Source organism: Panicum virgatum, chromosome 6N (assembly GCF_016808335.1).
Source record: "Panicum virgatum strain AP13 chromosome 6N, P.virgatum_v5, whole genome shotgun sequence".
Classification (NCBI taxonomy): Eukaryota; Viridiplantae; Streptophyta; class Magnoliopsida; order Poales; family Poaceae; genus Panicum; species Panicum virgatum.
The window spans coordinates 39409332-39480514 of record NC_053150.1 but is presented as its reverse complement, the minus strand read 5'-3'; the positions used below and the strand labels follow the sequence as shown (position 1 = coordinate 39480514).

The 71183-nt window shown below is 45.9% G+C and overlaps 3 protein-coding genes and 1 pseudogene across 6 annotated transcripts; 1 reads left to right on the top strand and 3 right to left on the bottom strand.

Moving 5' to 3' along the window:
• Positions 1-6477: 6477 nt before the first annotated feature.
• Positions 6478-8973, bottom strand: LOC120678157 (subtilisin-like protease 3). Its single transcript, XM_039959310.1, has 2 exons — positions 7564-8973; positions 6478-7428 (listed from the first exon to the last, which is right to left on the bottom strand). The coding sequence occupies exons 1-2, from the start codon at positions 8971-8973 to the stop codon at positions 6478-6480; spliced, it is 2361 nt and encodes a 786-aa protein (XP_039815244.1).
• A 15909-nt stretch (positions 8974-24882) lies between these two features.
• On the bottom strand, positions 24883-26946 carry LOC120678155. Its single transcript, XM_039959309.1, has 4 exons — positions 26781-26946; positions 25423-26302; positions 25303-25345; positions 24883-24900 (listed from the first exon to the last, which is right to left on the bottom strand). Exons 1-4 carry the CDS (start codon positions 26944-26946, stop codon positions 24883-24885), a joined length of 1107 nt encoding a protein of 368 aa, XP_039815243.1.
• Positions 26947-29265: 2319 nt separating this feature from the next.
• Positions 29266-34075, top strand: LOC120679312 (probable inactive leucine-rich repeat receptor-like protein kinase At3g03770). 4 transcript variants are annotated; one of them, XM_039960872.1, is made up of 9 exons: positions 29266-29522; positions 29615-29718; positions 30202-31731; positions 31981-32114; positions 32305-32545; positions 32722-32846; positions 32973-33019; positions 33260-33365; positions 33652-34075. In XM_039960872.1, the coding sequence occupies exons 3-9, from the start codon at positions 30393-30395 to the stop codon at positions 33856-33858; spliced, it is 2199 nt and encodes a 732-aa protein (XP_039816806.1). In that variant the 5' UTR covers positions 29266-29522; positions 29615-29718; positions 30202-30392; the 3' UTR covers positions 33859-34075. The 4 variants fall into 4 exon arrangements, with proteins under 4 accessions (XP_039816806.1, XP_039816804.1, XP_039816807.1 ...); XM_039960870.1 differs by having other exon boundaries at positions 32635-32846; XM_039960873.1 differs by lacking the exon at positions 33260-33365 and having other exon boundaries at positions 32635-32846; positions 33652-34049.
• A 2267-nt stretch (positions 34076-36342) lies between these two features.
• LOC120679956 lies at positions 36343-42086 on the bottom strand (annotated as a pseudogene).
• Positions 42087-71183: the final 29097 nt, after the last annotated feature.

The window sequence follows — 71183 nt, the reverse complement described above, 5'->3', positions numbered from 1 at the left end:
GTTGGAAGGGACCATCATGGGAACTCACTCTACACACCAAGGTATGTCAATGGCTACTGCTCACCCGTTATTTAGTATCAATGGCTGCTGCTCACGTGTTTTTTAGTATGTCAGTTGGTGCCACTTGTGACATGTTCTTTTCATTTTGTGAAATCATTTTGACCTCCATGACGAATTCAATGAATGGAAACAGAAAATTTCTAGACATGGGTCATGGCGTGATTCTGGTGTGACAGTTTAACATTTTGAACTTTTCGGTTTATGCCAGTGTACATATTGTTTGAATTAACCTTCAAGATTTATTACAATTTACAAATAATATATGACCAATATAATTTAAGTGAGCAGCTATAAATTCGAGTTACTACTTTTTTTTAAATAGACATCTGTTCATCTGCCTCCTGAATAATCTTCTTCAAGCTTTGTATCTTCCTCCTCTTGAGTCTGAATAGGAGGATCATAGTCATGTTTCCTCACCGATTGCTTGATTGATCCTACCTTTGTGCAAGTGCGTTGATACAAGACATCAAGTCAAACGGCACGCTTATTTCGACCAATGTATTGCTGTGTTCTTTATACTCCTAAAAATTGTTTTCCTTCTGCTTGAACTTATTTTCTTACCTCGGGCTAGGATTTGGAGGGTACCATCAATGATTAAAAAAAATGGACTTGAGAACAACCCAAGCTGCAAAAATATATAAACCATGAGACGAACCTGTAAGATGGACCCATAGATGGCCCTCTAACAGATCTTTATCCTAGAAACTGATGCATGCTATCCCTCCCAATGTTTCCTATATAACTGTGTAATCCTCAGAGACGAAGCCCAGAAAACTGGAAACTAAGATATGACGAGCTTCTCTCTTGGAAACTAAGATACTGAAACCTGGAAGGACTCCATGTTCTTGGCCTTCATGTAGTTTAGCGTAGGCAGTTGCAAATGCAAATAAATATTTCAATGGAGGCATCGATATCTCAGCATAAGACACCAATTGTCATTTGACGGTGGCCATAAAGTCCTTTGGACGGTGCCTTGGTGGTTTGCTTTCCTTTTCAATTACTTTTCCTCTACAATTTTCTCAGCTGTTATTAATATCGAAGATTATCTTCGCTTTCCTCAAGTGTTGTTTCTATGTGTCACTGTCATCAAAACACATTGCTTGTTATTTACATATATTACAAGTTTTACAATGATTGGCGATAATGTGAGCAATCCATTGCATTTGATCTGATGGCTTTAAAATTAAGAAGTGCTAATTAGAAAGTACTAATGAGTTAGATAAGTACTAAAATCATATGGGACCAGTACCAAAATCACGTGGGACCGGTACTGAGAAGGTGGGACCAATACCAATTTATTATTTTTTTATTCTTAACTAGCAAAATGCCCATGCGTTGCAACGAGAGAGAAAAAATCCGTAAGCACTTCTAGATCAATACATATACAGATTTGCTCCACTTCAGTTGCCTGATATTTGTTTATCCATCAGTCACATTATTTTTTTGTGTCTTTTGTGTCTGTTTTGTTAAATTACTACATATATATACAAAAATTACTACATATTGTTGCACTATAATTTTTTGTACTATGTTATGTAATTTTGAAATGTGACTGATGGATTTGTTTCTCATCAAGTGACTGATTTGTTGGTTGTATATCAGTCACATTTCTAGGCTTGAACTTTATTTGTTAGTTTTTTTTTGAAGCAACAGGAGGAGTCCAAGACTCCTACTGAATATATATATTAAAACAAAGGAAAAAAAGTCTTTACAACGCGAACTTCAGGAAACAAAGAAAGAAAGAAAAAAAAATCAAAACTAAAACTAGGCTCAACCAAAGGAACTTATCCATTCTTCTAACTTTATTTGTTCGTTGTATCTCATTAAATTTTCTAGCCATTGGATGCAAATCGTGTGGTTGAAAAAAAGTGACTGATGGAATGTTAAATTTCAATCACCTGATGCGGAGACATACCCATTCAGCCTCGCAAATAAATTCCATATCTTATTGTTTTGAATTTTCCGACCAAAATTTAGGTGGTGTTAGTTTGGTAAGAGAGATTATTTTTTGCTTTCCGGCAATATATATAGAACATCGAAAACGGAGTCCATATACGAATGGGAATCCGTTTTCACGTAGGGTGCTCCTGCCGTCTGAATCGGGTTTCCAAATAAATTGTAGGCCATATTGTCTAGACGATTTCCGTTAATTGCAAGCGAATTTTAGAGTGATGTCAGTTGGGTTGGAAAGGTTGTTATTTTAGCTTTCCATCGACATATAGAACGCCAAAAACGGAGTCTATATGCGATCTGGGCGTCCGTTTTAGCGTGGGCTGCTCCTGCATTCCGGGCTCGCAAATAAATTCCACGTCATATTGTTTCAAAGATTTCCATTGACTGAGATCAAATTTTAAAGTGATTTCAGTTGGGTTGGAAAGGTTATTATTTTAGCTTTCCATCGATATATAGAACATCGAAAACGGAGCCCGAATGCGACTTGAGCATCTGTTTTTGCGTGGGCGGGCTCGTTCTGCAGTCCGAATTTGGTTTGTATTATAGCTCTGATTCGAATTATTGGATACAGGAGGAGGAAAGGCTGACAGCAGGGTCCACTTGTCACGACGGACTGTGAAACCTTATTTGCTTTAATATTATACTAGAAAAATGCCCGTGCGTTGCAACGGGAAAAAATTATTTTAAACACCTTTAGATCAATATATATAGGAATATGCCTCACGAATAAATTTCATGTTGTATTGTTTTGAATTTTTTTCGTTGCTTGCAAGTGACATTTTCTCATATGCAGCTCCTCCCATCTGAATCGGACTTGCGAATAAATTTCATTGTCATATTTTTTCAATGATTCTTGTTGACTGAGAGCAAATTTTAGTGTGGTTTCAATTGGATTGGAAAGGTTATTATTTTAGCTTTCCATCGATATATAGACCGTTGGAAACGGAATCCGTATGTGATCTGGGCGTCTGTTTTCATGTGGACTCCTTGTGCAGTCCGAATCTGGTTCATGAATAAATTCCACGTCACATTGTTTTGACGATTCACGTTGACTGAGAGTGAATTTTAAAGTGATTTTAATTGGGTTCGAAAGGTTATGATTTTAGCTTTCCATCAATATATAGAATGTTGAAAACGGGGTCCGTATATGATCTAGACGTCCGTTTTTGCTTGGACTCCTGCAGTCCGAATCTGGTTCGTGAATAAATTTCACGTCACATTGTTTCGGCGATTCCCGTTGACTGGGAGCGAATTTTAAACTAATTTTAATTGGGTTGGAAATGTTACGATTTTAGCTTTCTATTGATATATAGAACGTTGAAAACGGAATCCATATGTGATTTGGGTGTTCGTTTTTACGTGGACTCTTCCTGCAGTCCGAATTTTATTATTGACAAGCAGGGCATGGACCATAAATCTTTATTGGTTCCCACCTGTCACAACGACCGTGAAATCGGGACCGTGAAACTTTATTTATTTTAATATTATATAAGTATAGATAGATAGGTATAAATATAGATATAGATATAGATCTATTCAAAAGGTAAAAAAGCTATTTCCCCCTGGCGATCCCCAATCCCTCGTCAGCTCGAAGCGCTAAACCCGACTCGCCGGCCTTGCCCCGTGTCGTAGAGCGCCCGGCCGCCCCTCGCCGCTACAGTGTGCCGCGCCGCCGCTTTCCGTGACAGTGCGCCGCGCCTCCTCGCAGACGCCGCCAGCCGGAGAGTTTGCCCCGCTGTCCCGCAGCCGCTCGCCTTGAGGTTGCCGCGCGGCGGCCCATAGCCACTCGCCCTCTTGCGTGTGTGCGTGCGGCGATGCCGAGACGAGCCGTCATCGTCCAAGCCGGGGCACCGTGCGTGTTGTTGCGCCAGCAGGGCCGCCCTCGCTCCCGTCGATCGCCTGTCTCCTGTCATGGTGTGTGCTGGCGTCGCTGCGGCGTTGGACGCCCCCTCGCCGTCGTCCACGTCATTCCCTCCGTCATCCTCGTTGGTTTCCTGAGTCGCCTGGGATTGCCACTTGCAACTCGACTGCACGTCTGCGACAGCCAACCGAGGGACGGGTCCGCGCATGGAGAAGGCTGATTGCAAGGCGGAGTCGAGCGCACGTCTGCGGCAGCCAACTGAGGGGTGGCGGCTCCAATCAGATCCACTGCAGGTCTGCAGCACACAAAACTCCACGAGGACAAGGGCCACTGGAGGAGCCTCACGGCATGGTCGAGTCGAGCGCGCCCAATCGAAGGCAGCGTGCGGCAATGCTGGCGAGGAGTATCTCCGCCGTTAAGGGCTGCGTAGTCGATGAGGACGAACTAAACCGCACACGAGAGCTGTTCCGGCATCATCCGTGGGATAAATCAGAGTGCACAATTACCAAAAAAAACTAGACCTACGGGGGGAGACCGCCCCCACGGCATTACACTAAGAAGAAGACCTTCTCACGCAGGTCTAGAAAATCCCCGAACCTCTGCCACACCCGTACATAGTGGTCCGTTACCCGTAAGAAGGGCCGGACCCCAGCTATGCTTTGGACATGGGACAAGCGAGGGAGTTTTTTTTCTCTGTGCGAGCCGGGGATCGAACCCCCGACCCGGTGGTTTTCGCTGCCGCACTCCAACTAGCCGAGCTAGCGCTCGTTCGCAGAGTGCACAATTACCATGATACCCTTAATACCATTTATTTTACTATATAGAAATATAATCCAAATTACTTCAGAAGTACCAGCAGTACTTATCGATTTTACCAAAAGTACCAGCAGTACTTTCCAATCACCGTAAAAAAGCAAGACCTGAGATTTGGAAGGAAACTGCTGCCAAGGTGCACATATTTGTGGCTGCTTGATGATCGATCGGTATCTGGTGTCGGAAAGTACCTAAAGATGCAAAACCTAGGTAGTAAGATCATTTGTAGGTGCACAAAGATTGTAGGATTTGTTGCTTTCGAAAAACTGTGATGGTCTTTATTAGTTTCTGCTCCCAGACAAAAATTGTAGGACTTGTTGCTTTCAAAAAACTGTGATGATCTTTAGTTTCTTCCTCCTAGACAAAGATTAATGTACCAGTAGAAAACAAGTTAGGTTGTTAAACTACATTATTATGTTTTTAGTTCAATTGATGTCATTGGTTTGCCCAAAAAAAATGTTCGGAGTCCATTGAACTCATAAAATAAACAATTGATAAATTATGGAGGGACTATGGTCTAGCAGCCCCTGGTAGCTATGCTTTGTATTTTACTTGTATATCTGTGAACGACCAATGCTAACTGAGTACCTCACTAATGCTAACTGGTTTTAGACTTTTATTAGTACTCATAGATTTACGATGGTTGCAGGAACCAAGTTTGGTTAATCAACATACAAATTTGGAAATAATTAATTATCTGACGTACTGTGCAAAAGACTTGGTATGATCATTTCCAGTTTAGAATCATTCTTATTATTTGTGTTTCTCCCAAACCCAAATGAGTAAGCATTTCTTAATTCTTCCATTATGGTTTCCAGAAAGAGGTTGCTGTTGCAACTCCTTCGAAAATCATGTTGTGATGGTGCATTTTCTCGATGTGGTTGGGTCTGCGGTCATCTTCATCTAGCGGTTGCCCTGGCGATGGAGACCAATGATTGCAAACAGAGGCATTGAAGAACTTGGTTGTGTTTCTTTTTGTTTGCAAGGCTTTTGTGTGTCTTGCAGTGGATAGTTGTGTCCTCGGTATCCTTTCCATATGTATGTGTACTTATTATGTACCAGTTGCAGTTGATATATGTTTTCCTTATACAATCTAATATAGACAAGTGATTTATAAAAAGACTGGTCGTTCAAAATGTCAATTATCCTGTTATGAATTTTGATGGGGCCATTGTGTAATTTGTCGAGCTTCATTGCCTCGGTTGCTATCAGCGTTACATATTATGTAGATTTTGCCTTCGAAGTGAATGCTTTTGACATGATATTGGAGGATATTTGATCAGAGACGTACAACGAGTGCAATTGACGAAAAGTAATGTTTCCTTTCTTCTAATTTGGGTGTGAAGGACAATTGTTTAGATATGTGTGCTTCATGTCACCGTTACTTCTGGATGCCCTCAAGTAAAACTACTGCATAATGTGTATAATTGTTTATCCATGTCAACTGACCATTGTTAGAACATCATGGGACGATTTTTGTTACTCGTAGCAACGCATGGGCACAAAACTAGTCCCATATGAAGACACCAACCAGTCTCTCTCTCTCTCTCTCTCTCTCTCTCTCTCTCTCTCTATATATATATATATATATATATATATATATATATATATATATATATGCCAACCAATATTGTGGAACCAGCTAGCAGAACTCCGATCCTTATGGATGCACATTCAACTTAAGAAGAGTTGTATATTACATAAACACACAAGTCTAAAGGCATCGATGACATAGCATCGTCAGGAGGTAGCTGTAGCAGAGATGGATCATCCATCCGTACGTACGTCCATCAGTGGTGCGGAAGCAGCAGCTGCTTCCAAGACGTCGGAGGTTTGGGAGCGGGGAGGTCCACGACGGCGATCATCGGGCTCCGCACGGTGTGCTTGGCTGACGCGAGCGTGACCGCGCCGTGGTACACGCGTCCAGCGGCCGGCGTGCCGTAGGAGGCGACATACAGCGTGTACGAAGCCTTCTGGCCCGGTGACGTGAACTTCAGGGAGCTCGGCTCCACTGTGACCCCCACGTCACCGGGCACATCGACGCTGATGAGGTAGGTCTCCGGCTGACCGTCAAATGAGGTTGCTGCGACGTTGGTCACCGTCCGTTTGAGGACGAAGGTGGTCGGCAGCAGGGGTACGGTGATGGACGGGTAGTTGAGGTCCGCCTCACGCATGGTGGGCAAGACGGAGCAGCTCGCGGTGGCGTCGTCGGTGATCCTGCGGAATGCGTCTTCGTTGAGGACGGAGCAGACGAGCGCGGCGTAGTCCGCCTCCCCGATGTCGTAGACGAGGCCCGGGTCCAGGGCTCGGGTGATGTTGACGTGGCCGGCTCCCGTCGAGTAGATCCCGGCAGGTGTCTTGTGCTCGTTCCCGATCGCATTGCCGGCGTTGTCCAGGACGTCGGCGGTGGTCATGAGCGCGGACCTGATCGCCGCGGGAGACCAGTCTGCGTGCATCCTCCTGAGGAGGCCGGCGACGTGGGGCGTCGCCATGGAGGTCCCGCTCATGAACTTGTAGTCGATGCCGTCCTGATTGTAGGGCACCCCGGCGAGGACGTTCACGCCGGGGGCGAGGAGGTCGGGCTTGGCGATCCCGGGCGTGAGCTTGCTGGGCCCTCGCCCCGAGAAGTAGCCAACGAGCGGCGCGGGCGTGAAGCCGAGCACTGTACCCACCGGCGTCAAGGATGCAGACGACGACGAGAGGGCGTAGTCCTTGAGCTTCAAGTGGTCGTCGTTCGATACCTGAACGAGACATAGGACGTACTCGTTAGTTTGTACTGCTGCTTTTCTTATGATCTACTACTATAATGCAAGGGATCGGAAGAGCTAGCACCTGCCTGCCGTTTTCAGTTGAAAAAGAGAGAGAGAGAGAGATACCTGGATGACCCGTGGAGACGTGTAGCCCTTGAGCTGGAACGTGAAGCCCTGCTTCGGGGTCCCGACGAGGACGACGGCCGTGGCGCCGGCTGCCAGCAGCTTGTCGGGCTGGTCCATGGGAGTCGCCGCGTCGCACACTACCACCTTGTTCTGCACGCGCTCCTGCAGCTCCTTCTCCGGGAACATACAGTAGCGGTCTCTTCTTCCCAGGGCGTCGTACTGGTAGGAGAGGTTCGCCGGCGCGGTTGTCGTCTGCCACCCGTCGGCCGTCCAGTCCCCGCCGCAGGACTCGCCGACGAGAGGATCGCCACCAGACGACTCCGGCCTCAGCAGCAGTTTCGACTGGAGAGACCGGTCGACGGTGCCGGCTCCGATGGTGAAGAGCCAGGGTGCGTCGTTTTGCACCGACGACACGTCCGGGCCTTGGTTGCCGGCGGCGGTCACCAGTGGGACGCCGCGTGCCATGGCCCTGTAGCCGCCCACCGCGATGGAGTCGCGGTCGTAGGTCACCCTCGCCGGCCCGCTGATGGACAAGCTGATGACGTCCACTCCGTCTCTCACCGCCGCGTCGAGGCCTTCCAGGATGAACGCCTCTGGACACCTCTGCCTGTTGCCCACTAGGCCGCAAACCTTATACACGGCGACGTGAGCCCCGGGAGCCGTCCCCGAGGCCGTGCCGTTGGCGAGTCCCTTCCTGTTGAAGGAGACTCCGTGCACGGGAATGCCCGCCGCCGTGCTCGCCGTGTGGGTACCGTGGCCGCTCATCTCGTCGTCTGGTGCCTCTCCAGGATTGACAAGGTTGCGCCCACCGATCACCTTGTTCGTGCAGTCGAACTGCTCGCAGGTTCCTTTCCACCGCGGCGGCGGCGGCGGCATGCTGCCGTCGTGATCGGCGAACGAAGGGTGCTCGTAGTCGATCCCGCCGTCCACTATCCCTACGATGACGCCGGCGCCATACCTGGCCTGCACCCAGACCCAGGAAAAGATGTCGTCGCCGCTCGCGAGGCCAAGGAAGTAGGGCGTCCGCGTCGTCTGCGGGTACCGGTAGCCGCTCGGCATCACCGATGCGACGCCAGGCTTCCCGGCCAGGTCCTCCGCCTCGCTGTCGGTCAGCAAGGCGGAGAACCCGCCGAGCGCAGTGTAAGAGGAGAGCAGCCGGACCCGCCCGTCGCGCGTCGTCCTGCTGGGCAGGAGCGATGCGTGGTACGCCCGGTGCGCCTCCATATTGTGCATGTCGTGGAGGCGGCTGCCGTTGCCGGCAGGGGGGAAGTGTATGAACGCGATGTAGCGCCGGTACCCGCCATGGGTCACAGGCTCCAGCTCCAGACGTGCCGCCGTCGCCGCCGCGGTGGCGGCCAGCAGCAGTACGACTACGAGCAGGGGCCACGGTCGTCGGTGACCCACCTCCATGGCGGGCTCCTCTGCAGTGCAGTGTAGGGCCAGGGGGTACTGTACTGGTGGAGGTGGGGTGGACTAGGCGGCGTGTACGTGGAACGAATTGGAACTGGATCGAGCTTCCTGGCCTGCAGGCCCGGTCCTATTATATAGAACCAATGCCGGCCGCAAGAACCTGACCGAGGTCGTGCTGACTCCTGTTGCTTCCTTCCTTCAGCGACCGTTTGTATGTTGATGTTGCGTCCCTCCCTGTGCTGTGATGCACGTTTCGGAGGCACCGGTTATTTAGCGAGCGTATGTATGTTGCGTCCTTTCCTTCAGCGACCGTATGTATATATGTATATGTTGCGTCCCTTCCTTCAGCGACCGTATGTATGTATGTTGCGATCATAATTTAGTTTCGTTGTAGATTTTATTATACGCCCTTTTTGGTTAGTTAGCTTTGATAATAACATAGGTGGCCGGGGTAATCCACGTACGTGCAAACATTATATTGTAGTATGGATACATAGATGGAAAACACTACTAATAATAAACAATAAAAAAAGATAAACCATCATGCCTATGCCGTTAATTAAGTCGTATATATGGTCGTCCATATGTGACGTACGTACGTGGTGCCACACAACAAATGATGCGTCGCACGGTTACGGCCAGGTGGTGTTCGTCATCAACAACGACCTAGCGGAGCCGGCCGGCCAGCACGCTTGCTCGGTCGATCGGCCTCGGTCCATCTGCTTCCCGTGCCATGTGCAGCTAGCCCGGTACCTTACTATCTTGCTGCAAGCATCTATCCGGAACAAACTCGTGCATTGTTGCAAGCATCTATCCGGAACAAATTGCAACATAGCAAGCTAGCTAGCTAGGCGTGGTTTATCATCGATCGATATGGATGGGAAGGTGCAGTTTCTGTTGCATGCAGATATATATGCCCGGTAAGCTAGCAACCTAGCATACATACATGCTGTTGCAAGGCGCGGTTCTATTTCTGTTGTATATGATCGATCGATATTTCTGTTGCAAGGCGCGGTTCTATTTCTTGCATTGCATGCTGCAGGAAGCTAGCTAGCACTAGCAGACTAGTAGAGTACTAGTATTTCAGTAGAGAATAATCCTTGAGATCGATATCGGAGCGGTTACCTCTAGCTAGCTAGGTGGTGTTCATCACATGCTGGCAACGCGCGTTTGATGGATGGAGATTCAGTTGCAGGAGGGAAAAAAGTCAAAGAGGGTATATAAGTTTGCATATATGTCTTCATGCAACAGAAGCACCTAACCTTGTATACATACCTACACGGCTACCCCATATATATGCCGCAACGATGGGACGTGCGTGCTGGCTGGCCAGCTGCATGTGCGACCATGTATGCATATGTATATGCCGTCCACATCCTCCAAAGACGACGATATGATCGTGCCAGCACCCCACATATGTCCTCCAGGGTGAGGCCATATACACCAGTGTACACGCTACACGGTGTCCTATATCTCTATCTATGGCGCGCGGCTTCAGAGCCTATTTGCGTGCCATCCAACTTTGAACCGCGCACGCGCTCACCCATGCCATGCATTGCTTTCGATCCCATTGATGATTGCATTGCTTGCAAGCATCGACCAGCAACAAGCTGGAACCAATTAATTAAATAAATTGCAATAGCACACCCCAGCTAGCGACGTATGTTCATATGTATATGTATACCGATCGATCGTATACAACTTGATGAACGTATGTATACGAAAATAAACGGCAACGCATCAACTCAAGGTACCTGCATGTGCGGAGAGGAACTTATTAAATAACTAGCAGCCATGCACCGTGCGACAAGCACGTGTCCACAAATAAAATATGATTCCTGAAAGATGAATAAAAAATGTAAGTAATCAACTTAGATATAGTTTTAGGTTTTCAAAAAAGAATATTAGGAAAGATCATATTAATATCAGGGAATGCGTCCTACAATTTTTTTACGCGACATCACTCTCTCGTATAACCACACTCGTTTTCCTTCCTCTTACCATCTCTCTCCCTTCCTTTTCTCTCGATCTCTCCCCCATATTTCTCTCTAACCCCTCTTCCTCGTGCTTCCTCTTTTATGTGAAACATTTCTATCTCTACCTCTCCCTTTTTATCTCATGCAACTTCTTCCCCTTGTCTTTCTTCCAGTATTCTTCCTCGCTCTCCTTCTCTCATGTTAACATGTCTCCCTACCTCTATCTCCTCCCCCCCCCCCCCTCTCATGTAATTTCTCCACTTCTTACTCCGCCTTCCTTCCTTTCCTTATTTGCAGGTAATCTTCAGAGCAACTTATTGGACACGGTCATGGAGCGCTCTTCAAAAAAAAGGAAAAAAGACCGCTACTCAAGTGGGCATGTCGAATTCTGGAGACCCTAGCTATGGAGATTTTTGCCAAGCACGGGTGGCCATCTTTTAGAAGGATTAGCTTTATCCTGTTTAGCTCTTTGAGAGCTCTTTTATCACTGTAATAAAGATTGGTTAAGTGCAAACCTCTTGCAGAGGCCGGAATAAAACTTCCTTTTTCTAAAAAATCCACCTACACTTCTCTTTCGCGTAACCTTTCCTCCCTAACCCTCTCTTCCTCTATCGCTCAGGTATAGGTACTGCAACATTTTGACAGCAACACTTTATATATCTCTTCTCGACATTTTTTGCAATCAGTCAGTTTTGCTGATGGTATTAGTATTCACTAGAAAATTTAGAAATAGGTAAAGATGAACTAAATCAGTTGAAATAAACTTTTATCAGTAAACAGGGCCAGATTACTCAACCAATACAAAGTAGGACCAATAATTGATTTCTAAGTAATTTGAAACGTAAATAATAATAAGAGATGAAGACTTTGTTTATTTATGAGATCTGAGTATATATCCTAGCGTCATTGTGTACACAAGAACAAATCAATCAGCAAACAAATAAGGATAAGAGATTGAACTGGCTTCTGAAATAATTTCTTCTTGTCATTTCATCCTATCGTGTGACGGCCAGTTTGCCCCCTTCCTACACGGAACCAGATCCGCTAACTTTAAGTCAGCTGGACATTGTGGCTGACATGTGGGCCACGCTCACGTGGAGCCCACATGTTAGTGGGCCAAGTCCTGCTAACTTAAGTTAGTGGAGACTCATCATTCCTACACTGGGGCAGCTGGGCATATCCCCTAAAAAAAAAAGCTGGGCAGGGGCTCCAGCGCAATTACCGCCCACCGGTGAGAGGTGTGGGCGCACCTGCAGACTTGCTATGGTAGCTTGCCCATAGGTCACAACACGCAGTCGAGGAGGATGTGATCAAGGAGGCAGAGGACACAGAGGGGTTGAATCTGGCGACCACGGAAGACGAGTCGAGGAGGCAGAGGATGATCCCAATGGCGCATCTTAGGTTGCGCCACTTCTCTTGCCTGCTCGAAGCCTCGAAGGCACCAGTGAGTGCGGGGGTGGTGAGGTCTAGTGGGGATCTGAGAGAAGCAGAGAGAGGGGAGAAAAGATGTAGGTTTTCACCTCGTGTTTATGTAGCATGGATCACAAAGCTAGGGAGCCAAGGGGAAGGGCGCACTTTGTCGATCTGCTGGAAGTAGTCGGTGCTCGAAGGAGTCGGTGCGGCGTAAGGTCCAGCCTTCGGTGGCCTTGTCGACGACAGTAGAGAGCCAGGCAGGTTAGCCGGCAGCAACCTACTCATCGTGCGCCTTGTTCGCGAAACTTCCACCAAGGCAGACTGTGCCAATGCCATGGATGCCCTTGGGATGGGATAGGGAGAGGACTGTGGAAGGCAAACATAGCAGGAAAGAGCACAATGAAATCTAAAATCATATTGACATGTAAAATTCTCGTTGCAGCTGCAAAAAGGAGTCTGTCGGTGTCGTTGAAGGGGATTTCCTATCTCGCCCAAGGTGCATTTGGTGATTGGTGATGGTGCTAAAACATCCTTCTAGCATTGAGCTTGGGCCAGTGGTTGATGCCCTAAGAACATCGCGCCTGACATCTTTGCTGCTTCTCAAGGCCGCAAGCTGTCGGTTCGGGAGGCCTTGGCTGAACAAGCTTGGGTGCGCTGCATTGACCTTCAAGCGATCCGAACGACCGACCACTTAAAGAAATTTGTGGATCTATGGTCTTTCACTCAATCAGTTTCGCTGAGCAGAACACTGAAGATCGCATTATCTGGAACCACAATACTTCTGGAGCATATTCGGCGGCCTTAGCTTACCGGTCATATGAGCTTCAATCTTAAAACCCTCATCTGGAAACCTTGGGGCCCTTCCAAGTGTAAAGCTTTCGCTTGGCTCATCATCCGTAATCGGGTGTAGACCTCAGATAAGCTTGCGGCTCGTGGTTGGCCACACAACCCTACTTGCCTGCTCTATAGGCGGCATCCGAAAACAACGCTTCACTTAATCATCGAGTGTCGCTATTCGAGGAGAATTTGAGAGGCCATAGCGTCCTGGCTTTCCATCACCCCCATGGCCAGCCTCTAATTCAGTCAAACAATGGTGGTTTGTGGTTGGCTCAACTGCAGCCTCGAAGAAGGGGACGCGCTCCCTTGTCCTCTTGATGGTGTGGCAAATTTGGCTGGAGAGAAACGCCCGCACCTTCCAGAGGAGAGAGAGGTCTGTAGCAGACCTGCTAGCAGCTGGGCGGAGGCAAGGCTGTGGGGCCTTGCAGGTGCCAAGCACCTTCTTGCGCTTTTGCCAGTTGTGTAATTTTTTGCTTTATTTTGTAACCCTGTTTGTGGGGGGGGGGGGGGGTTCAGGTCCCCTACTTGTCTCTCTTCTTTATCAATAGAAACGGGCACAGTCTCATGCCGTTCGTTCAAATATTGACATGTAAAATCCAATCCAAATGGACCAAATCATAACAAGCTGAAATCATCAACTATAGCTACCAACTATGCTCATATAGCTTCACAAGTAAGAATACCATTTACCAAGCAACATCATAACAAGCTGGTTTAGAAGTTGGAACCTTCTGTGTGAAACTATTCAAGGATTCCTCTTGAACTTTGGGTGAAATTGAATAAGCAACCAATGAGTATATAGCAAAAATATAAGGTACTGAATTCAAGCAAAAGAAGTTGACCTCACATTATCAATGGAAATGATTTTATTCTAGCCCTGCGAGGCCAAAAACCAACTGCAGACAAGGTTGTAGAGCGCCTACAAATGAAACATTCATGTGAGTCCTACAAATTGTCTCTCCAAGCCCTAAAAGGCTATGTTGTTGTTGTTGATAGTTCAGGTGATGAACAGTTAAAAATGCTCTGTACTTGAGGTGATAAATCTGAAAGCATGTGAACTTTTAAATATGAAACTTGAATATTAGCCTGAATAAATTATTGATGTCAGACTTCTTCATTTGTACTAACAGGCAGGGGGATTTGATGTTTCATCTTGACAGGACACATGAGGACCTCTACATTCTGACTTCTGAAAGCATCAAACCGTTTAATCCTATATTCTTAATTAAACTCCGTTTTCAGATGTGATATATAAGGGAATCTATCATATTGCAACCAAAAATTCAAATGACGTGACGTTGGGCACCTCAATTTGTAGCATTCCAATACTATTTACCAGGTTAAAAACAGACAATTGAAAATATGGAAATGAGAGATCAGGAGCAGGGATAGAATTGCATGAATGGGAGCTCTGTAAGACATGCCAACCTTCTAATTAAAAATTCACAGTACTGATCCTGAAGAATATCATAAACCATCCAAAAGGTCAGCTGGTAGAACATGACCTGGTGTCCATGCCAAAGTAGCTTATCTTTTTCTCAAACAACAAAATGAAGATGGACGAATAAAATTCCATAGTTACGGGCATATGAAAAAGAACACTCTGCTAAGTAACAACGATTAAGATGGAAGCACAATAGTTTCCATGCAAGACGCAAGAGAATTTTCTTTAATTTTCATATGTAAAAAATTTGGTCAAATAATACCTCTTAATGCAGCTTTGCAGTTCTGGAACCCCACAATGGCATCGTTTATGCAAAAAGTTAAGGAGTTATGAGCCTTTCAATAGCACTCCTGGAAACAATAAAATCCATTTAGCATAGCAACCTATATTTGTGTTGGACTCATATTATGCAGGTGAAGTTATATCCGTTGCAGCATTAGTGGCGCTACCATGGTCCCTGATACACCTGGGCAGAGCAGACTACATAGTATGAAGGTGAGTTTTAGCAGATATAATTATCAATTTTGTCAGTGTATCCAGTGGCGTACACATCTGCCTGTCATACAAATGGAGACATATAGATTTCGTCATTCTGCTAATCCTGACAATGGTTGTGTTAGCTCATCCTCAACCCTCATCAGTAATCAGTTCCATCGTAGCACTATAGTGACGACGGACAATTTTCTGAAAACACATGGTAGCTATTGGTCCAAGAAGCACCTAGGTATGACAAAAAAAAATTATTTTCCAGGAGACATGTTAATTCTGATTTGATTTTTCTGATGGCATCATCTTTATATTTGGAAAAAAAATGATTGTTAAGAAAATGAGAAGTTGACCCACCAGCCACATATTTGCTCTCCTGTCCTAGACTCATCATTGTCCGGAACTTCAGGTACATTTTACAAAAGATCATCTGGGCAGCTTGCTGTACAGATCAAAATTCTATACGCGTCAAAAAATAAAATTAGTTAAGGAGCTCGTAGCAGTTCTAAAACACTTTCGAGATGGGATGAAAAATGACAAGAAAAATACATATCCATGCAACATACTACTCAGTTATACTGACCTACACGATAATGCCAGTCAAATATGTTCACAGCCAACTATGGCGAGCGAAATCAAATGATGTTTTTTTTCAAATTAGCAAAACAATCTACAAGGAGATGTTTCACAAAAGATCTACTGAATGATAAATAGCATACAATAATTAAATATATTACAGGGTCCTGCAGTAATCATATTGTATTATGGAACAAAAAATGCATGCCTGTCCAAACAATGAACACTGCATGCTACCAAATATATGTGAGACTACAGCTAACAAAAATGGACAGAGGATGGTAGGAAACCATGCCTTAGGATTTATGCTTTGAATAAATGGTATAACAAGGCCTTAATATAAAGTCATTCGATGCAATATGTCTTTGTCATCAACTGGTAGAAGCTATCTTGTACTGAAACAAAGAACAAGGCATGCCCTAAATATCTCCAAACAATACCTGCCTATGACAAACTGACAATCCAGGAAAAAAAAAGCTGAGCCTTAAGCCTGTTAATCATTTGACCAGACGGGGATGCAGAGCAGAGTCATGGGAGGTAGGGAGTTCAGGCGTCTAAGCAGGAGGGGGTGCGCAGCTGGGGAGACGGCATTGCGCTGGAGCTGCGGTCGTGGATGAACCTGCACCGCCGGTGACTTAAGGGCGTCCTTCATGGCCGGCCACCAAGCCTCGCTCGCTCGTCCTTTATGGCTGAAGGCCGAGTCGGCTATCCTCCTCACTTCTCGCCATCCTCTTCCCCCGCTGGAATCGAGGGAGGATTCAGATCAGGGTGAAGAAGTAGAGCCTCACCTTCGAGAGGGGCATGAAGTACCCCTTCCCTTCTGCTTCCGCTCCTGTGCGGCCTGGCGACGGTGGAGGACATCGCCGCCGCGGTGCACCACATGCTCTGCATCATCGACGCCGAGGCCACCGAGCAGCACCTGCTCGCCGCGAGGCCACACTAGCGACGCCGCGGGCCGACATCGGCGACGTCCCGGCCGACGATCATCGAGGAGAGATGCACGCTGGTGCTGGCGCCGTAACGCCGGCATGTGCACGGCCGGAGACCGTTTCTGGCATCACGCGCGCGCGCACCTGGGCCTTCTGAGGGGCACCGCTAATTTAGCGTCAACCGTACGGAAGAGTTCCGTACCGTCGATTTTCCGACCGTTCATTTGTTTCCTATTTTAATAAATTTTTTATCGTTTTTTTATTTCAAAAAAAAATTTCGAGAAAAAAATTTTGAGAAAAAAAAATCAAAATTTTTTTTGGAGCAGCAGCAAATTAAATTTGGACAGCAGGAACTTTTTTCAAGGAAAAAAATAGAGAGTAGAAAAAATTTTCAAAGAAAAAATTTGGAGAGAGGAACCTTCAAGAGAAAAAAATTTATGAAAAAAATTTAAAAAAATTAACAGAAAAAATTTTACATAAAAAAAATAAAAAACTCACGTAAAAAAATGAAAAAAAAAATTGCGTAAAAAAAATCAAACCTGGGAGCCATGGCGAGGCCGCGCGGCGCCGGGCCATGGCTAGGCCGCGCGGCTCGGCCCGGCGGCGAGCCCGCGACCCTGCTCCCCGGCGGCCCCCCTTCCCGGCGCCGCCTCTCCTCCTCGGCGGCCCCCTTCCCCTCCCCTCCCTCCTCGCCGCGCCGAGCTCGCCCCCCTCCCTCTCCTCGGCCAGCTACGGCGGCTCCCCTCCTAACGCCGGTCGGGCCCCCACCGCCCCACCGCTCCGTCCCGAGGCTGGCTCGCCGCCGTTCCGACCCGATTCCGCCTCCGCCTAGCCGCGCCGCCGCCCTAGCGTCGCGAGTGGGAGCTCCCGCCGCCTCGCTCCGTAGCCGTCTCGAGCTCAGCGCTTGGGTGGTCGAGCTCGGCGCGGACGGCGAGGAACGCCGCCGTCTCGGCGTGCGACCACTGCGGCAGGCGCTCCCGGTCGAGGCTCGCAGCGGAGGACTTCGGCGTGGCCTCGGCGGGCGGGGGAAGCGGCGGGGGCGGGAGGGTAGGGAAGTGGGGGTGGTGGGGCGGGGAGGGGGAGAGCAGCGGAGAACGAGATTCAAAAGAGAAACGAGATGAGGAGGAGGAGGAAAGGGAACTGGAGCGGATCTCGCTCACGGGATGGGAGGAGTCACATTCGTGTGGGGCCCACTGCGTTGCTGGAAGGAAAAAATTGACCGCTGAGAGACGGAAGTTACGGTCGACCTTAAACTCAGCATCCCGCCTTCTGAGCGGCAATGCACGCCGTGGGTGTTGGCGCGTCGTGTGCCACCGTGCGTCTCCCGGTCCCGGCCTCCCGGTTTTTTTGGTGTGGATCTGACGATTTGAAGGGGTCGGTGGAACATCTCGGTGTAACTGTGTAGTTTGTTTTTCGTTTCTTTTCTCTTATTTTAGGTTCTCGATGTCTGTAACTGTGGTCTTTGCATGTCGTCCCAATGTTTCGATTCTAATATTGTTCAAGGATCTGTAGCAGCCGATTCCCCTGCTGGAATGCTGGTAGCTTGCGTTCGTAGAGTCCTGTCAAGGCAGAGGGTAACAGAACGGAGAACTCTTCAGAAAGAGGGGGAGAACTCTTCACAGGCGAAGGTCTGAAGGACCACGTGCACGTTACATTCTTCGTCTCATCTTACCGACCCTTACATGGGCTGACCCTCTCAATGCGAGCATGCATGCAAATACACCTATTCTTGGCCCGTGGATTTCTAGTTGGGCTTCCTGGTGCGAACCTGTCTTGGCCCAGTTTCCGAGAACTTCCTTATGAACTCCTCTATCCTCTCTAGCACTTTTGTACATTGCACTTTGTCTCAAAAAAAGACTTTGTATTGTTTTGAGGCCGAGCTTCGGCTGTCGGCTCTAGAAAATTTGTATTCGCTAGCTTTAGATAGCTACACCTGTGAGCATGTAGAGGACATTTTTTATAAGTTATTTTGATATTGGTTTAGATTGATAAAAATAAAATATTTTCCATTTAATACACAAACCGTTCCAACAAACATTTGGACCTAACTAAATCTAAAAGACTACATTAAGGGATTAGGGTTGTCCCATCTTATAAGTTGAGCTCCCCGGCTGTAAATTTCTAATATGGGGCAAAACTTTTAAACCTCCAATGTCGGATCCCCCTTACCGGGAGCCCGCTGTGCTTACCATACCAGTCTCTGGATCAGTAGTTGGTACGCACAGACGAACAGAAATGGTACAGAAAGCCTGTCGTTACATTCATTATAAAACATAGAGTCTTATACAAACCTTTATAAAAGGTTCTTACACATCGGCTCCCAGGCCGTAGACTTAAACACGGCGGAAGCACTGAGCGGACACCCAAACCACAAGCAAAAGTTTGGGCGTAGGTGAAACCCTAACTACTCGTCTTCTTCTACATCGAAGTCACCTTCTGCTTTTTCTATTGAAAAATATGGCATCGGGCGGGGTGAGTACATTACGTACTCAGCAAGTCCCATCTTTAAACAAGGGTTTATTTATATGTATGGGATACGGCAAGGAAGGGCTTGGGGTTTATTTTGCGGAAAAGCTACTTTTTGATGCATGTGTGGAACTCTGTTATTTTCCTTGGAAAAGAAAAGGTACGAAAAGAGTATATATCATTTTATAGGTTTGGCCCTGGGGGAGATACTTCAATCCCGTTAGTTCCCGTGCTTAACAGCACACTTGCCACACTTGGCATTACCACACAGCATAACCCGACATCTCGGAAACCGAGCTCGGGAATCCTTTGATACCACCTCTGACAATCACACAGAACCCTTTTTTTAAAGTCTAATCACTGTGACTCACCATAGCATGCCTAAGACCGCAGGCACGGCTATCCGGATAGATTTAACCTCTGCAGAGTTTGTACACTTTACCCACATGATATGCTTGAGTTACGCCAAGCACAACTCGATCCCGCACACGCATAGGACATAGAGCCCACAATCACCACGGAACAACCAGGGGCCCAAATTGGCACACAGCCAATTAATGATATATCATTTAGTTAACGACATGGTACGCCACACAGTTCCCATGCCGCGGCCAGACTCTGGTACACCACACAGTTCCCAGGTCCGCTCTTGGTGTCCGTTGCACCCTGCCTCCAGGTGAATTGCAGCTTTAAGCCTATGGGTTCGTGACCAAGTCCGTCCTAGGTCGGACATGTGGTTGCACGAAAATATATGCTAGGTGACGACCACAACGACCATCCTTATATGCCAGGGCAGACTCTCTGTAGCATATGCACAAAGTAGGTGCATAGCCATATCTTTCCTAGCTCAAAACAATTTTAAAACCATTTTTGAACTCACGCGAGAAAAGTTATTTTGAAAAGTTTTGCGGTCGCGAAGCACCTAGCATAAGCATTTGAAATAAAAAATTTTGTCCTAGGGTTATCAAGGGATCAGGGTGCTCAAGATCAAGGAGGGGCTTAAACAAACTCGGGTTACTCCTAGTGAGGAGAAAAACATTCTAAAAGACACAACATGCATAAGTTCGTTAAGGTTGGACATATTTTATGTTTATGAAAAGCTGGGTTCAACATGATCAAGGAGGGGGCGATAGAACTTGCCTTCAAATTCTTCGACTTGGTCTTCGACATAGTTCGGGTCTTCTGGGTCGTCGTCGAATTCGGCGTCGTTCGAACCTACGCGCGAACGTCGAACGTTACTAACTAATCGGATGAACGCGAACAAACAAAACAAACAATCAAACAACATATGAAAACAAACTTTTATTTAAATAACATTGATTTAGTTGTGTAGATCTTGATTTTAGAAAATTTTAGAGACAAGAATCATCAAATTTTAATGAAATATGAAAAAGTTATGGCTTAGGGAAGTTTTAAACCTTGAAAAAAAGTGATCTAGGGGTGTTTCTGTAAAAACCGAGGACCCAAACGTAATTAGAATCTAATTCCTGAGGGTCAGTGTGTAAAAACTCGGCCCGAGGACTGCGGGTTGTAGCGAAAATGGCTTCTCATGCCATATTTCAATATAATATTTTGGCGATTGATGACACACACAACACTTGGACTAATATATGTATTAAGATGATTATTATCAGGTTTATAGGTCCAAGGGATGAAAAGATTGAAAATCCTCAAAGAAACCAAGTCAAAGAAATCAAGACAGAGATACTTTAGTATCACCGGTTGAACCGACACTGAGAAAATCACATACGTCGGTGCATTGACTTGGAGCACACCAGGAATTTTGGTTTCACCGGGTGAACCGACGTTAGGGAAGTTGAATACGTCGGTGCAATGGACCCAAAAGCTGAGGCAAGTTCTATACACCGGATGAACCGACGCTGAGAAAATCACATACGTCGGTGCAGTTGTCCAGAGAGTTGGTTTTTCAGAGTTCACAGGACAACTACACTCACCGGTTAAACGGACGCAGCATCGGTTGATTGCCCGTACACGTAACGGCTAGTTTTTTAGGCGGGCAGTTTAGTATCACCGGTTGAACCGACGATGGCTATTGGAGGTGCGTCGGATTAACCGGTGTTAAGTATTTTTCTGGCAGCTTTTCTCCCACGGCTATATTTACTTGTGCTGCCTATATATACCCCCAAGGCCGGGTCATTTGAGGTTGTTGGAGACTAAGGAAGTATAAGAGAGTTGAGGATCCTCTCCAACCAACTTAGAGCTTCATTGTACATCATATAGGCTTAAGCACACTTGTGAGAGTGCTTAGTGCTTGATTAGGCTTAGTTCTTGAGAGAACTAGCTTGAGTGAAAGCCTTGCTGCGGCAAGCATCTTGTGATCCGTCGTGCGACCCTCCGACTTGGTGTGGAGCGGTGCCGACACTTTGTACGGGGGAAGAGGAGACCCCCTCCTTGGTGGAGAAGCTCCGTAGTGGATTTCGGCCGGGTGACCGAGAGAGACGGTGGCGGTGCTCGAGACTCGGTGTCTTGGGGGTACTCGCCTTTGCTTGCCGATGCGCCTTGGTGGCCTAGTGCAAGACGGTGATCGGAAGAGCCTCGGTGTCCCGTGGACGTAGGCGTTTGAGCCGAACCACGTTACATGACCGTGTCTACTCAGGAGTTTGCATCCCTCTTGCCCTTACCTCTTTACTTACCGTATTACGTTTCCGCATTTACTCTTCTTGCGTGCCTTTACTTTCCTAGTTAGTTTGATTAGAATTGGCTATAGGTTGCAAGTCTTTTGGGGTAAGTAGAGAGTAATATAGATAAACCTTAGTCATAACTAGCATGTGTAGGACATGTTAGGTTTATCTTATGGAAACAGATTGAGCCCTAGGTTAGAAAGCGATTAGCGACCCTATTCACCCCCTCCCCCTCTAGGGTCGGAGACCCCAGTGATCCTTACAATTGGTATCAGAGTTTGGTCTCACACCTCTTACGAGGATTAGCCAATTCTATTGGTAAATTTGTGAGAAAGCTCGTAGGAGACCCGTCGACTTCACCGTCGAGTGAGTATCATGTCTGGGGAAGAGACGAGTACCGATAGGGCTCCGTTTTTCGATGGCACGAGTTTTCCACGATGGAAAGTGCTTATGCAAGCACATCTCCAAGCCCGTGGGCTTGATGTTTGGCATGTCACCGAATTAGGCAACAAAAATGAGACTAAGGCCGAGAGACAATATGATGCCATTGCTAAATCAATTCTATTGTCCTCGTTATGTGATAGTGTGTTTAATCGTGTTTTTGCTAATGAAAATGCTCATAAGCTATGGAAGCAAATTGTCGAGAATCGTGAGGGCACAAAGGATGTTGCCAATCAAAAATATCATATTCTCGGCGAGGAGCTTAGTAGCTTTAAGCAACTTCCCAATGAAAATGCTCATGACATGTACTCACGATTAAATACTCTTGTTAATAAAATTAATGCCTTAGGTCTCAATCAAGTTAAAGATGAGGAAATTAACCGCAAGATCCTCCGGAGCCTTCGCAAGCCCGATTATGACATCATCAACGCTCTCTTGCAAAAAGAAGACTTGGTCAAGCTTACACCCAACCAAGTCATCAATCAAATCATTGCCCATGAGTATAGTATGGGAATGACAAAGAAGGAGTAAGAGTCCACCTCTTCTTCAAGCTGCAAAAGTCTTGCCGCCAAGCATTCATGCAAATATCAACCAAGGCGACAAGACTCATCAAGGTCAAGTGAAGAAGAAGAAGAGGATGAGAGTGATGATGAATCAAGTTCAAGTAATGAAGAATATCCAAGGGCCGTGCTATACCATCACCGCAAGATTGCCGAGCATGTACATGAGCTCTATGAGCTTGGGTACAAAACTCTCATTAGAAGGAGTGCGGTTGGGATGGAGAAAATGGCAAAGAAAAAGAACAAATCAAGATCTCAAGCTCTCTCTGCCATCTACAAGCCCAAGAAAAGTGGTGAAAGCTCAAGTCACAAGAAAAATTCAAAGAGCTCCACCACCCATCGCCCTCGGAGATCATCACCACCTCCCATGTGTCTTATGGCACTAGGTAATAACGATGTAAGTGATGACTCCTCCTCCAATGATGAATCCAATGTTGAAACCGATGAAATTAGTGAGATGATGACACTTCTTCATAATCAACAAGAACATCTCAATAAACAAAATAAGGAAATCAAAGCTCTCAAAGCTAAAGAAAAACTTCATGCCTCATTTGTCTCAAGATATGAGAACTTGCTAAACAAATTCAATTTGTTAGACAATGAGCATAAAAAACTTAAAATAAAATATGAGAGCTTTGAATCTAAAAATGAATCATCATCGGATAAATCATTTCCTTGCAATATTCCTTGTGCAACACCTATCATCAAGGTAGATGCGTCTACCTCTTGTGATCTAACCCCTCGCAATGAGGATGTGATTGTAGAAACATGTGATGATCTCATTGCTAAGGAAAAATGATTAGCTCAAACAAGAGGTAGAAAGGCTAATGGCGGACTTGAGGCGGCTCAAAGGAAAGTTATCTTCACCTGACGGAAGATCGAGAACCCCGTCCCCATCAAGTCTTTCAAACATTTGATTGCATGATGTTTTAGCTTTGTTACTAATTGCACATACCTGTTAACTTCTTGCAAAGATATATTTTTTTTATATACTACTTAAATGAAAAATCAAAATATATGCATGGGAGGGCATGGTACATTTGTGATTGGTGCTTTTTCAAAATTTTATATGTTTTCAAAGTGCATTCGATTTTTTGGTTGATCACCTAATCTATTATAATGCATACAGTAATTTAAAAAAAATAACATATGTTACTTAAGTAATAAGACACTAGAAATATAAATAAATTAAATTTAAGTGTCTCCAAAAAGGGTTTTTTGGATGCAGGCCATTATAATTTGCACGGTTTTGAGAAACGCCACTACAATTCACAGTATTGGATATTTGCCATTACAATTCTCACAAACCCCGAATCTTGCCCTATTCTACGGCTGGCGCGTATCTGGCGCGTATAAGGGCCCACCTGCAGGCTTTGTATTTCCGTATGGGCGTCTTTGCCCTTGCCTTCCACCGGATAAGCCCCCCCGGTCGTCTTCCTCTCGCCTCTCTCTTCTCTCTCGTGCTCCCCCCGACCAGAACTCCCTGCCCCCACCCAGATCCCGCGCGCCGGCACCCGCATCCCTCGCCGCTGCTGGACGCCGCCACCGACATGTCGCCGTTGCAGTTTAGGGTAGCGGTTGCAGCGGGCTGTACAAGCAGTCCGACGGAATCGGGACAGATGTCTGACCTTTGCCCGATTTGTCAGGTGCAGCTGATTCGAATCAGAAGCAAAAAGCGTGAGACTTACGGCCAAATCTTCGTGAAGTGCCCGTATTGCGTCAAGGTAACTGATTTTGGCTGAATTTGTTCTCAATTTTGAGTTGGCATTCATGCGGCTTGGGTTTATTGCAGGGTGACCCATCAACCTGTGGCTTCATCATGTCAGAGCCGCAGTATGAAGCTTATGCTCGGTCGAAGAAGGTGGCAACGCCTCTCAGCTGTGGTGATGCTGACGATGTGGCTGTGGAGCAAGGTCTGGACATGAAGGAAGAGGTTGACGAACTGAAGCAGATATTGGACAGTGTTGTGACAGAGCTTTGTGAACTGAGAGTGCAAGTGCATAAGCTGAAGATGCAAATTGTTGTAGTAGCAGCAGTGTGTGTTGGTGTTGCAATTGGCTTTGTAATGAGCAAACTGTGGTAGTGCATGTGTGTAATCTGGTAGCCATGGGCATTTGAACAAAACAATTTCAGTTGTTCCTAGTCTCTTTGTGGAATCTGGTAGGCATGGGCACACAATTTCAACATAACTGACAATTTCTGATATATATGACTTGCCATAACTGAAATAACTGCCATAAGTTCAGATAGCAAACACACACAGATGTTCATTACAAAGGCCATGATCTGGTCATATGGCATACAGGTTCAGATAGCGCAAACACACACAGGTTCAGAGCGCGCACACACAGGTTCATTACAAAGGCCATGATCTGGTCATATGGCACACAATTCACAAAAGCTCAGCCCCACTACATTAAGTTCCCCTATTACATCACAGTTCTTGTGACATCATATCCTTGAGGCTTTTGACAACTTTTGCTGGGGAGCAGCTGCAGTCCTCTTCTTCTTCTTCTTCAAGGGTGTTGCCTTCTTCTTCTTTGCTGCATTCTTCTTCACCTTCTTTCCTTTCTTTCCATCATTGTCCTCCTCTGTCTTCTTCCTGAAGTAGACATTATATGATTAGCAGAATGTAAATGGATGCATGGAGATTTGCAAATAGATGCATGACAGACTCACCTCTTGTTGCTTGCTTTGCTGCTGCTACTGTTGCCAATCTCACCATCTTCTCCCTGCATTGGTTGTTTGCATGTCTTGGCAAAGTGGCCAAAACTTTTGCACCTCTTGCACCTCACTTTCTTTTTGTTCACATTTTTCTCAATTGAGCCCCTTATCCTTTGCACCTTTGGTCTGCCAGGAGCCCTACCCAGCAAAGGAGGGAAAACCTTGAAACCAAGGTTTACTTCTGGCCATTGGGACCTGTCCTGCATAGGCTCTACTCTTCCTTCATAGGCAGCTCTAAACCTTCCTACTGAGTAGTAGGGATGGACAAAGTCTTCAATCTTCAAGCCTCTGTTGGAGAGTATCCAAGCTAAGGCATGTTTGCATGGCTTGCCAGTTACTTGCCATTCTCTGCATGGGCAAGTGTTATCTTTCAGATTCACTGTGTGCCTCCTCTGGTTGTTCCAGTCATCAAGAAGTGTCACCTCTGCAAAATCATCATCACTGACAGTGATCTTCACAACCTTCAGATTCTGGCTTATAACATTCAGATCATTCATGACTTGAGGTAGAACTCCATCTTGCCATTGCTGTTCCAACTTCTTTCTAATGTACCTTTTCTCCATAATGAGCTCCCTAATCCTATCTACAAGCTCATGGAGATGAAGGCCTTTCAAATGCTTGATCTGAGCATTGAAACTCTCAGACACGTTATTAGTCAAATAGTCACACTTGCTAAGCTTAGAGAACCCAGATCTGTACCAAATCCTAGGGTGATTCTCTTCAAGGTAGTCTATGGCACCTGGAGCAAACTCAAAAATTCTCTTCATGTGCCATTTGAACATGTACTCAGTGAAGCTCTTAGCAGCAGGGTAGAGATGCTCAGTGAAAACATCTCCTGAATAGTGTTTCATGAAGTTGCTGTACATGTGCCTCATACACTCTGTTTTCAGCCACAGGAAAAACCTTGACAACAGGTTTCTCTAAGCCTTTACAAGCATCTAAACAAATGACAAGGCCAGGAGGGTCTCCTATGACTTTGTGCAAGTTGTTTAAAAACCATGTCCAATTATCTTCCGTTTCTGAGTCAAAAACATCATAGGCAATGTGATAAAGCCAATTATGCCCATCAACACCTGTGGCTGAAGCCAACTGCCCAGTATACTTTCCATGTAGAAAAGATGCATCTACCCCTACAAATGGTCTACAACCAGCTAAAAAACCATCAATGCATGGCTTCAATGCTACAAAAACCCTTTTGAATCTTTTCTTGTTGCCAACTTTCTCAACCTCTATTTGTACATAACTACCAGGTGAAGCCTATTCTAGGTGAGCTACCCAATTGAAAAGAAGTTGGAAGCTTTCCTCATACTTACCATGGATTTGATCCAGGGCATGTTTCAGTCCAGACCAGGCCTTTGAGTATTTCAGCTTTATACCAAAGTCACTCTCCAGCTTCTTTTTTGCATCCTTTGCTCCTTTTTTTGGGTTCTTCTTCACCCACTCACCAAGCCTGTCTGCACACCAACCCTGACTGGCCATCTTGCCTTCAACAAGCTTGGTGGTAGCACATGTGTGGTTTGCAGGAAGTTTTTTTTATCTGCACAATAGCAAGTTTTAGTCTTGCTGCATTAACAGAAAAATAATTTAAACATACTACTCACATTAAGTTACCTGTACTGTCTTCTTATCAAAAATAGTTGATGCATGTATTCTCCAAGGACATCCAGGAGCAGCACACTTTGCTATGAACCTTGTCGTGTCTGTCTTCACTCCAGCAGCAAATTCAAAGCCAGTCTTCACAGCATAATGCCTTATGGCTTTTCTGAATGTCTTGATATCAGGAAACAACTCCAACTTGGCTATCTTTGGGTTATCAGGGTCATGCAGTACATTGACCTCCAAAGGATCAGCATCAGCCACCTCTGTCTCAACATTCACAAATTCAGCATTTTCTGATTCATTTGCATTAGGCTTTGCATTACTGTTAGCATTGTGGTTAGTTGGCTGTGCAAATTGAGGAGCAGGTGGCACTGAACCATACATACCCTCATCATCGACTCCCACATACTCTTCAGGGTTATCAAACATGTCAGACTCCCTATCTGGCTCTAGTTCATCAGCAACAGCAGTGGGGTCTGTGGGGTCTATATGCATGCTGCCTGCTGCCTCGCGTGGAGGATCAGGAGGAACCACAGCTAGAGGCTCTAGTGCATCATAGTTAGGTTCCTCAGTGTATTTATCCTTATCAAAGACACAAACTAGAATCTGGGACCTCATCTCCTCCTTATACATTTCAAAGAAATCAATCATCTGAATTTCAACTAGTCCGCAATCCTCGTACATTCTTTTGTCATAGAACCAAACAGTGGCTGTCTGGTCTGTGCTTAGGTTCAACTCGGTGGTCAGATATTTCATCAGCAACTCCAATGTCATTGACCCATACTCCAGATCCCACTTAAACACTCGGCCTTTAGTGTAAGATTTCCTACCAGAGGCGTCTTTGGAAACAAAACCTTCGACTTTAATCTCTAGCGCAAACAGCACATCCCTACCAAATGCATCAAATCGAAACCGAAATCAAAGAGTTCAGGCACAAATCGACCCTAATCAAACGCAACAGCTAGGGGCATTGGGTACCTGGATGCGCCGTCCTCCATCGCCGCCGCCTCAGTGCAACAACGAGGCGAGGAAGATGCAGACGTCGCCATCAGGGCGCCTCCATCCCCTCCAGGGGATGCGCACTGCCATGTAGGGTTCCTCTTCGTCGGCAATGGTAGCCGTCCAGCAGCGGCGAGGGATGCGGGCGGCGGCGAGGGATGCGGGTGCCGGCGTGCGGGATCTGGGTGGGGGCGGGGAGTTCTGGTCGGGGGGGGGGGGAGCACGAGAGAGAAGAGAGAGGCGAGAGGAAGACGACCGGGGGGGCTTATCCGGTGGAAGGCAAGGGCAAAGACGCCCATACGGAAATACAAAGCCTGCAGGTGGGCCCGTATACGCGCCAGATACGCGCCAGCCGTAGAATAGGGCAAGATTCGGGGTTTGTGAGAATTGTAATGGCAAATATCCAATACCGTGAATTGTAGTGGCGTTTCTCAAAATCGTGCAAATTATAATGGCCTGCATCCAAAAAACCCCTCCAAAAAGAGCACCAACCGATATATTGCATTTTTAGAAAACTTTTGATACTAATTTTGTATTTATTGAGTTAAAATAAATTAGTTATGAGTTAGTTTTTAAGACTTAAATGTATTCTAGTAATTTGAATAATATTTCATGTATGATATAGTACACTATACGAAGCAGATATCTTACTTCGGACTATCCAGCCGAATATCCAATATCTGACGGATATCACCATTTTTATATTCAAATCCCACATCCAAATAAACTATTCAAATCCATTATGATATTTGGCCACGGGTCCTAGCCCAGTTGATTAGGAAACCCTGCGGCACTCCACAAGTACTGAGTTTATTTTCGGTGGGAGAGAATTTCCAGATTATGGTTAAAAAAATTCTCTCATCTGTCCCACGCCAAAGCATAGGTCTATGGACGCCCCTTTCTTCACAGGGTGCCGTGCCACTATGCAAGGATGGGGCGGAGGTTCAGGGATTTTCTTAAACGGTATGAGAATGTTTATTTTTCTTAAACCAATGCCGTGGGGTGGTCTTACCCCTACCGGTGAAGTTTTTATATATGATATTTGAGAAAATATATGTATATACAAAAAAAAAGACATCGAATTACTATGTGAACTCTTTCAGTCTGTCGGATGGACGGATAATATTTACCATCTTCTGTCCAGGGCCCATAAATATGGTGCAGTACCGCTGCCCGTGCTGCTTTTGCCGCTGGGGAAGTTTTGCATTGCAGTGTAGGTGGAGATATGGGTCCCTTTCCCGTGTGCATTGAATTACTGGGGCGCTCCCTCCCGTGCTGGTCCTATTATTTACCTGCTGTGTGTTGTGGCTGCTTGCTTGGTGCTGAGAGGATAGAGGAGAGAATACTAGGGATTCTTGTATTCATTTGCGGGCTGTGAGCTGAGTTGGTGTACCTCCGAAGAAGTTCTCCAGTGAGCTGTGGTGGCTGTTCTTGCCTCCTGGGTTTGCTGCATTCTGGTCAGAATCTCTCAGTTGCTGCATACTGAAATTTCCAATTTCCGGCTTCCTTTGTCTCATTTCTTTAAAATAATATGCTCTGAGTTATTCAGAGCTGTAGTTCGGATTTGCTTCAAGTTCGGCACTCTCAACCTGCTAAAGCCCCGTTTCCTTCTTGAAGTTCGCCGTGGTTTTGTTCTGCCTACTGCGTTTCTGGGTAGGTGTCACTGCACTTCTGCCTTCCAAGCTAGATTTGGTTCTTGTCTGTTGCTGTTCATTCATCAATTTCGCTTCAAGATCCTTGTGAATCACATTTTCCAAACTCAACTTTTGTATTTGCACCAGCTCAAGGACGGAGAATTGACATTTGCAGTACAATCTAATGAATTTACTGTTGCCGTGCTCTCATTGCATATTAATGCTCTGCTGCGACCCCTGTCTGTCATTTTCTTTGTGGGGTCTCAACAGATTTAGCTACAAGTGTTCAACCCAAATGCTTTCAGCTTACATTAAAGTAAACTAAACACTGTAGAACTATTTCTTCCTACGTTCGATCTGAAGTTGTGGTTCTTCTGTTGGGCACCAAATGTGTTTTTTTAATAAAAATGATACGAATTAGTCCGCGCACTGATTTGTCTTGTACTTTTATTGTTGATTTCTGCTATGTCCACTTCGGGCTAAATAATGTATTCTCCCGCAGCAAATTGGGATTTGGGAACTTTGGAGCGCATGGGTTCTCTCCAAGGAAGCATTGCGCAACTACATTGCTCCACCTTGGGCCTTTCTGAGCATTACTAGCTGTGCCGAAATTCTGACCATGTCGGTTTGGAAGTGATAAAGTTTACCAAAATACCTATCCAATTGAGGAAGGATAATACTAGCTGAGCTCCAATGGCTTGGCACCTTAGTATCCTTGTCATGGCGACAACCTGTTTGATGTTATTCCCAGTAAGCAAGCAGTCTTCAAAGATTGAGCTGCTGCAGCAGCTCAGGAAGCAGCTAGAGTATCCCAGGCAGTTAGATGCATGGGGTAGCCCAAGCAGTGACCCGTGCTACACTCAGCCCACTGCGGTGCTTGCGGTCACCTGTGAGGGAAATGCCATCACAGAGCTTAAGATCATTGGCGATAGGATCACCAAGCCACCAAAATTCAGTGGCTATTCTGTTCCCAATGTCACCCTCTCAGAATCCTTCATTCTTGATTCGTTTGTTACTACATTGGCAAGGCTAACTACCCTGAGAGTTGTTATTCTGGTGTCTTTGGGCATATGGGGCCCTCTCCCGGATAAGCTTCACCGCTTATCTTCGCTTGAAGTACTTGATTTGAGCTCCAATTTTCTGTATGGTTTGATCCCTCCCAAGCTATCAGTCATGTCGAAGCTACATACTGTGACACTGGATGGTAATTACTTCAACGGAAGTGTGCCAGATTGGCTTGACTCATTCTCGAACCTTACTGTTCTTCGGTTGCAGAGTAACCGGCTGATGGGGTCCATACCAGCATCAATTGCCAAAGCTACCATGCTTACAGAGCTCGCGCTTGCTGGCAATAGCATATCGGGTGATGTTCCAAATTTAGGCAACCTAAGTAAACTTGAGATGCTGGATTTTAGGGACAATGAGTTGGATGGAGAGCTTCCTGAGATGCCTACAGCAGTAGTAACAATCTTACTTAGCAAAAATTCACTTAAAGGTGAAATTCCTGAGCAGTTTGGTCAGTTGAACCAGCTTCAGCACATTGATCTCTCGTTCAACTTTCTTGTGGGGAGTCCTCCTGTAAAATTGTTTGCTCTCCCTAACATCAGTTACTTGAACTTGGCCGCAAATATGCTCAGTGGATCACTCTCGAGTAGTTTAACATGCAGCAGCACCCTAGGCTTTGTGGATTTGTCCACTAACCGACTCACAGGTGATCTTCCTAGTTGTCTAAATGGTAATTTGAATAACAAGGTTGTTAAGTTTGAGGGTAATTGCTTTAAAGTTGACCCTGCCCACCAGCATGAAGGTAAATATTGCCAACAATCTCATAAGTGGAGAGGATCAAGCAAGGATGTTGGATTTGTAGTCACTGTTGTCTGCATATTGTTTATTGTGCTTGTGGTTTTTCTGGTGTTAATGGTTTCCAATAAAAGAAGCTGTCAGGAAGTTCTGTCAAAACAACTGTTCCTGCAAAAGCATACCCAAGATAATTCGACTACAGGAATGTCCTCAGAACTGCTGGTGAATGCAAGTAAGAGTTGTTCTCAAGTGTTTGTTGGGTTATATACATGTGGCATCATCTGTCTTACCATAATGCAGTAAACTAGTGATGCTCATTGTAATGAAGTCTATGCATATGTGTTTCATGTGAATAAAAATGGTGGTACTATTAAAATTGGCAAGGAATCTCACATTCTTTTTGCATAATTATAAATATTAATATTGGATGATTTATGCCTGCTTTTCTTGTCAATTTGAATAATTCATCCATTCATTGCAGGGTGTGTACCGCAAGCTGTCAAGTTAGGAACACATATACAGCCATCGCATCGCATGTTTTCTTTAGAAGAACTAAAGGAAGCAACCAAAATATTTGAACGGTCAGCATTTCTAGGCGAGGGAGCAATTGGAAAGGTGTGTGTGTGTGTGCACGCGCGCGCGCGTGTGTGTGTGTTAGTGTTTTTGTAAGATATCAATTTTGCTTTACCCTAAACACGATACGGTTAGCAAATGCAAGTAGAAATATTTCAGTTATTCTAGGTTACACTAGTATCAATAGCATTTCTTCTACCAATCCCATTCATCAAAATTTTCATATTTTCAGCTTTACAAGGGAAAACTAGAGAATGGGACCCTGATTGCCATAAGATGCTTGGCATTGCACCAGCGATATTCAATTAGGAATCTAAAGCTCCGTTTAGATCTCCTTGGAAAGCTTCGCCATCCTAATCTTGTTTGCCTGTTGGGGCACTGCATTGACAGCACAATTGATGAATCAAGTGTGAAGAGGGTTTTCCTTGTATATGAATATATGCCTGGTGGAACTCTGGCTTCTTATCTTTATGGTAATGATCTAAATTCAAATATTGAGAAGCTGAATTAAATGAAACACTCCAATTTTTAGGCATTTACATTTACACTTTATTTTTGGCAGCCTCTAGTCCAGAGAAGACTCTAAAGTGGTGTCATAGGCTGCAGGTGCTAATTGCCATAGCTAAGGCTGTTCATTTCCTACATACAGGAATAGTTCCTGGTTCCTTGTATAATCGGCTAAAGACTTCTAGTATTTTGCTTGACGAACACCTTTCGGCAAAGTTGAGCGACTATGGATTATCCATAATTACAGAGGAGATATACAAACATGAGGTGGGCTTGTCATTCGGAAAAAATATTCACCTCCCTGATTTCTCCTATTAAGTTTGGTAACACACCTTCAAGGTTAGACAATGCTTTATTTTAACAAAAATTATTTAACACTCACTGTGTGTTCAGGTAATAGGAGAAGGGAAAAGATACTTGCAAAATAATGCTGCAGAAACGTAAGTACCTGCTCAACTAATTGTTGCTAAATGATATTTGGGACGCATATCCAATTGTGGCTATTTTGATTTCGCATGCACAGTTTGATATCACAGAGTTCAGCACTCCATTTCTATTATACTAAGTAAACCAATTGCATTGAAATAGGAAAAAAAAGAGGAAATCTGGTTATGAAATTCAAGAGTATCATAATTTGTGGTGATCCAATCAATTAAAAAACATCAAATATTGTGTTGTAGGGAAAATTCGGAGGATGATGTATACTCTTTTGGTTGTATTATACTCGAAGTCCTTATGGGCTCAAAATTGCATGAAAAGGGTGATCCTTCTGTTTTGAAAGATCTGGTATGTCCCCTTCATATTCATACTATATAAAAAGTTTGTAGCAGTGATTCTTGATCGAAATTTGCTTGATGCGTATGCGAAATACCTATAACGATCTCGTTTATGTTTTCGCCCTTTTACGAAAGGGGTGATGCATCTTAATTACTTAATGCATTTCTTTGACCTTCATATCTCCATTCTGCCATGATCATTGTTCTAATCATAGCAACATATACATTTGATGCCTCCAGGGGACAAAAGCAAAGATGAATGGAACCATCTAATGATCTTTTACCCATATCTGCAGATTGTGTCAATATCAAGCCTGGAAGAGTGCTGTGAAGTTTTGGATCCAGTCGTTATTGGCACTTCTTCACAGGATTCCTTATCTGCGGTGGTTTCAATAATGATAAAATGCATGTCCGTCGAGTGCTCAACCCGTCCTTCCATGGAAGAGGTTCTCTGGAACCTGCAATATGCTGCCCAAGTCCAGGTGACAGCTGATGGCGACTAGTAATTAGAAGTTCCCTCACAAGCTTGCTAGCATGGAAACAGCTCGAAATTGTAATCCAGGGTGGATCAAAGATGATAGGGAACAAAAACCATCGGTTCATGTTTATATGATCTTGATGTGAATTGTGGGGATCGATGATTGGACTCGGCTAACTGTTGGCCATCCTGCATTTGATCTCTCCATCGCTGCTAGTCTTTGCTTCCAAATGGTTAAATAACCTGCTGTTCCTTGAAAGTTAGCTAGCCTCTGGTTGATGTTGAAACGCATCGTCACACAAGCATACAAATTGAAATGTACAATTTGTAGACGTGACAAATGAAAAAGGCGCAGATTATAGCACGTTTTGTGCTAACAAGACCATTTGGTTTTCCAAAATGGTTCGGTCATTACGGCAAGCCAACAGTTTGTGAGGGACTCTGTCAAGGCAAGTCCATCTTGGGTCGGTTGGTAGGGGCCCGGCTGATTCGTAAACGCTCATCACCTTCCGAACCAATGAACGATCCGACAAACTCAGTAGCTTCCTGATAGCAACTTTTCGCGGAAATCCTACTCGCCAACCCACTAGCTTCCCGACAGCAACTTTCCAAATTCAGAAATCCTGCTCCCTGCTCCTCCCTGTGGGGTTCTTTCACGTTTTTTCTATCTAATGCAAACCATGCGGTGTTCTTTTTTTTAATACAAAGTACAGATGCATACGCTCACAAACGCACTACAATCACCCTTATAAACACACGCACACTCTACCCATCTCCGAGAGACTGAGCCAGCATATTTCAAGATTGACAAATTCATCACTAGCACCTCATTGTGGACAGGAATGTCGTCTACTAGTGCCAAATTTGCAAAGTTTGGGTTATGACAGCGATACTATAAAATCTATAGTAAGATGATGGAGCAGGGGTGACTCAGGTTATACAAATGGTTTATCACTTCAGCCGTGTCAGAGAGGAGTCACCATGTCAGTATATGTCGCCATCCATTAGACCAGCTTGTGCGTTGCGAGCACATGAACTCGGTGCGCCATACGCAAGGCCACTGGCATTTGGCACCGTGAACTGTTCGACTTGCCGAGATTAATGGGCTGCCAGAACTTATGAGGGGTAAGTATATGTCCTCTAGCTGCCTGTTCTTCTCGCGTTCGTCAAAGGGTGTGTTTAGTTCCCACCAAATTTCCAAACTTTCCATCACATTCATCACATCTCCTATCACATCAAAACATTAAATATAGTAAATAACCTATGCATGGAGTACTAAATGTAGTTAAATAAAAAAACTAATTGCATAGTTTTGATGTACGTTGCGAGACGAATCTTTTGAGCCTAGTTAGGTCATGGTAGGACAATATTTACCACAAACAAACGAAAAATACTACAGTGTGCTACAGTGACTGATGTGACTTTTTCTTCCCAATTTCACCTCATCTAAACACAGCCAAAGCAATAAAGCGACGGCGGAGCCACCCATGGCGGGACTGGAGAATGTTCTTCTGCGGGAAGAGACCCGCCATTGCTATTCAAGCAGTGCCGACTGCCGAGTACCGAGCAGTTCATGCGAGACCTCCACTTTTGTTAGGTCAAACATGACTAGTATATACTACTACACGCCTGCCATTCTCTAGCTTCTTTAATTTCCGCCACTGTTGTTCAGTCTTGGCCGGGCACCAACAAACCATGCGTTAATGTGTCCCCCCTCTGTCATTAACTCCTCTCTTGTTCTTGCAGAGAGTTTAATTCCTTTCTTTTCCCAAAGCTACAGAGAATTTAATTCAATGCTGTAGCATGGCATACTACTCGTTCACATCCTGTCCAAATCCTGACAAAATTAATGCCCCTTTGCTGGTGCAGGGTGACCAAGCTTCCATTGTCGGAGGGGCAATCGAGTTCGTGAAGGAGACTGGAGCAGGCGAGCAGCAGGTGCCGTGCCTCGAGGCGCACCTGATTTGGACTCAAAGTCACGCCCAAAATGAGTCCGTGACATGTTGACATGATATGGCTGATATATCTAAGGTGTTCACATTGATGCGATTCATCACATTGATGTCACACTTCTACGGCGAGTGTCAATTACAGGGTGGGCATAAAGATCTATAGAGATATGTCAAGATAAAAGTTTGCTCAATTTTGTTTCCATGTTTATGGTCTAATGCTTGATAAGCCACGCTCTATCCCACTGGTGCTACTTGGCTAAGTCTAGCAGCTTCCCATCCCTCCATCCCCTTTCACTATTCCAACCACCCCCCACTCACAACTATAGTGCGTAACAGTGCGCGAAACCCTATTTTTGGGACATTACTGGACTTAGGCAGAATCCAGCAGCTCCCCCATCCACTGTTTCAACTACCCATCTCTCTCTGGCTACAGCCTACAGATGGGGGATGGGGGATGGGGGAGCTGAGCCTTATGACTCTAGTAGTACCCAACAGAATGGGCAGTTGGTACAGGTGCAAATTCCATATAGCATAGGAATGGGATGAAACACCAGGAGGAAGAAAAATAGATAATATATTAACCCATAAGCACTCGTGTACTCTGCAGTCAATCTAGCCGGTCAGATTAGGGGCAATGGACGGTATTCATGATAAGTCAAGATATACAGAGATAGGGTAGCAAAAGAAAAAAAAGGAAGCATATACATCATTACAGGGTCCTAGCGCACAAACTTCAAAATGCCTAGCATTGAGCAACCACCTTTCTTTTTTTTTGTCCACAGGGTCACTTGAAGGGCATCTGCGAGACCCTGCATTTTGCTGTGTGAGCATGCAGTCCATTAAACCTTTTCTTCGTGAGGATGTCATGCCCCTCATCAAATGCAGAGCATTCTGATCAATGCAAGAGCCCTTCACAGCTTTAGATGCAGATGCAGGCTTTGCTTTCTTCACCTTCGGTTGAAATTTCAGGTTTGCAAACAAAGGAGTGTTCTCTTCATCATCTGCAAATAGGACAAGCGAAAACATGAGCCTCTATAAGGTGAATGAGCAAGTTTTATAATTCATATGGCAATAAGCAGAGTTGAAAACAATTAGAAAGTATACAAGATAATTAGCACATCACTGCAAATTTTATTCTAGAATTGAAAGGGCAAAGTGATTAGGATCTAATTATATGAAATTAGTCCATTAATCAACTAATCATAAAGTAATAATTATGCCAACTGGACAATAAATTGAGATGGGGATTTATCAAGGAAAATTAGATAGTTTCATCACAAAAATAAAACAAAACTACTCCCTCCGTCCCATTTTATAGTTCGTTTGACTTTTTTGGCTCCAAGTTTGACCGGCACGTCTTATTCAAAAAAATTGTGAAAATATGAAAATATTTATGTTGTAGTTAAAGTATATTATATGCTAAACTAAATCACAACAAAAATAAATGATAATTATGAAATTTTTTGAACAAGACGAGCGAGTCAAACTTGGTGTTAAAAAAGTCAAACGAACTATAAATTGGGACGGAGGGAGTAAATAACTGTATTTGAAAATGCATCATTACCAAAAGTCTCAAACTCGAACACAGCAAGCTCATTATCAGAGATCGGTCGCTTGGAGCGCAGAGGAGTAGATGGCATAGCCAGATTGGTAGTTTCTACACTACGTGGACAGTTAATAGCATCATCTTGGAGATATGGTCTGGATGTACTGATTTCATCTCTTGTATTGTTGTTGCTGGAAACACACAGTGAACTTCTCTTAGATGGCTCCTCAGGAACAGATGGAGGTTTGTACTGGTTTCATCTTTCTCTAGCTCCAACTGGTTGGCTTCATTTTTCCCTAACTTATCACCAGAACTAGTGCTACTGCCTCCTCTAGAAGAGGTTGAACAGTTTGCATCTATATTTTCCAAAACTGACACAGGAGATGCACCACGGGTATCCTCAGCATGTAGGGTATCTTTGCCCTCTAGCAAACTCAAGAACCATGGAAATTTGCCCTGCCTAACATAGAACAGTATATATGCTTCCTGGTTTAATGCTCTTGTATCAGTAATAGAATCAACCTGCTAAAATAACTTGCCTATTACAATGGAGAAAAGGCTCATGTCATCAAAGAAGAAGTAATTGACTTGTGACACATACAAGGGAGTCATTCATCAAGTACCAAGTGCTTGGTGAAGAACTAATGGTGCATACATAATGGCCATAGTTAGGTAATCCAGAGTGCTCAACAACACCATAAAGATCATATTTCAGTTCCCCCTGCACGTGAAGGTATAATGAAACACTAAAAACTACTTAAGTGGCTAATCTATTGATGCTGTTTGAAATTTTGAGAGCAGGTTCCATATTCCAAATATGAATAGAAATAAAAACTTACCGCGGTGTCTGGGGTGCTGTGGAATGGCTTCAAATCAATCTCCAGAGGATATGCCACATGTTTGTCAATCTTCTCAATGGAATTGTCAAGGGTGGTAAAACGCTTGAGATGGAATGCTATAGCATCCGGTGCTCTATGAAGTGTAAGCTGCTTGTTCTTAAAAACTTTAGCCTTGCAATGTTCACAGTTGAGCTTGTCTTCAGAGTCTCCAATCTGCTCTACTTTGGTAAAAGATTCCGAAGCATCTACCAGGTGATCAGCCTTATCGATCTCCAAACTTAGATCCAGGAAGGGCTCAAATGTCTCCGAGCTGTGACCACATTCACAGCAAGACAACTATATAGAAAGAGAGCATTAGTTGCTATTCACGTGCCAAAAGAACAAACAGGTGACGAAGAACTAAATTACCTGGCTTCTCAGTTGGCCTCCAAAAATTTCTTTTACTATACTTTCTTCGTCAAAGGATGCGCCATTGCCCTTTGACATAGGATCAAGGGTACACTTATGCAAGTTATCAAGCAAGCAACGTAAAAATTCATGTGCATCCTCTTGCTGTCCTGGTCTAAAATCTGAAGACAGCTCTGGTAAATTTTTGTTAAGGAAGCTTATCACATAACTCCACACAAGATGAAAATAGCAAGCTGGTAATTCAAGATCCACAAGCTCATTCACATTATTTAAGTGAAGAGTAAGATGAGCTGAATGGTAAAAGGAAGCACAAGGATGTCAACTAATGAAAACATATATGCAAACAGAAATTTAATGGGAGTAAATTAAACAGACTAGGCAAAAGTTCAAGAGGAATGGATACTTCTCAAACTATCTTTGAACTTCAATGGCCTTATAACAGATCCAGACATTCGAATTGATTCATCAACATGTTCTTAAGGGCACAGAAAGAACAGAACCCGTCCTTATTATCTGCAGTTTACCAACAATACAAATCAAGTAAACTAAAATTGAATTGAAGGGCTGAAGATTGTTTTCAAACATAATAAACAATTATATGAAATTATCCATACATGGGCATGGACTGGAGTGATTGGTTGAGCGAAGCTTGATCAAAAGCGGTACAGTGTGAGTGATGCACTGAAGCGTTGCATTCAGTAAGCATGTGTTCCCCATATTGCTAAGACCAGCTCCCTGCACATGGGAAAATTTTGCAACATAATGAGATAGCAATAAGCTTGGATGCCTATGGCGTCTAAAAATTAGTGCAGAAGATATTACATACCACGGATTGGGGCTGCCTTCTATAGGAAAAGGACAAAGGAAACTGTTTAGCTTCAGCATCACAAGTTTCACCAAGCTATTGGACAAAGCACATCAATACAGATGACTTGATGGAAGGATCAGATAAAAAATCTCACATATAATGTGATTAAGACAATAAAAGGCTTAAACTGGACTAATCTCAGATATAATGTGATTAAGGAAATAAAAGGCTTACATTGGAGTTGTATTGCTGCTTGTTACGGGATGACTATTGCTGATTATCTTTGACATCCCACAACTCCACCTCATCCTGCAGTGCCACCCAAAAATAATAAACTTTACAGGCCTAAGCTAAGCAATCTATGTACATGTAATTCTGTATGCACGCAAGCACAGGGGTACACAAACATGGAAAAGCCATGGATTAATTTATGTATAAGTGCAGTTCCCCAAGAATAGTAGGATAAACATGTAGATCAGGGTAACCAAATCTGGGAGCTTTGCCCTAAGGGGCCAAGTTAACAGTACATATCACAAGGGGACTTACAATTGAATTGTGCTGCTCTGTGCTAAGGGGTTCTGCGTGCTCATTTCTTTCTTCAGGTGGCACATCAATTTCATCCTAGAATATAGGACAAGTTAAAACACCAAAAGAATTAGGGATCTTCCAGGTACAGGACTCATCTATTAATGTTAGTTATATACAACAACAAAGCCTTTTGCCATAAACAAGCTTTCGTGATCTCATTGTTCGCCTAAGCAGTTGTTTAGTACATTTAAAACCTACATGGTGACCAGCTAAGCATGTTTAATTGATCATTTATCTCGTTCAATGGATAATTTAGCCGAAATACCAAACAATAGGTGCCCAACTATTTGGCATTTAGGTGAACACTTGGTGATCTAGAGGTGAAATTCAACAAAAGCTACCAACAAAGAGGGTAAAAAGAAAAGAAAAAAGGTATAGGTAGAAGCAATGATAGTAAAGAAAACCAATGTCCTAGGTCAAGGTTCAGGCACATCAGCACATGGATTGCTATAGGAATGTCATATATATAATCATAATTGCAGACCAGCCTACTGAAATATGAATTGCCCATCATTTAAGTGTCACATTGATGCAAAAATAAACAAAGCTCTACATCACTACCACACAGTTAGCCTCTTGAAGAGAACAAATTTTATCTCAAGAGGCAAGCTTAGTTTTGTTTTGTACCAGGCATTGCAAGTCCAAAAGGCCTAGTGTCAGCCAGGATTGTGCACAAATTTTATTTTTTATAAAATATAAGAGAACAGGTATAAATATTACTGTCAGAAGACCCCAAACAAATTCACCAGAGCCATCGAGTTCTTAAATAAGAGCTGGGGAAAAAGACGCCTCAGGTTGATGTTGTTTGCTTACAAGAGAAGTAGAAGCAATCAAAACATGTTCATCCTCCAATGACTTCAAGCCACTCTACATCAGAGAATAGGCGTCCCAAAATGGTTACAAGCTATAAATACCAAAATATCACATAAACCTCAAGTTAAAAAACTCACATTGTTGTCATTTTCATTGGCATCGGGAACACAAACCCCTTCCCACGAATTTGAGAAGCTCTGTAAGCAAAAAAAAGCAGGGAACACATAAAGAAGTTATTAACGTAAGCAAAATAGGACATTGACACTGCAGATTTAGAGAGGAGCATGAGTTTGGAGCTTACAACAGAACGAAGTGGCTGGCACATGGAGAAAAAAGGTTGGTGCAGCGCAGTATTCTCGTCTCCATTATCAACACGGGTGCCCTAAAGGAAGCAGTAATAATACTCATATTAGCATCATGATACAAAAAAAAATTACAGAGTGATACTGTCTATGACAGCGCATTGCAGGTTAAACACAAAAACGTGCAAAACAGAAGGTTCAGGACAAACAGGGATCGGGCATTGGATCTGTCAAAATTCAAACCTCGCTTGAACATGGGTTGAGTGGCTGACCGTTGCATTAATAATAACTAAAAACGATTCGTGCAACAAAAACGATCGCCACATCACAGCCATTCCTGTTTTAGAGGTGGTAGCAGCAATCACTACTGTAGCCACTGCCGACGGGAGCGCCGGTCCCGAAATAACAAGGCGCACGAACTCCTCGGGGGGGGGGGGGGGGGGGGGGGGGGGTCCGAATTAACGAGATTCGAGCTAAACCCAACGGCCACCGCAATAGCCCAGATGAAAAAGGGGCAAAAACGCCAAACCCCTGACGCAAGCACCACAGAGCAAGTCAACCGCCCCCCGCTAAAATCACACACCCGGAGTTGGTAAACCCTGGGACTCCAGGCCTCCGACCCCAAGCGTACCTCGCAAGCTACTGCCTCCGGCGGGACCTAGAAACTCCCTACTGACCCCGAACCAACCCAAGTACAAGGCGGCAAATCTCACCGGAGTGGAGTCGAGCGGGCTCTGCCCCCCGGCGCCGCCATGCTCCTGCTCCGCCATGGGGATGAAGAGGGATGCCGGCGCCGATTAGGGTTTGGCGACCGCGGGGTAGGTGACCGGCCAGTCGGTGCGGGCGGCCGGGAGACCTGAGATTCGTGGGGAGAGGAAGGTTGGTTTGGTTGGGGGGATTGGCGAGATACTGATCAAGGCGGCAGAGAAGGAAGTGGGCGACGATTTGTTGGGTCGCGCGGAGGAGTAATTTTGCGGGGAAAATAGCTGTCTCGTATTTTTTTTACAGTGCGGCTCGCAAGATCTATTCGACTACTCAAACTCAAGTTATCAGAGGACCATATTTTCTGGATACTTAGGTGGGTTTTTAAGAAGCTCATATTTCACCGTTTAACTTTATCTTAAAAGAAGAATGAGCAGGTTGACGTGGACCATGAAGTGTTTTGGTGAATTAAGCCCTTGAGAGTGACATCTAACGGTAATTTTCTTAAAAAATTGTTCCAGTACTAAGTTTTTTTCAAGAGCCCCTGATTTAGGGTGGGCAGCCGGGTCTTCATGGTCCTAGCACATGACAGCTCAGCATCTGCAGGGCATAAGAGCGAACGGTTTGAGCGAGAAAACGAATTTTGGGGCGAAAAAACCTCTCTCGCAGCTAATTGACGGTGCGACTCGTAAGACATATTTGGGTACTTAGGTTATCCGAGGACCATGTTTCTTGTATGCATAGGCGGGTTCTTAAGAAGCCCACATTTCACCGTTCAGCTTTTTCTCAGGTGAAGAACGAACATGTTAACGACGACCATGAATGGTTTTGGTGAATTTTGCCTTCGGAGTGACATCTAACGGTAATTTCCTTCAAAAATAGTTCCAGTACTCAGTTTTTTCAGGGCCTCTAATTTAGGGTGGGCAGCCAGGTCCTCATGGTCCCAGCACATGATAGCTCAGGATCTGCAGGGCATAACAGCGAACGGTTGAGCAAGAAAACGAATTTTGGGGCGAAAATAGCTCTCTCGTTTCTAATTGACGGTGCGGCTCGTATGACCTATTCGGGTACTCAGGTTATCCGAGGGCCATGTTGCCTTTATGCGTAGGCAGGTTCTTAAGAAGCCCACATTTCACTGTTCAACTTTTTTTTAGGAGAAGAATGAATAGGTTAACGCTGATCATGAAGGGTTTTGGTGAATTATGCCCTTAGGAGTGACATCTAACGGTATTTTCCTTCAAAAATAGTTCTCGTACTCAGTCTTTTTAAGGGCCCCTAATTTAGGTTCGGCAGCCGGGTCCTCATGGTCCCAGCACATGACAGCTCAGGATCTGCAGGGCATAAGAGCGAACAGTTTGAGCGAGAAAACGAATTTTGGGGCGAAAATAGCTCTCTCACAGCTAATTGACGGTGTGGCTCGTAAGACCTATTCGGGTACTTAGGTTATCCGGGGACCATGTTTCCTGGATGCGTAGGCAGATTCTTTAGAAGCCCACATTTCACCGTTCAACTTTTTCTTAGGAGTAGAACGAGCAGGTTGTCGCCGACCATGAAGGGTTTTGGTGAATTACGCCATTGGGAGGGACATCTAATGGTAATTTCCTTCAAAAATAGTTGCAGTGCTCATGTTTTTTGAGGACCCCTGATCTAGGGTCGGCAGCCGGGTCGTCATGGTCCCAGCACATGACAGCTCAGGATCTGCAGGGCATAAGAGCGAATGGTTTGAGCGAGAAAACGAATTTTGGGGTGAAAATAGCTCTCTCGCAGCTAATTGACGGTGCGGCTTGTAAGACCTATTCGGGTACTCTGATTATTCGAGGACCATGTTTCCTGGATGTGTAGGCGGGTTCTTAAGAAGCCCACATTTCACCGTTCAACTTTTTTCTTAGGAGAAGAACGAGCAAGTTGATGCCGACCATGAAGGGTTTTGGTGAATTAAGCCCTTGGGAGTGACATCTAACGGTAATTTCCTTCAAAAATAGTTCCAATACTCAGTTTTTTTGAGGGCCCCTGATTTAGGGTGGGCAGCCGGGTCGTCATGGTCCCAGCACATGAAAGCTCAGGATCTGCAGGGCATAAGAACGAATGGTTTGAGCAAGAAAACAAATTTTGGGGCGAAAATAGCTCTCTCGCAGCAAATTGACGGTGCGGTTCGTAAGACCTATTCAGGTACTTAGGTTATCCAAGGACCATGTTTCCTAGATGCGTAGTGGGCTTCTTAAGAAGCCTATATTTCACCGTTCAACTTTTTCTTAGGAGAAGAACGAACAGGTTAACACCAACCATGAAGGGTTTTGGTGAATTAACCCTTGGGAGTGACATCTAACGGTAATTTCCTTCAAAAACAGTTCCAGTACTCAGTTTTTTTGAGGGCCCATGATTTAGGGTGGGAAGTCGGGTCCTCATGGTCCCAGCACATGACAGCTCAGGATCTGCAGGGCATAAAAGCGAACGGTTTGAGCGAGAAAACAAATTTTGGGGCGAAAATAGCTCTCTCGCAGCTAATTGACGGTGTGGCTCGTAGGACCTATTCGGATACTCAGGTTATCCGAGGACCATATGAAACGTTCCCTTATAAGAGAAGACTTAAAAGTGATACAATATCAGTCCCAGGAGGCTGATAACACTTTTATTACATCAGATGGTACGTCACCGTACAACTCTACGTGGAAGTGGGCAGTGAGGCGCCACTATCGCGAGCATAACAACTAACACCTATACAACGATATTAACTATGAAAAGGGAGTCATTAGAGTCTTGTGCCATACGGAACTTCCTGCGGGTGACCCTATCCACAGGCAAGATTGGGTGCAGGACGGAACCTCTACTCGACGTCTTCGGGAACGAAGTCTGGATCTTTCTCTATAAAAATTAAGAATGGGGTGAGTACATACGTACTCAGCAAGTCTAACCACACCCACGGAGGGGGTATAAACAGAATATAATGCATAGCTTAAATCAAGGATGAGGCTAGGGTTTTATTTGCGGAAACCAAATTTTGATGCAGGGGTTCATTTAAAAGAAAGGGTTTTCAAAGCAAGTTTTCTTGTACCAAGTAACACGTAGTGTTGATCCATACAAGATCCAAGTTTTAAGTTGCTACCGGACTCCTCATCCGCCGTAGCACACGGCACAACTGCCGGACACTTTTTCCCAAAACAACTCACGCCAACCCATCCCAAAATAAACACTTGTTATGTGACCACACCGTAACTCGCCCAGTACCGTGGGCACGGCTATTCGAATAGATTCTTAACTCTGCAGAGGTATCCAACTTTACCCACAAGCGGGGTACCGCAACTCGATCACCTTAGTTTCGGTGCAGATCCCAACAAAGCCATTACCCACCTTAGCTAGACCTGACTAGCCATCACGGGATCCACCAAGGGGTCATTGACCTATCACAGAGGTTGTAATCGGGGCATAAGTCACACAGAGCTAATCCCTTCTCCTTGATCACCCGTTGCTCTCAGCTCTCCTGATGGATATCAGACTAACTAGTGGGGTTTATGCTAAGTCGTTGCCCATACAACGGTCGAGTGGTTTGCACGATAGTGGAGTTAGGTGAGATGACACACCAACTCGGTCCTTAATTGTGACAAGATGGATATCTCCCTTTCTTGCTCTGCCACACAGGCACGAGCACACCGTTTGGCAAATCACACAGAAGTGCCATCCATCCTATCTAAACTTATCTTTCGAAAATTCCACATTTTTCCCTTCCCACACACTCACGCATTTTCCTTTTATAAAACAAGTTGTATCGTGTTTAAAGTCCTAAGCGCTCTAGCAGCGATTAACGTCCAAACAAATCACATTCGGACATTAATCTAGGTGGTCAAGGAATGGTTATAACAAATCAAGGGGTGGCTATCCAACCATGTTTTCAGCAAGCAAAACATATGCAATTTTATAAAATAGGCCAATAGGTTGTGTTTATAAAAACTAGAACAAAATATGCATCAAAGGGCGGGATTGAACTTGCTGTCTTCAAAGCCTTCCTCGTTCGCTTGCTCGCAGTATTGCTCGTCGACGAGCTCTCCCTCGTTCACACCGTGATATACGACGCGTACAAACAAACACATAATCAAGAAAAGAAATAAAAGTTTTATCATTGAGCTCGAATCGGAAACAATTACGATATGAAGATAGGAGTAATATCTCTGGATGGTTTCCTAATGGCATGGCCAAAACTATAATTGGAATGGCGTGGTAAAGTTTCAGGTCGATCGGAGATTGTTTGGCGCATAAAATGATAGGTTACGGAGAGGTTTAGGGGTTAAACAAGGGGTCAGGGACTTGTTTGTAATTATTTTTGAGATTGCAAGGGAGAGGAGGAGGAGGTGGTTTGATTCCCCCGCCTTGCTTGGACTGGGGTGGAGCGAGGCGGCGGGACCACGAGGGCCGGCAGCGGCGAGCGGAGACGTTTGCGGCGGCGGCGTTGCAAGGCCGGGGAAGGGGTTAGGGGTGGCGGTGGAGCTTGTGGGGGAGGTGAGCTACTCGGGGGTGCTACTTATAGGCCAGGAGAGGCGGTGGTGGCGGCCGACGAGCGGCGCGGGCGCCATTAATGACGTTTGGTGTCGCGACGCGGCGGCGGCGCGATTCGCGGCGGACCAGGGTGAAGTGACGGCTCGGGCAGGCGCTCAGGCACGTGGAGGGGCCCCGGGTGCTGTGTGTGTCGCCGCGCGGGCTCGAGCGGCAAGGCGGCGGCGTGGTGCGCGCGTGTGCGTGTGCAGGACACAGGGCGGCCGGCGGCGAGGGCGGACACAGGAAGGCGGTGGTGGCGCTAGACGACGGGCGGCACGGCAAGTCTCGGGCGTGTGTGGAACGCGTGGTGCGCGTGGCGTGGGCAGGCGTGCGCCCGTGGCAGGCGGCCGTGGCGTGGCGCGGCGTCGCGGTGTCCGCGCGCGTGCGCACGGCCCAGGGGTGGCTCGGCACGGCGAGGTGCACGTCCAGGGAGGGGCGTGAGGCGAGTGAGCTTCTTGGCGTGGCAGAGGAGAGGGAGCCGGGGTCGGGCGATGGCGGGCCGAGCGGTACTCGCGCGTCAGAGAGGAGAAGGAGGGAGAGAGAGGGAAAAAAAGAAAAGAGAAAAAAGGAAAATGAAAAAGAAGAAAAAGAAAAAGAGGAGAGAGAGACAGAGAGAGAGAGAGTTGGCGGAAAATTCGGCGGCGATCGCGACGGGCGGTCGCGCGTGGGCGACCGGCAGCCGCTCAACGCGGGATGGGATGGCGGCAAGGAAAAAGAGGGAGGGTACGGTTGGCGGAAAAAAAGAAGAAAAGATGGAACGATGATCGGGACAGCGGAATTTTCTGGGAAAAGAATTAAAGTTAGGGTTAAATGAGCTCAACGATGAAAAGGTTTGAAAGAAAAATTTTAGCGTGTGATTTAACGTGGTAAATTTTTAGGATGTTACAAACCTACCCCACTTAAATTGAATCTCGTCCTCGAGATTCGGCTAGCACCTAAACAGGTGGGGAAATTCTTTCTTCAAGGCATCTTCACGCTCCCATGTAGCTTCTTCTACTCCGTGTCTGCTCCACTGAACTCTGCAAATTCGTACTTCCTAGTTTCTTGTTCTCCTAGTAACAGTGTCCAAAATCTTGACAGGTACTTCCTGGTACCGAAGGTCTGTCTGCCGATCTATCTCTTCTTCTGGCACATGCTCTTTCTCCGGTACTCTCAAACATCTCCTTAACTGGGACACATGGAACACCGGGTGTATATCCGACATTCCTTCTGGTAGCTCCAGTCGGTACGCTACGGCTCCGACTTTCTTCAGAATTCGGTACGGTCCAATGTACCGAGGGGCCAACTTTCCTTGTATCTAAAATCTTCGAGTTCCCCGAATAGGTGAAACCTTAAGGTAGACGAACTCTCTCGGGTTGAAGCTTATTTCTCGTCTCTTCTTATCTGCGTAGCTCTTCTGTCGAGACTGGGCGGTCTTCAGCTTTTCCCTAATCTCGGCCATTCTTTCTTCCGCTTCCTTTATGAGTGCTGGTCCCACTAGGGCACGTTCTCCAACTTCTGACCACATCAGGGGAGTTCTGCATTTTCTGCCATAAAGAGCTTCAAATTGTGACATGCCTAAACTCGCTTGATAACCGTTGTTATATGAAAATTCCGCATAGGGTAAACTCTGGTCCCAATCCTTGCCATAGATAAGAACACATGCTCTCAACATATCCTCCATAATCTGATTTACTCTTTCTGTTTGGCCATCCGTTTGTGGGTGATAAGCGGAGCTGAAATCCAATTTGGTGCCCATGGCTTTATGCAAGCTTTTCCAAAACCTAGAGGTGAATTGGGTCCCTCTATCTGAAACGATTCTGCTAGGCACACCATGCAACTTTATTATATTTTCCACATAAAGCTTAGCTAGCTTTTCTCCACCGTATTTTGTCCGTACGGGTATGAAATGAGCCGCTTTATTGAGTCGGTCCACTATTACTCATATGGAGTCATGTCCTTTCTATGTTCTGGGCAAACCTACCACAAAGTCCATTCCTATCTCATCCCATTTCCAAACCGGGATGGGTAGGTGTTGCAACAATCCTGCTGGCTTCTGGTGTTCGGCCTTGATCCTTTGGCACGTATCACAACGGGCGACAAATCGTGCAATATCCGCCTTCATTCCTTTCCACCAATATTTTTGTTTTAAATCCATATACATCTTGGTGGATCCTGGGTGGATGGAGTAGGCCGAGTTATGGGCTTCATCCATAATTATTTGTCGGAAGTCTCCTTCCTGGGGCACACAAATCCTATTTTTATACCATAAAGTTCCCTCATTATCCACTCTAAAATCAGGTGCCTTATTTTCTCCAGTCTGCGTTCAGATTTCCCTCAAGCCTTTGTCTGAACTTTGTGCTTTCCTGATTTTATCTTCCAGAGTAGGTCGAATGCTCATTTTGCGAATGGAACCTCGGGGAACAACGTGCACATTCAATCGTGCCATCTCTTCCTGCAGATGGGCATCCTTGGGTCCATAAGATTTCTGGCTTAAGGCATCAGCTACCACATTAGCTTTACCAGGGTGGTAATGGATTTCCACATTGTAATCCTTAACCAGTTCTAACCACCTTCTTTGCCTTAAGTTCAAATCTGGCTGGGTGAAAATATACTTCAAGCTCTTATGGTCGGTATAGATCTCGCACTTATTTCCAATCAAATAATGCCTCCAAATCTTGAGGGCATGCACTACGGCTGCAAACTCCAGATCATGTGTTGGGTAATTCTACTCATGAGGCCTGAGTTGGCGGGAAGCGTATGCAACAACTTTCCCATATTGCATGAGGACACACCCTAATCCTTGTCGGGATGCATCACAATAGATAACAAAATCCCAATGAATATCCGGTAGGGTCAGCACTGGGGCAGTTGTCAATCTTCTCTTCAATTCTTGAAAACTTCTTTCACATGACTCTGTCCAGTTGAATTTCTTATCCTTCTTGAGCAGCTCTGTCATGGGCCGGGCTATCTTGGAAAATCCTTCGTTGAATCTTCGGTAATACCCAGCTAATCCAAGAAAGCTTCGGATTTCACTAACATTAGTTGGTTACTGCCAATTGGAAACCGCTTCGACTTTCTCAGGGTCGACTCCTACTCCTTCTGCGGTTAGAATATGTCCAAGAAAAGCCACTTTCTCTAGCCAAAATTCACACTTGCTGAATTTGGCATAGAGTTTGTTTGCTCTCAACTTTTCCAAAACTACCCTCAGATGTTGCTCGTGCTCCTAGACACTCTTCGAGTAAATAAGTATGTCGTCGATGAAGACTATGATGAACTTATCTATCTCGTCCATAAACACCTTGTTCATGAGGTTCATGAAATATGCAGGTGCATTGGTGAGTCCAAAAGACGTCACCGTGAACTCAAACTGCCCGTAACGGGTAACAAAAGATGTCTATGGAATGTCACTTTCTCTAATCTTGAGCTGAAAATACCCTGACCTCAGATCAATTTTGGAGAAGTACTTGGCTCCTTTTAGCTGATAAAAAAGGTCATCAATCCTGGGGAGGGGGTACTTATTCTTGATAGTAACCTCGTTCAGTGCCCGGTAGTCTACACACAACCTCATGCTCCCATCCTTCTTCTTGACAAATAGGACTGGGGCTCCCCAAGGCGACGAGCTTGGCCTGATGAAGCCAATTCGTTGTAATTCTTCCAGTTGCTTCTTTAGTTCTGCCAATTCGGAAGCTGCCATCCTATAGGGTCTTTTGGCTATAGGAGAGGTTCCAGGGACAAGGTCGATGACAAACTCTATATCCCTATCTGGTGGCATTCCGGGAAGTTCTTCAGGGAAAACATCTGGGTATTCGTTTATTACCAGGACTTCTTCCAAGGACTTGGCTTCCATGCTAAACACCATTGGGTTAGATCCACTTTCCTGGGTATGGCAGGTTACTCGTACCCCTTCTGGGTTCGTTAGGTGTACCACTTTGTCAGTACAACCTATGAGACCATTGTGTCGGCTTAACCAGTCCATTCCAAGGATCACGTCTATTCCCTTAGACTTAAGTACTACTAGGTCTGCTAGAAATTCTACCCTACTTAAATTGATCCTTAACCGTAGACAACCTAGTTGACACTTGATGTCGCCTCCAGGTGTCCGGGTTAATAGGTGTGTTTTTAGTAGTACTGTAGGTATATTGTGCTTTTCCACAAAACTCAGGGATATGAACGAGTGTGATGCTCCAGAATCAAATAGTATTGTTGCAAGAGCTGAGCTGACTAGGTACTCACCGAGCACTACGCCCTAAGCTCCTTAAGGCTCCTGCGCGTTGATGTGGTTGACGCGGGCTCGTTGAAATGACAGCTGGGGCTGCCTCATATGCTGACTGTTGTTGTTGGTGTTGTGTTGTTGCGGATGGGCACTCGGTTGGCACCTGACAGAACTGGTCTTGGTCCATTTACCGTGTTGGAGAAGGCTGATGTAGCAGGCTTGTTCTTGGCATATGGGCAGTTGGCAATGAAATGCCCTGTCTCTCGGCAGTTGAAACAGACCCTAGCATTACTGTTGTTGGTTGTGACTTGGCTTGCATTACTCTGCGGGGCCTTCATGGTGTTCTGGCTCCTAAGCTATGTGTTAGGGGCCTGTGGCCCTGTCACCTGGGACTGGGTCCTATACTGCATTGGGGCCTGATATCTTGGTGCCATATAGCTGGAATTTCTTGGTTTCTGGAAGCGGTCATGTTGGCGGGCCTTGCCTTCCAGAAACTTGCGCTTGTTATCCTTCCTTTCTTCAGTTTTGGCCCTCTTTGTGAGAATAGCCTTGTTCATCAGAGTATTGAAGTCGGGGTAGATATGAGGGGTAACCAAGATCCGGAGTTCTGGGTTCAATCCTTTCTTGAACATGTCCTGCTTCTTTTGATCATCATTCACTTCCTCTGGTGCATATCGGGCCAGCTCCATGAACTGATGGGTGTACTCTTCCACTGACATGCTCCCTTGCTGCAGTGCTAAGAACTCATCCGCCTTGCGCTTCATGGTGGCCGAGGGGATATGATAGCGGGTAGAACTCCTTCACAAATTCCTTCCATGTGATGGTGGAGGCATCTTCGGTAGCTGCAAAGTAATTCTCCCACCAGGCTAAGGCAGTCCCGGTGAGTTGGTGGGCTGCCTGAAGGACTTTGTCTCGATCCTGGCATTCGAACGGTTCGAGCTTTCTCTGGATCACACGCAGCCAGTCGTCTGCATCCAAGGGGTTGCTGGATCCGGCAAAGGTGGGCGGCTTGGTCCTCAGAAAAGCTGTCAGCTTGTCATTCATGGTCTGCTCTCGTGGCCGCTTGTTGATGACGGCATTGGCTAGTGTTTCCAGTATGAGGGTCTGGTTGTGTATTATCTATGCCAGATCCCCGAGGGGTGGTGGTGGTGGCAGTGGCCCTTCTTGATTTTCTCCTTGGTTCTGGCTCACTTCCTGTTCTTCCTGAGGAGGGTTCTGCCCATTAGTCTGTACTCCTGCATCAGCGGCTGCGGGGGTCCGGTTGCGGGAGGCCCTCGTACCGCTTCGGGAAGCCATCTGTAGATTGGGTAGAGTCTTTGTGAGATTGGGGTTAGGATTAAGTGATGTTTAAGTTGTTTAATTCGTATTTTTGAAAAGGCAGAATCTACCTTCTGCCGAAAAGCACACAACAAGCACACAAACATAGCAAACAACAAGCAGAAACAACTTTATTATTGCAACGGAGGGTACAACACGGGGACAAGACTAAAACGCGTACTACACGTCTGGGTACAGGTTCACACTTGAGGGTACAGTTTAAGCCAGAGGGGCTGGGAGGGTACAACACTAGGGTGGCGCCGGGCATTCTACTCGCGGGGCGAGCCTTCTTCCGGGGCGGAGTGTGCGAGTAGTCCTTGCTCGCCATCCTCTAGGTTTCCATTTTCCAAGGGTTGCGTAGTAGCTTCTCCTTCATCGGCGGCAGTAGACCTTTCTGGGTTCTCGGGTGGGGCTTGTGGGGTTATCACGAGTGGTCCCCATCCTATGACGGGCGTCCCGAGTAGAATATGGTCTTCCCCAATTGCCGGAACTGGTGTTCCACTTCTGGTCCATTCTTGCATACGCCGGTCTCGGGCTTGCCTGAGGCTCTCCTGAGCAACTGCTTCACTGCTGACCGTGGCTGCGGCTCTTGCCTCGGCTTGGGCTGCTCGTATCTGTTGTAGTCTCACCGCGAGCTCTGCTTGCTCAGCTTGATGGGTTTGCTCCCTCAGAATGTTGACTTGCTCGTCAAAGAGCTGATCCAAGGAGGCTAGGTAAGTAGCCACTTGGTACAGGGGGTCTTCTTCATGGCGGCGCCGTTCCAGACTCCTCATGCGTGCTTCCCAAACGGGGGTCCTGATGGCTGGCAGAAAGAACCTCATTTGTGTGGGAGCGAGGTGTCTTTCAAAAATCCGGCACAGGTAACAGAGCGCCTTTCTGACGGCCAAGGGATAGGTGTCTTGGTGCCTAAACCCTGTAGTGTTCCCTCGCCACGGCTGAATGTCGAGGTAGCGGTCACTTCTGGCGATGACCAGGATCACCCTGCAGCGGAGGGTACCATGGTGCTCGTACTCTCTGCTGTAGTACCTTGGGCGTTCCGTAACGCCAAGGCTTTCTAGGGCATTGATCAAGATGCTGGGGAAGCCAGGTGCAGCATGGCAATTGCCCTGGGTCCATCCTTCCTCAGTCATCTGAAAAACAAAGATATGGTGAACAAGCTTGCACAAAAACGATCTGTGAGGTTAAACAGGGAAGGACCTAATGGAAAAGGCTTGGAAAAGGGGTCTCGCTCCTAGGGGTCACATAATACGGCCAACCTACAGCTCTGATACCACTTGAAACGTCCCCTCATAAGAGAAGACTTAAAAGTGATACAATATCAGTCCCAGGAGGCTGATAACACTTTTATTACATCAGATGGTACATCACCGTACAACTCTATGCGAAAGTGGGCAGTGAAGTGCCACTATCGCGAGGATAACAACTAACACCCACACAATGATATTAACTACGAAAAGTGGGTCATCAGAGTCTTGCGCCATACGGAACTTCCTGCGGGTGACCCTATCCACATGCAAGTTTGGGTGCCGGACGGAACCTCTACTCGACGTCTTCGGGAATGAAGTCTGGATCTTCCTCTGTAAAAATTAAGAATGGGGTGAGTACATACGTACTCAGCAAGTCTAACCACACCCACGGAGGGGGTATAAACAGAATATAATGCATAGCTTAAATCAAGGATGAGGCTAGGGTTTTATTTGCGGAAAGCAAATTTTGATGCAGGGGTTCATTTAAAAGAAAGGGTTTTCAAAGCAAGTTTTCTTGTACCAAGTAACACGTAGTGTTGATCCATACAAGATCCAAGTTTTAAGTTGCTACCGAACTCCTCATCCGCCGTAGCACACGGCACAACTGCCGGACACTTTTTCCCAAAACAACTCACGCCAACCCATCCCAAAATAAACACTAGTTATGTGACCACACCGTAACTCGCCCAGTACCGTGGGCACGGCTATTCGAATAGATTCTTAACTCTGCAGAGGTATCCAACTTTACCCACAAGCGGGGTACCGCAACTCGATCAACTTAGTGTTGGTGCAGATCCCAACAAAGCCATTACCCACCTTAGCTAGACCTGACTAGCCATCATGGGATCCACCAAGGGCTCATTGACCTATCATAGAGGTTGTAACCGGGGCATAAGTCACACAGAGCTAATCCCTTCTCTTTGATCACCCGTTACTCTCAGCTCTCCTGATGGCTATCAGACTAACTAGTGGGGTTTATGCTAAGTCGTTGCCCATACAACGGTCGAGTGGTTTGCACGATAGTGGAGTTGGGTGAGATGACACACCAACTCGGTCCTTAATTGTGACAAGATAGATATCTCCCTTCCTTGCTCTGCCACACAGGCATGAGTACACTGTTTGGCAAATCACACAGAAGTGCCATCCATCCTGTCTAAACTTATCTTTCGAAAATTCCACATTTTTCCCTTCCCACACACTCACGCATTTTCCTTTTATAAAACAAGTTGTATCGTGTTTAAAGTCCTAAGCGCTCTAGCAGCGATTAACTTCAAAAAGAATCACATTCGGACATTAATTTAGGTGGTCAAGGAATGGTTATAACAAATTAAGGGGTGGCTATCCAACCATGTTTTCAGCAGGCAAAACATATGCAATTTTATAAAATAGGCCAATAGGTTGTGTTTATAAAAACTAGAACAAAATATGCATCAAAGGGCGGGATTGAACTTGCTGTCTTCAAAGCCTTCCGGGAGGTCCTGATCGAAGTACTGTCCTTCGGGCTCGGGGTCGCAGAATTGGTCCTCGTTCGCTTGCTCGTAGTACTGCTCGTCGACGAGCTCTCCCTCATTCACACCGTGATCTACGACGCGTACAAACAAACACATAATCAAGAAAAGAAATAAAAGTTTTATCATTGAGCTCGAATCGGAAACAATTACGATATGAAGATAGGAGTAATATCTCTGGACGGTTTCCTAATGGCATGGCCAAAACTATAATTGGAATGGCGTGGTAAAGTTTCAGGTCGATCGGAGATTGTTTGGCGCATAAAATGATAGGTTACAGAGAGGTTTAGGGGTTAAGCAAGGGGTCAGGGACTTGTTTGTAATTATTTATGAGATGGCAAGGGCTTGGTTATAATTTTAGAAAATATTTGGGGCATACTAGAAAGGTGTAGGGATCTAATTAATATTAAGTTTACATGGTGGAGGGTCAGTTTCCTAAATAGCTAAAAGTAGAAGTTCCTTTAAACAAAAGTGACACAAAGGGGAGGGTTCTTTTAGGAAATAGAGGGAAGGCCAGGGTGTTTTGTGGTGAAAAGCCACCCTCTTCCTCCTCCCTCCACGGGAAACAGAGGATGGGAGGGGGGAGCCTCTGTGCCGTCCGATTCCGGCGGCCCGGGGCTCGGTGGCGGCCCGGAATAGGGAGAAAGGGAGAGGAGGAGGAGGTGGTTTGATTCCCCCACCTTGCTCGGGCTGGGGTGGAGTGAGGCGGCGGGACCACGAGGGCCGGCAGCGGCGGGCGGAGACGCTTGTAGCGGTGGCGTTGCAAGGCCGGGGAAGGGGCTAGGGGTGGCGGTGGAGCTCGTGGGGGAGGTGAGCTGCGCGGGGGTGCTACTTATAGGTCTGGAGAGGCGGTGGAGAGGGAGCGAGGCGGTGGTGGAGGCCGGCGAGCGGCGCGGGCGCCATTAATGGTGTTTGGTGTCGCGACACGGCATCGGCGTGATTCGCGGCAGGCCAGGATGAAGTGACGGCTCGGGCAGGCGCGCAGGCACGTGGAGGGCCCCCAGGTGCTGTGTGTGTCGCCGCGCGGGCTCGAGCGGCGAGGCGGAGGCGTGGTGCGCGTGTGTGTGTGCAGGACACAGGGCGGCCGGCGGCGAGGGCGGACACAGGAAGGCGGTGGTGGCGCTGGACGACGGGCGGCGCGGCGAGTCTCGGGGGTGCATGGAACACGTGCTGCGCGTGGCGTGGGCAAGCATGCACGCGTGGTAGGCGGCCGTGGCGTGGCACGGCATCGCGGCATGCGTGGCTCGGAGCATCGAGGTGCACGACGCAGGGGTGGCTCGGCGCGGCGAGGTGCACGGCCAGGGAGGGGCGTGAGGTGAGCAAGCTGCTTGGCGCGGTAGAGGAGAGGGAGCCAGGGTCGGGCGATGGCGGGCCGAGCGGTACTCGCGCGGCAGAGAGGAGAAGGAGAGAGAGAGGGGAAAAAAAAAGAAAAGAGAAAAAAGGAAAAAGAAAAAGAAGAAAATGAAAAAGAGGAAGAGAGAGAGAGAGAGCTGGCGGAAAATTCGGCGGCGATCGCGACGGGCGGTCGCGTGTGGGCGACCGGCAGCCGGGTGACGCGGGATGGGACGGTGGCGAGGAAAAAGAGGGTGGGTACAGTTGGCGGAAAAAAGAAGAAGAAAAGATGGAACGATGATCGGGACAGCGGAATTTTCTGGGAAAGGAATTAAAGTTAGGGTTAAATGAGCTCAACGATGAAAAGGTTTGAAAGAGAAAATTTAGCACGTGATTTAACGTGGTAAATTTTTGGGATGTTACACCATATTTCCCAGATGCGTAGGCGGGTTCTTAAGAAATCCACATTTCACTGTTCAACTTTTTTTTTGGAGAAGAACGAGCAGGTTAACGCCGACCATGAAGGGTTTTGGTGAATTAAGCCCTTGGGAGTGACATCTAACGGTAATTTCCTTCAATAACAGTTCCAGTACTCAGTTTTTTTGGGGGCCCCTAATTTAGGGTGGGCAGCCGGGTCCACATGGTCCTAGCACAACACAGCTCAGGATCTGCAGGGCATAACAGCAAACGGTTGAGCGAGAAAACGAATTTTGAGGCGAAAATAGCTCTCTCATTTCTAATTGACGGTGCGGCTCGTATGACCTATACGGGTACTCAGGTTATCCGAGGACCATGTTTCTTTTATGGGTAGGCGGGTTCTTAAGAAGCCCACATTTCACTGTTCAACTTTTTCTTAGGAGAAGAACGAATAGGTTAACGCCGACCATGAAGGGTTTTGGTGAATTAAACCCTTGAGAGTGACATCTAACGGTAATTTCCTTCAAAAATAGTTCCAGTACTCAGTTTTTTTTGAGAGCCCCTGATTTAGGGTGGCAGCCGGATCCTCATGGTCCTAGCATATTACTGCTCAGGATCTGCAGGGCATAAGAACGAACGGTTTGAGCGAGAAAATGAATTTTGGGGCGAAAATACCTCTCTCGCAGTTAATTGACGGTGCGGCTCGTAAGACATATTCGGGTTCTCAGGTTATCTGAGGACCATGTTTCTTTTATGCATAGGCGGGTTCTTAAAAAGCCCACATTTCACCGTTCAACTTTTTCTCAGGAGAAGAACGAACAGGTTAACGCCGACCATGAAGGGTTTTGGTGAATTATGCCCTTCGGAGTGACATCTAACGGTAATTTCCTTCAAAAATTGTTCCAGTACTCAGTTTTTTTAGGGCCCTTGATTTAGGGTGGGCAGCCAGGTCTTCATGGTCCCCGCACATAATAGCTCAGGTTCTGCAAGGCATAAGAGCGAACGGTTTGAGAAAGAAAACGAAATTTGCGGCGAAAATAACTCTTCCGCAGTTAATTGACGGTGCGGCCCGTAAGACCTATTCGGGTACTCAGATTATCCAAGGAGCATGTTTCCTGGATGCGTAGGTGGGTTCTTAATAAGCCCACATTTCACCGTTCAACTTTTTCATAGGAGAAGAACAAACAGGTTGACGCCGACCATGAAGGGTTATGGTGAATTAAGCCCTAAGGAGTGACATCTAACGACAATTTCCTTCAAAAATAGTTCCAGAATACAGTTTTTTTGAGGGCCCCTGATTTAGGGTGGGCAGCTGGGTCCTCATGGTCCCTGCACATGATAGCTCAGGGTCTGCAGGGCATAGGAGGGAATGGTTTGAGCGACAAACGGATTTTGGGGTGAAAATAGCTCTCTCGCAGCAAATTGACTGTGCGGCTCGTAAAACCTATTCGGGTACCCAGGTTATCCGAGGACCATGTTTTTGGATGCGTAGGCGGGTTCTTAAGAAGCCCACATTTCACCGTTCAACTTTTTCTTAGGAGAAGAACGAGCAGGTTGACGCCGACCATGAAGGGTTTTGGTGAATTAAGCCCTTGGGAGTGACATCTAACGGTAAGTTCTTTCAAAAATAGTTCCAGTACTCAGTTTTTTTGAGGGCCCTGATCTAGGGTGGGTAGCCGGGTCCTCATGGTCCTAACACATGACAACTGAAGATCTGCAGAGCATAAGAGTGAACGGTTTGAGCGAGAAAACAAATTTTGGGGCGAAAATAGCCCTCTCGCAGCTAATTGACGGTGCGGCTCGTAAGACCTATTCAGGTACTCAGGTTATCCGAGGACCATGTTTCTTGGATGCGTAGGTGGGTTCTTAAGAAGCCCAAATTTCATCGTTCAACTTTGTCTTAGGAGAAGAACGGACAGGTTAACGCCGACCATGAAGGGTTTTGGTGAATCGAGCCCTTGGGAGTGACATCTAACAGTAATTTCGTTCAAAAATAGTTCTAGTACTCAGTTTTTTTTGAGGGCCCCTAATTTAGGGTGGGCAGCCAGGTCTTCTTGGTCCCAGCACATGACAGCTCACGTTCTGCAGGGCGTAAGAGCGAACGGTTTGAGCCAGAAAACGAATTTTGGGGCGAAAATAGCTCTCTAGCAGCTAATTGATGGTGCGGCTCGTAAGACCTATTCGGGTACTAAGGTTATCCGAGGACTATGTTTCCTGGATGCGTAGGTGGGATCTTAAGAAGCCCACATTTCACCATTCAACTTTTTCTTTGGTGAAGAATGAGCAGGTTGACGCCGACCATGAAGGGTTTTGATGAACTAAGCCCTTGGGAGTGACATCTAATGGTAATTTCCTTCAAAAATAGTTCCAATACACAGTTTTTTTTGAGGGCCCCTGATTTAGGGTCGGCAGTCGGGTCCTCATGGTCCCAACATATGATAATTCACGATCTGCAGGGCATAAGAGCGAATGGTTTGAGCGAGAAAACGAATTTTTGGGCGAAAATAGCTCTCTTGCAGCAAATTGACGGTGCGGCTCGTAAAACCTATTCGGGTACTCAGGTAATCCGAGGACCATGTTTCATGGATGCATAGGCGGCATCTTAAGAAGCCCACATTTCACCATTCAACTTTTTCTTAGGAGAAGAATGAACAGGTTAACACCAACGATGAAGGGTTTTGGTGGATTATGCCCATGGGCGTGACATCTAACGGTAATTTCCTTCAAAAATAGTTCTAGTACTTAGTTTTTTTGAGGGCCAATGATTTAGGGTGGGTAGCCAGGTCCTCATGGTCCTAACACAACACAGCGAACGGTTGAGCGAGAAAACTAATTTTGGGGCGAAAATAACTCTCTCGTTTCTAAGTGACGGTGCAGCTCGTATAACCTATTCGGGTAGTCAGGTTATCCGAGGACCATGTTTCCTTTATGCGTAGGCGGGTTCTTAAAAAGCCCACATTTCACTGTTCAACTTTTTCTTAGGAGAAGAACGAACAGGTTAACACCGACCATGAAGGGTTTTGGTGAATTATGCCCTTGGGAGTGACATCTAACGATAATTTCCTTCAAAAATAGTTCCAGTACTCAGTTTCTTTGATGGTGCCTGATTTAGGGTCGGCAGCCGGGTCCTCATGGTCACAATACATGACAGCTCAGGATCTACAGGGTATAAGAGCGAACGGTTTGAGCGAGAAAACAAATTTTGGGGCGAAAATAGCTCTCTCGCAGCAAATTGACGGTGCGGCTCGTAAGACCTATTTGGGTACTCAGGTTATCCGAGGACCATGTTTCTTGGATGCGTAGGTAGGTTCTTAAGGAGCCCACATTTCACCGTTTAACTTTTTCTTAGGAGAAGAATGAGGAGGTTGACGCCGACCATGAAGGGTTTTGGTGAATTAAGCCCTTGGGAGTGACATCTAACTGTAATTTCCTTCAAAAATAGTTTCAGTACTCATGTTTTTTGAGGGCCCCTGATTTATGGTCACAGCTGGGTCATCATGGTCCCAGCACATGACAGCTCAGGATCTGCAGGGCATAAGAGCGAACGGTTTGAGTGAGAAAACGAATTTTGGGGCGAAAATAGCTTTCTGGCATCTAATTGACGGTGCGGCTCGTAAGACCTATTCGGATACTCAGGTTATCTGAGGACATTGTTTCCTGGATGCGTAGGCGTATTCTTAAGAAGCTCACATTTCACCGTTCAACTTTTTCTTAGGAGAAGAATGAGTAGGTTGACGCCGACCATGAAGGGTTTTTGGTGAATTAATCCCTTGGGAGTGACATCTAACGGTAATTTCCTTCAAAAATAGTTCCAGTACTCAGGTTTTTTGAGGGCTCCTGATTTAGGGTGGGCAGCTGGGTCCTCATGGTCCCAGCACATGATAGTTCAGGATCTGCAGGGCATAAGAGCGAATGGTTTGAGCGACAAACGAATTTTTGGGCGAAAACAGCTCTCTTGCAGCAAATTGACGGTGCGGCTCCTAAGACCTATTCGGGTACTCAGGTTATCCGAGGACCATGTTTCCTGGATGTGTAGGCGGGATCTTAAGAAGCCCACATTTCATCGTTCAACTTTTGCTTAGGAGAAGAACGAGTAGGTTGATGCCGACCATGAAGGGTTTTGGTGAATTAAGCCCTTGGGAGTGGCATCTAACAGTAATTTACTTCAAAAATAGTTCCAGTACTCAGTTTTTTTGAGGGCCCTAATTTATGGTGGGCAGCTGGGTCCTCATGGTCGCAGCACATGATAGCTCAAGATCTGCAGGGCATAAGAGTGAACGGTTTGAGCGAGAAAACAAATTATTTGGCGAAAATAGCTCTCTCGCAGCTAATTGACGGTGCGGCTCGTAAGACCTATTCGTGTACTCAGGTTATCCGAGGACCATATTTCCTAGATGCGTAGGTGGGTTCTTAAGAAGCCCATATTTCATCGTTCAACATTTTCTTAGGAGAAGAACGAACATGTTAACGCCGACCATGAAGTGTTTTGGTGAATCAAGCCCTTGGGAGTGACATCTAACGGTAATTTCTTTCAAAACTAGTTCTAGTACTCAGATATTTTGAGGGCCCCTAATTTAGGGTGGGCAGCCAGGTCGTCATGGTCCTAGCACATGACATCTCATGTTCTACAGGGCATAAGAGCGAACGGTTTGAGCCAGAGAATGAATTTTGGTGCGAAAATAGCTCACTCGCAGCTAATTGACGGTGCGGCTCGTAAGACCTATTCGGGTACTCAGGTTATCCGAGGACCATATTTCTTGGATGCGTAGACGGGTTCTGAAGAAGCCCACATTTCACCGTTCAACTTTTTCTTAGGAGAAGAACGAGCAGGTTCACGCCGACCATGATAGGTTTTGGTGAATTAAGCCCTTGGGAGTGACATCTAACGGTAATTTCCTTCAAAAATAGTTCTAGTACTCAGTTTTTTGGGGGCCCTGATTTAGGGTGGGTAGCCGGGTCCTCATGGTCCCAGCACATGACATCTCAGGATCTGCAGGGCATAAGAGTGAACGGTTTGAGCGAGAAAACAAATTTTGGGGCGAAAATGGCTCTCTCGCAGCTAATTGACGGTGCGGCTCGTAAGACCTATTCGGGTACACAGGTTATCCAAGGACCATGTTTCCTTTATGCATAGGCATGTTCTTAAGAAGTCCACATTTCACCGTTCATCTTTTTCTTAGGTGAAGAACGAACAGGTTAACGCTGACCATGAAGGGTTTTGGTGAATCAAGCCCTTGGGAGTGACATCTAATGGTAATTTCTTTCAAAAATAGTTCTAGTACTCAGATATTTTGAGGGCCCCTAATTTAGGGTGGGCAGCCAGGTCGTCATGGTCCTAGCACATGACATCTCATGTTCTGCAGGGCATAAGAGCGAACGGTTTGAGCCAGAAAATGAATTTTGGGGCGAAAATAGCTCTCTCGCACCTAATTGACGGTGCGGCTCGTAAGACCTATTCGGGGTTATCCGAGGACCATGTTTCTTGGATGTGTAGGCGGGTTCTTAAGAAGCCCACATTTCACCGTTCAACTTTTTGTTAGGAGAATAACGAGCAGGTTGACGCCGACCATGAAGGGTTTTGGTGAATTAAGCCCTTGGGAGTGACATCTAACGGTAATTTCCTTCCAAAATAGTTCCGGTACTCAGTTTTTTTGAGGGCCCTGATTTAGGGTGGGAAGCCGGGTCCTCATGAACCTAGCACATGATAGCTCAGGATCTACAGGGCATAAGAGTGAACGGTTTGAGCGAGAAAACGAATTTTGGGGCGAAAATAGCTCTCTCGCAGCTAATTGACGGTGCAGCTCGTATGACCTATTCGGGTAGTCAGGTTGTCCGAGGACCATGTTTTCTTTATGCGTAGGCGGGTTCTTAAGAAGCCCACACTTCACCGTTCAACTTTTTCTTAGGAGAAGAACGAACAGGTTAACGACGACCATGAAGGGTTTTGGTGAATCAAGCCCTTGGGAGTGACATCTAACGGTAATTTCCTTCAAAAATAGTTCCAGTACTCAGTTTTTTTGAGGGCCCCTGATTTAGGGTGGGCAGCCGGGTCCTCATGGTCCTAGCACATGACAGCTCAGGATCTGCAGGGCTTAACAGCGAACTGTTGAGCGAGAAAACGAATTTTGGCACGAAAATAGCTCTCTCGTTTCTAATTGACGGTGCGGCTCGTTCAACTTGATTTGGTGTCATCGTGTCGAGCTCTTTCTTATATAGAATTGTGGTCACCAAATCATAGACCGGCCTTCAGAGTGAGTGAAGGATCTTGCGAATGAGTTCCAAATCTTCAATTTGCTTCACACCTAAGGAATTAATCTCATTCACAAGAGTATTCAATCGTGAGTACATAGATTCAGCATTCTCATCATCAAGTTGCTTAAAGCTATTAATCTTATCAATGAGAACATGATATCTTTCGTTGGCAACATCCTCCGTGCTCTCATGGTTCTCAATGATAGTCTTCCATAGCTCTTTAGCAGTTTCACAAGAATAAACATGATTGAACACATTGTCACTAAGAGAAGACAAGATTATGCATGTAGCGGTGACATCATATTGCTTCTCTTGTTGACCATTATTTTTTATACCTTCACTCACCACTCTCCAAACATTTAACCCGGTTGCTTGGAGATGGGGTTGCATTAAAATCTTCCATCGTTGGAAGCTCGTGCCGTCGAACTGTGGAGCGGGTCTAAAAGGATCCATCCTTTCCCCCTAAGAGCTAACTCACTAGGCGGTGAAGCCTACCAATCTAATGAGCCGGTAAACACAAATTTGCCAATGGAATTGGCTTTCTTTGTGAGAGAAGTGAGTCCCGGCTCTGATACCAATTGAAAGCGATCGGGTGCTCTAGCCTAAGAGGGGGAGGGGGTGAATTAGGCACTCTTAATGCCTTAACCTATGGATCCAACTAGTTTGCACAAAATTTAAACTAAAACAAGCTATCTAGATGTGCAACTACGGTTCACCTTAGTGTGAAACCCTCATCCCAAAAGAGTTTTGCAACCTATAGCCAATCCTAGCAAGATACTATACTAAGAAAGTAAAGGCACACAAGTTGCAATATGAAATGCGGAAGCTTAAGGAGAGGGATGAGAGGAAGCGAACTCTCGACACGAGGATATATCCCGTGGTTCGGTTTGCCACAAAGGCGCCCCTACGTCCACGTTGTTGAAGCACTCACGAAGAGTATCGCTTCCCGGCAATCAAGTCTCTTCCGCGAACACAGTCACAATCACCTTGATCCCAATCTTCACTAAGGGAAATTACCCACGAAGGAGGGGTCTCCGTCCCCCGCACAATGTCGTCGACGCCGCTCCACACCAAACCGGAGGGTCGTTGACTTGCCGGCGAGCCACCAAGGCTCCAAGGAGGCCGGCGCACCGTGATACAACTTTGGTTCACTTTAGAACCACAGCACAAGGATCTAAACTTTGCTTGATCACTCACTCAAGGGCTAACCTAGCACTAACACTCACAAAGCTTGTGCTAAGGACTAAGGATTTGAACTCTATGCTCTTGGATGGCTTGGAGGTGTTCTTGGGTGTGTGTGTGTGATGTCTTGGGACTCCAGCTAACTCTAAATGGCCGGGGTGAGACATATATATAGGCCACCAACTCGAACTAGCCGTTACTAGCCGTTAGCCAGTTTCTGCGTAGGCATCGGAACTTCCGATGCATAGGGCATCGGTTCTTCCGGTCACTCTGCGCTCTGAAGTAGCCATTGGCAACTCTGACACTTCTACAGCTGAGTTGGCAACCACCGGTTTAACCGATGACTTAGTGTCGGTTCAACCGGTGCCTCTTGATCTCCATGTAGCCGTTGCCCTTGCTGACATCATTGCATCGACGCCTTGCTCCGACACACCACCGGTTCAACCGGTGCTGAAGGCGTGGCTCCCTCGCGCTTGACATCGTCTCTGCAACATAGTACGTTGATTGCACCGACACTTCTCTTGACACCGTCGGTTGAACCGGTGCTTCATTGTTTCTTCACTTGCTCTCCAGAGGCGCTCAGTCTTGCACCAAAGCCAGGCCGTCGGATCTTCCGACAACCATCGGATGCACCGATGCTATAGGCATCGGTTCTTCCGGTGCTACTTGTTTCAGTAGAACTCGTCCAATTCAGTGTTTCTTTGAGTTCTTTATTCGTGTATTTGTTTGTATAGCCTTTTTATATCATCCCTGGGATCTAGAAATGTTCACTCAACAAAACCATTATTCCCTTTGATTGCGTTGTCATACGATCACCAAAATCACTTGAAATGGCATAAATGTTGCCATGTTCGTTACAAGGGCATAAGAGCGAATGGTTTGAGAGAGAAAATGAATTTTGTGGCGAAAATACCTCTCTCGCAGCTTATTGATGGTGCGGCTCATAAGACCTATTAGGGTACTCAGGTTATCCGGGGACCATGTTTCCTAGATGCGTAGGCGGGTTCTTAAGAAGCCCACATTTCACCGTTCAACTTTTTCTTAGGAGAAGAACGAGTAGGTTGACGCTGACCATGAAGTGTTTTGGTGAATTAAGCCCTTGGGCATGACATCTGTTGACGCTCCTTAGCCCCCCGATTTGTATACCGCAAGCGCACGGTTCGTATAGCTTTTCCCTTAGAGTATTCCCCCAAGGTTTATCAAACCACGGAACCAAAGCGACAAGAAACAATCTACTAGCATAGAGATTCTTTTGTGTTGAGATGGTGAAAAACGAATCTAATCTATTAAAAACGACAAACACCAAAGGTAGCAAGAGAAAGTTAGAGATAACCAATCTAGATCACCTAGATCATGCATTTGTTGTAGTTCCAGCTAGATGTAGTGAAGTAAGATAGATGTGAATCTCAATGAAAAGCATCTTTAAACTCAAAATCTCCAATCCAATCCCTCGATATCCCACCTACTTAGTGGCAACGCCCTGTCACAACGCCACCCCTTTCGACAAAAGTACCCTGAAGCAAGTTGAACCCCCTTTGGTAGTTCCGCCATGAACCTCTAGCCACCATGACTACAAGATCATGCTAAGCGATCTATCTCGATAATAGATCTAGGATGAAGGAAACCCAAAGAAAAGAACGAAATCGAAAGAGAAAACATGGTCGCTAAACATTCGGAATCACAAATAACTTCACCATGAATGATTGTACATCACAAGATCACAACCGGGGCCCTACCTTGATCTTGATGATCCTAGCTCCAGAACTCCGACGTGGTCTTGCTTGCAAGGTTCCCACATCGGCTAGGGAAACCCCTAGATAACTAGCACGACCCTCGGCTCTCCGAGGGGTGTCCCTCTATCTTCTCTGCTCCTTGGCGTCGTCTCCCAAATTGATCTCTGTGTGAACCTTGGGGAGGGGTCTTTAAATAGGCTCAGGAAACCCTAGGTCAAAAGGGAAGCCGAACCGACCTAAAAAAGGGCTGGGCCGGCCGGCCCAATGGGCCTAGGCCGGCCGGCCTAGCTCATTCCTTCGCCGTCTCGTGTCCTTCTTTCTCCCCAAGTCTCCTAGAATCTTCTAGAGTTTATGCCTTTCACGATTGCACCCCATTAGACGTCGTTATCTTAGAGATTTCTTCGAAGAAAAGGATAGGATGGAAAATCCTTCCTTAAACATCTCTTTGCTTTGCTTAGCCCCGAAGTATCTTGATCTTATCTTGTGGGCTTTGTCCTTTGGGCTTCATTGGAGGGTGGATGTGCATGAACGGGCCTCTAATCATCATGGCCTTCGATCCTTTGTTCGGGCTTTGGCCTTCGTCTTTCTTCGTGTCATCGCGTGATCGTGGGCCTCGTAATTTCAAGCTCAAAAATTGGTCAAAAACCTGCAAAAAATGAAGTACCTCCAAAATATATGTGCAAACGCGAAGACGACCAATAATTGGGCCGAGGTTAGGATGGTTAGTGATTCTGATATTAAATTCATGCCATTATCAAAGTTAAACAGGGGATAAAATGGATACTTAAGGAGCGCCAACAACATCTAACGGTAATTTCCTTCAAAAATAGTTCTAGTACTCAGTGTTTTTGAGGGCCCCTAATTTAGGGTCGGCAGCCGGGTCCTCGTGGTCCCAGCATATCACAGCTTAGGATCTGCAGGGCATAGGAGCGAACGGTTTGAGCAAGAAAACGAATTTTGGGGCGAAAATAGCTCTCTCGCAGCTAATTGACGGTGCGGCTCGTAAGACCTATTCGGGTACTCAGGTTATCCGAGCACCATGTTTCCTTGATGCGTAGGCGGGTTCTTAAGAAGCCCATATTTCATCGTTCAACTTTTTCTTAGGAGAAGAACGAGCAGGTTAACGCCGACCATGAAGGGTTTTGGTGAATTAAGCCCTTGGGAGTGACATCTAACGGTAATTTCTTTCAAAAATAGTTCCAGTACTCAGTTTTTTTGAGGGCCCCTGATTTAGGCTGGGCAGCTAGGTCCTCATGGTCCTACCACATGACAGCTCAGGATCCGCAGGGCATAAGAGGGAATGGTTCGAGCGAGAAAACGAATTTTGGGGCGAAAATAGCTCTCTCGCAGCTTATAGACAGTGCGGCTCATAAGACCTATTCGGGTACTCAGGTTATCCGAGGACCATATTTCCTGGCTGTGTAGGTGGGTTCTTAAGAAGCCCACATTTCACCGTTCAACTTTTTGTTAGGAGAAGAATGAGCAGGTTGACGCTGACCATGAAGGGTTTTGGTGAATTAAGCCCTTAGGAGTGACATCTAACGGTAATTTCCTTCAAAAATAGTTCCAGTACTCAGTTTTTTTGAGGGCCCCTAATTTAGGGTGGGCAGTCGGGTCCTCATGGTCCTAGCACATGATAGTTCGGGATCTGCAGGGCATAAGAGCGAACGGTTTGAGCGAGAAAATGAATTTTGGGTCGAAAATAGCTCTCTCGCAGCTAATTGACGGTGCGGCTCGTAAGACCTATTCGGGTACTCAGGTTATCCGAGGACCATGTTTCCTGGATGCGTTGGTGGGTTCTTAACAAGCCCACATTTCATTGTTCAACTTTTTCTTAGGAGAAGAACGAACAGGTTAACACCGACCATGAAGGGTTTTGGTGAATTAGGCCCTTGGGAGTGACATCTAACGGTAATTTCCTTCAAAAATAGTTCCAGTACTAAATTTTTTTAGGGCCCATGATTTAGGGTCGGCATCTGGGTCCTAATGGTCCTAGCACGTGACAGCTCAGGATCTGCAGGTCATAAGAGCGAACGGTTTGAGCAAGAAAACGAATTTTGGTGCGAAAATAGCTCTCTCGTACCAAATTGACGGTGCGGCTCGTAAGACCTATTCGTGTACTCAGGTTATCCGAGGACCATGTTTCCTGGATGCTTAGGCGGGTTCTTAAGAAGCCCACATTTCACCGTTCAACTTTTTCTTAGGAGAAGAACGAACAGGTTAACACCGACCATGAAGGGTTTTGGTGAATTAGGCCTTTGGGAGTGACATCTAACGGTAATTTCCTTCAAAAATAGTTCCAGTACACATTTTTGTTGAGGGCCCTTGATTTATGGTGGGCAGCCGAGTCCTCATGGTTCTAGCACATGACAGCTCAGGATCTGTAGGGCATAAGAGCGAACGGTTTGAGCGAGAAAATGAATTTTGGGGCGAAAATAGCTCTCTCGCTGCTAATTGACGGTGCGGCTCGAAAGACCTATTCAGGTACTCAGGTAATCCGAGGACCATGTTTCCTAGATGCGTAGGTGGGTTCTTAAGAAGCCCACATTTCACCGTTCAAATTTTTCATAGGAGAAGAACGAGCAGGTTGACGCCGACAGTGAAGGGTTTTGGTGAATTAAGCCCTTGGGATTGACATCTAACGGTAATTTCCTTCAAAAATAGTTCCAGTACTCAGTTTTTTTGAGGGCCCCTGATTTAGGGTGGGCAGCTGGGTCTTCATGGTCCCAGCACATGATAGCTCATGATCTGCAGGGCATAAGAGCGAACGGTTTGAGAGAGAAAACGAATTTTGGTGCGAAAATAGCTCTCTCGCAGCAAATTGACGGTGCGGCTCGTAAGACCTATTCGGGTACTCAGGTTATCCGAGGACCATGTTTTCAGGATGCGTAGGTGGGTTCTTAAGAAGCCCGCATTTCACCATTTAATTTTTTCTTAGGAAAAGAATGACCAGGTTAACGCCGACCATGAAGGGTTTTGGTGAATTAAGCCATTGGGAGTGACATTTAATGGTAATTTCCTTCAAAAATAGTTCCAGTACTTAGTTTTTTGAGGGCCCCTGATTTAGGGTGGGCAGCCGTGTTCTCATCGTCCTAGCATATGACAGCTCAGGACCTGCAGGGCATAACAGCGAACGGTTTGAGCGAGAAAACGAATTTTTGGGTGAAAATAGCTCTCTCGCAGCTAATATACGGTGCGTCTCGTAAGACCTATTTGGGTATTCAGGTTATCCAAGAACCCTGTGTCCTATATGTGTAGGCGGGTTCTTAAGAAGCCCACATTTCACATTTCACCGTTCAACTTTTTCTTAGGAGAAGAACGAGCAGGTTAACGCCAACCATGAAGGGTTTTGGTGAACTAATCCCTTGGGAGTGACATCTAACGGTAATTTCCTTCAAAAATAGTTCCAGTACTAAGTTATTTTGAGGGCCCTGATTTAGGGTTCTTATGGTCCTAGCACAAGACAGCTCAGGATCTACAAGGCATAAGAGCGAATGGTTTGAGCGAGAAAACGAATTTTGGGGCGAAAATAGTTCTCTCGCAGCTAATTGATTGTGCGGCTTGTAAGACCTATTCGGTTACTCATGTTATCCGAGGACCATGTTTCCTGCATGCGTAGGCGGGTTCTTAAGAAGCCCACATTTTATCGTTCAACTTTTTCTTAGGAGAAGAATGAACAGGTTAACACCGACCATGAAGGGTTTTGGTGAAATAGGGCCTTGGGAGTGACATCTAACGGTAATGTCCTTCAAAAATAGTTCCAGCACTAAATTTTTTTGGGCAACTGATTTAGGGTCGGAAGCCGGGTCCTCATGGTCCCAGCACATGATAGCTCAGGATCTGCAGGGCATAAAAGCAAATGGTTTGACCGAGAAAACGAATTTTGGTGCGAAAATAGCTCTCTCGTACCAAATTGACGGTGCGGCTCGTAAGACCTATTCGTGTACTCAGGTTATCCGAGGACCATGTTTCCTGGATGCTTAGACGGGTTCTTAAGAAGCCCACATTTCACCGTTCAACTTTTTCTTAGGAGAAGAACGAACAGGTTAACACCGACCATGAAGGGTTTTGGTGAATTAAGCCCTTGGGAGTGACATCTAATGGCAATTTCCTTCAAAAATAGATCCAGTACTCAGTTTTTTTGAGGGCCCCTGATTTAGGGTGGGCAGCCAGGTCCTCATGGTCCCAGCACATGATAGCTCAAGATCTGCAGGGCATAAAAGCGAACGGTTTGAGCGAGAAAACGAATTTTGGGGCGAAAATAGCTCTCTCGCAGCTAATTGACGGTGCGGCTCGTAAGACCTATTCTGGTACTCAGGTTATCCGAGGACCATGTTTCCTGGATGCATAGGCGGGTTCTTAAGAAGCCTACATTTCATCGTTCAACTTTTTCTTAGGAGAAGAATGAACAGGTTAACACCGACCTTGAATGGTTTTGGTGAATTAGGCCCTTGGGACTGACATCTAACGGTAATTTCCTTCAAAAATAGTTCCAGTACTAAATTTTTTAGGGCCCCTGATTTAGGGTCGGCAGCCAGGTCCTCATGGTCCCGGCACATGACAGCTCAGGATCTGCAGGGCATAAGAGCGAACGGTTTGAGCGAGAAAAATGAATTTTGGTGCGAAAATAGCTCTCTCGCAGCAAAATGATGGTGCGGCTCGTAAGACCTATTCGAGTACTCAGGTTATCCGAGGACCATGTTTCCTGGATGCTTAGGCGGGTTCTTAATAAGCCCACATTTCATCATTCAACTTTTTCTTAAGAGAAGAACGAACAGGTTAACACCGACCATGAAGGGTTTTGGTGAATTAGGCCCTTGGGAGTGACATCTAACGGTAATTTCCATCAAAAATAGTTCTAGTACTAAATTTTTTTAGGGCCCATGATTTAGGGTCAGCTCAGGATCTGCAGGTCATAAGAGCGAACGGTTTGAGTGAGAAAATGAATTTTGGGGCGAAAATAGCTATCTCGCAGCAAATTGACGGTGCGGCTCGTAAGACCTATTCGGGTACTCTGGTTATCCGAGGACCGTGTTTTCTGGATGCGTAGGCGGGTTCTTAAGTAGCCCACATTTCACTGTTCAACTTTTTCTTAGGAGAAGAACTAACAGATTAACACCGACCATGAAGTGTTTTGGTGAATTAAGCCCTTGGGAGTGACATCTAATGGTAATTTCCTTCAAAAATAGTTCCAGTACTCAGTTTTTTTGAGGGCCCTAATTTAGGGTGGACAGTTGGGTTCTTATGGTCCCAGCACATGATAGCTCAAGATCTGCATGGCATAAGCGTGAATGGTTTGAGCGAGAAAATGAATTTTGGTGCGAAAATAGCTCTCTCGCAGCAAATTGACGGTGCGGCTCATAAGACCTATTCGGGTACTCAGGATATCCGAGGACCATATTTCTTGGATGCGTAGGCAGGTTCTAAAGAAGCCCACATTTCACTGTTTAACTTTTTCTTAGGAGAATAACGAGCAGGCTGACGCCGACCATGAAGGGTTTTGGTGAATTAAGCCCTTGGGAGTGACATCTAATGGTAATTTCCTTCTAAAATAGTTCCAGTACTCAGTTTTTTTGAGGGCCCTGATTTAGGGTGGCAGCTAGGTCCTCATGGTCCTAGCACATGACAGCTCAGGATCTACAGGGCATAAGAGTGAACGGAGTGCGCGAGAAAACGAATTTT

Bases quoted from the DNA above. Each gene is read 5' to 3' on its own strand.
- LOC120678157 (XM_039959310.1), bottom strand. From the start codon at position 8,973: ATGGAGGTGGGTCACCGACGACCGTGGCCCCTGCTCGTAGTCGTACTG. The intron at 7,429-7,563 runs GTATCTCTCTCT...TGTCTCGTTCAG, and splicing joins CGTCTCCACGGGTCATCCAG to GTATCGAACGACGACCACTT.
- LOC120678155 (XM_039959309.1), bottom strand. From the start codon at position 26,946: ATGGCCAGTCAGGGTTGGTGTGCAGACAGGCTTGGTGAGTGGGTGAAG. The intron at 26,303-26,780 runs GTAAGTATGAGG...AACACTATTCAG, and splicing joins TGCCCTGGATCAAATCCATG to GAGATGTTTTCACTGAGCAT. The intron at 25,346-25,422 runs GTGAGTCTGTCA...TGTCTACTTCAG, and splicing joins AGCAAAGCAAGCAACAAGAG to GAAGAAGACAGAGGAGGACA.
- LOC120679312 (XM_039960870.1), top strand. From the start codon at position 30,393: ATGGCTTGGCACCTTAGTATCCTTGTCATGGCGACAACCTGTTTGATG. The intron at 33,020-33,259 runs GTAAGTACCTGC...ATTGTGTTGTAG, and splicing joins CAAAATAATGCTGCAGAAAC to GGAAAATTCGGAGGATGATG. The intron at 33,366-33,651 runs GTATGTCCCCTT...CCATATCTGCAG, and splicing joins CTTCTGTTTTGAAAGATCTG to ATTGTGTCAATATCAAGCCT.